Below are 72089 nucleotides of genomic sequence, written 5' to 3'. Positions count from 1 at the left end.
GCCGAATCCCTGACCACCCTGCGCAGTCTCTCAACCCTGAGACGGCCTCATCGTCTACTGTTGTGCTGGTCCGCGGCACCACACCTGTGATCTTATAGGCGTGCCTGATGGCGTACGCGAGGAGGATGGTGTGGGCGTGCCTAGGCGGGCACACCTGAGCTGAGAGACTAAGCATATAGGTGTGGCAGAGGACCATGGGGCGGCGGAGGGCAGTAGAGAGCCGCAGACTGACACGAGAGGAAAGAGCTCACAGAAATTCGCCGAGTAGGGGCCTAAGTTGCTTCTCACTGCTGGCTTGTTACTCCCCAACTCGTGGAGATGATGCCAAGGGCTCCAAAGCTGCCTGAACCTACAATGAACTTACCCGGCCTGTAATTGTTACATTTCATTTTATGTATATACTGTAATTTAGTTAACCATTCCCCTGAGGTTTTAATTTAGATTGTTTCCAATTATTTGTTGCTATAAAGAAAGTGCTCGTGAACATTTTTACACAGAAAGAATTTTATCTGTATTTGAAAGAATTTCCTTAGGTCATACCCCCAAGACAGAATGGCTATATCAAGCAGTATAAATATTCTAACTTCACAGTTCTCTACGGAAGGATAGCACAAGTTTATTCTTTTCTTAGGAATTAGGGTACATATTTCACCCCACCATTGCCAACATTTCGCTCTATCTTTCAAGGGTTTTGATGCAACCTGTGCACTATAACCAAGTACACAAAATGTTTTATTATTTATAAGAAATATTTAACTACTTTAGACCCTCAAAACTAAGCAGCATTAGTTCAGTAGTACTAATAAGTGAAAAAACCAAAACACCTCTGAATTTTAGGATGTAAAATAGAAGAATAAAGGAATAAAACTAAAGTAGGATAACCAGATGTTCTCCAAACACATGTTCTCTTGGGATCACACAATGAGATTACATGAACTGGCCCACATTGCAACTGGGTGCATGATGAAATTCTAGCTACCTAAATAGAGAAGGAAGAGAAATATGCTAATAAAAGCTTCCCCACCTCATGCTGTTTTCTCCTTCCCCATCCTTTGGCTTTATGCAGATGACTCCATTGACACAGAAGACAAAATCACCACATGAGGAGCCTTACTTCCTAAATGATCACATGGATTGCCACCCAGGCAGAAAGACACTGAAATGAGAGAGGAATGGATTTTACAGGAGGAAGCATGAAATTCCAGGTTTCATATGTTATAGCAGCTGGATTCATTTACTGCAAGCTTTATAAATAATTTCTTCAATATTTACTACATCCCAGACACTTTGTTAAATATCTTATCTTATTTCTTTTTTTTTAAAGATTTATTTTATTTACACAAGAACTGGGGTACAGGCCAGATGTGCGGAAGGGTGAGAGGATTCACCAGAGACAGAGCAGGGAACAGAACAGGCAGACTGACCGAAATATACTGCTGAGCGGGCGAGACGGAGACATCTGTTCACCATGTGGGTTGCTCCGAAGCCAGCGGGGATTGAACCAGCACTGCAGAGGCTGTGGACAGCTTCATAGCGCTGTGCTCAACCACCTGCACCACCAGGGAGGCCCTTATCTTTACTTATTTCATCTGTATACCCATCCTATGCCATTCTTTTTAAAAAAAAATAATTTATGTATGCACACAAGAGCTGGGGTGTGGCCAAAGTTGCAGGGGATGAGAAGATTTACCAGAGACAGAGAAGGGAGCAGAACAGGCGCACTGACTGAAATACATTGCTGAAGGGAGCAGCAGGTGAGACAGGAGAGGTCTGCTATTCCATGTGTGTTAGCTTCCTGGTAGGGTATCAAACTTATGCTTAAGTAGCTGCGGATTGCTTCATAGTGCTGATGCTTAAGCCGTTGCGCCACCAGGGAGGTCCCTCCTATGCCATTCTTTTTTTCATTTTAAGTTTTATTTATTTATGCATACAAGAACTGGGGTACGGGTCAGAGTTGTGAGGGGTGAGAGGATTCACCAGAGACAGAGTGGGAAACAGAACAGGCAAATTGACTGAAATACACTGCTGAGGGGAGGAGCAGGCGAGTCAGGAGAGGTCTGCTATGCCATGTGGGTAGCTCCCTGACTGGGGATCAAACTTGTGCTGAAGTGGCTGCCAATAGCTTCGTAGGTTGCATCTTAACCCCTTGTGCCACCAGGGAGGCCCAAAAATTTACTATTTTTTAAATTTTAAATATTTTATCTGTCTACAATATTTAAAGGATCATGGATTTTTATCTCTCCAATAAACTACTATAGAAGAAGAGAACATAGTGAAAGATTTTCCAGAGGTTACACATTGCATTGGTTTTTTTTTTTTTAAGATTTATTTATTTATGCATACAAGAACTGGAGTACAGGCCAGAGTTGTGGGGGGTGAGAGGATTCACCAGAGACAAAGTAGGGAACAGAACAGGAAGATCGACTGAAATACACTGCCGAGGGGAGCAGCGGGAGAGTCAGGAGAGGTCTGCTGCACCATGTGGGTTGCTCCCTGGCCGGGGATCAAACTTGTGCTGCAGTGGCTGCAGTGAGCTTCATAGGTTGTGTCTTAACCCCTTGCACCACCAGGGAGGCCCCATTTTTGGAGATTTTACTTTATTCCAGATACAGTGCTAGTTTCTGAGAATACTAGCTTGTTTAATACCTGGTCCTCATGGCTCAGAACTCATTGAACAAGACTATGCAGAAAAGCAGACAGGTGAAGGGTAGTCAAAACAAACCATCAAGCATGCACAGCATATAGGGGAGAAAATAAGGACCTCTCCCAGCACAAGGGTATCAGGGAAAGACTTCCTGAGGGAGACAGGGCTGTGGCCATCTTCAGGGTGGTGTAAGTCAGTGATATAGAGGAAAGAGCTTGCCTTAACTGGGACAGTGAAGCCTCACAGCACAGCACAACACAGAGCAGACCAATGCCCCAGAGGGGCTGGGTTGACCTGAAACATTTCTGCCATATTAGAACGCTTGAGATGCTCTCGATACATTGACCTGGTTGGGGGGGGGGGGTGCGCGGGGTGTGGTGGGAAGCAAAATACTGTTGCTTCAATTTCTGTTGGTGTTTTATTTTTACAGACTGGGTTATCATAGATGCAGCTGTCATTTATCCCACTTTGGAAGTGTTCAACCACTCATATTGTGCCTGTGGTGTTCTAGCAACCATTGACTTCCTCAAGAGATTTGGGTGGGTGGACAGTTTCCCAGAACCATGCCCATTTTGAAACACAGATTGCACTTAATTCTCTCAATAACTTAGGATTACAAGATGAGGCTTGATACACTTATTTTTCTTTCCTTTTTTTTTTTAAGATTTATTTATTTATTCATACAAGCACTGGACACAGTCAGAAGCGCGAGAGGGCGAGAGAATTCACCAGAGCCAGAGCGGAGAGCAGAACAGGCAGACTGACAAAATACACTGCTGAGGGGAGCAGTGGGTGGCAGGAGAGGTCTGCGTGCCATGTGAGACCCTCGCCCTGCAGCCGGGGATCGAACCGGCGCTACAGAGGCTGCAGGCAGCCTTGCAACCCAGCGCTCAACCGCTGGGCCACCAGGGAGGCCCCTACACTCATTTTTCCTTTGCATCAAGGAGGCCATTCTCAAATTCCCCCACCTACCAGCCACTCGTCCAGCACTCCCACCACCCTACCTCAAGCCCCTCCCCAAAGGAGCAATAATACCATTTCAAATATACAGAACAATTTCAAGTGATGCCAAGTGTTCATATGCCCATTTTTCTCTTCCATTTCAGCCTCCCAAATAAGCCCATCAGGAGATCAGGGAGATTATCAGTGCCCTCATCTTCTAGAGGAGCTGCAGTGTTGGCTGGCCCAGTGTTGAGAGTGAGAGGAGACTGCAGCTCTTCAGACATCCTGTACAGCACAGAATCCGGGGGTTTTCCCTCTGCATGGGTATGTGCCCTAGTGGCAGAAGCCTGGGTGCCAACCTGCCTGGGTCCCTATTCTGCCACCACTCACTAGGTTTGAAGGAGAATCTTTCATACCTAGACACCAAATGTGCACTACTGAGATAAGATTTTTTCTTTTTTGAGGAGATTGAAATAAAGAGAAGGGAGTAAAGATAAGGTTTTTCTCACTGAGGTTTCTTCCCCAGCAGCTGCATGTCCAATTCCAGCTGGCAATTGGAAGCCAACTTAAGGGAGGCAGGGGAGACCTTCCCTTGAATTTCCCCTGTAGCAGGATAGAGAATGCACAGGACCAAAGCTTGGGTTCATGTTCTAGCATGTCACACTTCCCAGAAGTTCTTGGAAAATCAGAGACTATCTGTCTCTGAGTCTCAACATGGGGAAGAAAGTCCTGGTACCACCCACTTACACCAGGGGCTTGTCGTAAGATTCCTCTGGGACACTGTGGAAAAGGTTTCCTCAGCTATGCAATACCACCCAAATTGAAGGGGACATGGCTGTTCAACATCAATAATGATGATAATGATGCTGTCATTTTCATCAACAGTCACACTTAGCCACCAGTCCTGGATTTGGAGCTCTGGAGCCTGGGAGACCACAGCCTGTCCTGGCCAACAGAATAGGCCCCTTCAGAACAGAGCTTTGTTGCCACCTTCTGGCTGTGGAAAGACATACTTTTCACTACACAAATGAGCGACAGACTTGACACTCCTGAAGTCTTGAATTAAGACATTCAGAGTCAGGGGCCTCCCTGGTGGTGCGGGGGTTAAAGACAGCACTATCAAGCTATCCCCAGCTCACTGCAGCAACCCACATGGCAATCCACATGGCACAGCAGACCTCTGCTGCCTCACCTGCTGCTCCCTCACAGTGTATTTCAGTAGATCCTCCTGTTCTGCTCCCCACCCTTTCTGGTGAATCCTCTCACCTGCCTCCCACTCCCGCACCTCTGGCTTACACCCCAGTTCTTGTATGCATAAATTTAAAAAAAAAAAAAGACAATCAGAGTCAGAATGTTTGGGAAAGAGGCTTCACAATGCCAGAAACTGGAGGTGGAGGTAGAAATTATTAACATCATCATTAAACAAACTATCTAGAAAAGTAAAGTATCCAGAGGTACAGACCAAAGTTCAGACCAGAGGTGGGGATATGGAGATTGGGAGGCATTGTAAAAAAAAAAAAAAAACACTGGTCCTTTCAAATCTACCCATTCAGACTAAATACAGAGGGCCTCCCTGGTGGCACAAGGGGTTAAGACGCAGCCTATTAAGCTGTCTGCAGCCTCTGCAGCACGAGTGAGTTCAATCCCTGGCCAGCCAAGGAGCTACCCATATGGCACAGCAGACCTCTCCTGACTCACCCACTGCTCCCCTCAGCAGTGTATTTCACTCAGTCTGTCTGTTCTGTTTCCCACTCTGTCTCTGGTGAATCCTCTCACCCCCCACACCTCTGGCCTGTACCCCAGCTCTTGTATACATAGATAATAATAAAAACTAAATACAGAAAAAAATCTGTAGGCACCAACCCTAGAAAAAATTAATTTAACTCAGTTAGCAATCCCATAAAGAAAGAACTCCTCCCACAGAGAAGACTGTAACTGTGCAGTCTCTTCCCTGGCAAGGGGCAGCTCTCCTACGCCACTGAGATTATGCAGGTGCTTCTCATCACCTCCTTCTCCCTTGGCAAAGCAGCAAAGGCAGCTCTTCTCCCAAAACTGCCCACTTGGGACCATACAGACTTCTCTATTAACAAAACTGGCACTTTTGGGGGCAGCTCTTTCTGCCCATTTGAGTCAGTGCAAGCATCGTTTATTTCACTTGATTTTTTTGAAAATAAACCTGACCTTTTGGATATAACTAAACATCTCTGCCTGGTGGGGAAATGCACCTGGGGATACTCACCCCATGCCGCTGAAAGGAGAGCTCTGATGGAACTTTTCTCATGCCCGCCCATAGGGTCACTATGTGGACAGACTGTATCATGGCTGTGAGCCCCCTGGCACATTCACCTATCTAGGAATGTCGTTGGCATTTCTCTTTCTTCCTTACTTATCCTCACTTAGCCTCACTTATTGTGAGAAAGACAGCGCTGTTAATATGAGAGTCTAAGATACAGGATCTGTCTCTCTTTTCAGTCACCCAACTTAAAACCCTCATACTTCAACACTCCTGCAGAGTGTGGAACAAGACAGGATGAGGAAGAGACCATTGCTCAGAGGTGCTGCCTGGCAGCCAGAAGCTTCCTGTCCAGAAGGAGAGGTTTGGGTGGTGTCAGACAAAACACCTTGGCCCAAATCAGAACATGGCAGAGAACCAAACCTAGCTCGCCGCCATAACTTTCAGGAGTTGCTGCTTCTTTAGAGCCAGCTGACAACTCATCCAATCAGCATGGAATTGACTGAGGGCCCCCTGGGAGCTGTTCTGAGCACTGAAAACACAGTCAGGAAATAATTAACAAGCTGGAAGTGTATCTCTCACACGCTCCAAATTTACCTCAAATGTCAACCACACCACTAGTACTTCCTGATTCTCACCTGCCTCACCTGCTATTTCCCACCCTCAGTGAATACATATTTGCTATCCAAGCCCTTGGATTACTGTAACCATTCATATCCAAGCTTTTTCTTTATCACAGAACTGCCGAGCCCAGCAAGATCTGGCAAACTCTTTATCATTAATCTCCTCCAGCATAAGCATGCCAACCCGAGAGGTTGCTCAAAAGAAGGAATGTTCACAACAGCATTTTTATGACAAAATAAATGCTACTAACCAAAAATGCTTACTAATAAAGGACTGCCGGAACAACTTGCATAATAAGTATAACAGAGCTAATGTTAATTGAGCTGACAATCGAGAACCTTATGTAATAACTAGAACAGAGCTGACATTAATTGAGCTACAATAGATTTCTACATGAGCACCATGAGTAATAACTACAACATAGCTGACAATAATTGAGATTAGAGTTCTACATGAACATCATGTGCAATAACTATAACAGAGATGACAATAATTGATTACAATACAGTTCTACATAAGAACCATCCGTAACAATTATAACAGAGATGATGATAATTGAGAGCATTTTGCTCTACATGAGCACAATGCATAATAACCATAACAGCTGATTCTCACCTGCCTCACCTGCTGTTTCCCACCCCTCAGTGAACACACACTTGCTATCCAAGCCCTTGGATTATTGTAACCATTCATATCCAAGGTTCAAAATTCAGTTATACATGAGCACAATGAAAAATAACTACAACAGAGCTCATGTTAATTGAAATTATTGGGTTCTACATGAGTACATGTGTAATAACTATAAGAGGTTATGCTGATTGAGCTCACGATTGAGTTTAACATGAACACCATGAGTAGTAACTAGGATAGTACTAACATAATTGAGATCATGGAGCTCTACATGACCAGAACTAACCTTAATTGTGCTACAATAGAGTTCTACATGAACACCTTGTGTAATAACTAGGAGAGAACTATCATTAAGGTACAATAGAGACCTATATGAACACTTTGTTTAATAACTCTAACAAGTATCATTAATAAAGCTCACAACTGTGTTCAACATAAGTACCAAGAGTAATAACTACATGATGTAAGAAAATAAATATTTTAAAAAGAGCAATAACTATAAAAACTGACATTAATTGAGCTACAATAGCGTTCTCAAGAGCAACACGTAATAACTATACGAGTACTAAATATAAAACAGCTGAAGGTACTTGAGTTCAGAATTGAGTTTTATATAACCATAACAAAGCTGACCTTAATTGAGATCATTGAGTTCTGCATGAGCAACATGTGTAATAACTATAATAGAACTGACTGTAATTGAGCTTCAGTACAATTATATGTGAGCACTTTTTGTAATAATTATAACAGAGCTGACTGTACATGACTCAGAACAGAGTTCTACATGAGAATCAGAGTAATAACTATAACAGCACTAAAGCATTTGAGCTACAATAGAGTTCTACATGAGCACGATGAGTAAGAACTGTAACAGAGCTGAGCTAATTGAGATGAAATGCTGGGGCCTCCCTGGTGGCACAAGGGGTTAAGTGTCAGTACACTATGAAGCTATCCACAGCTACTGCAGCAAGAGTTCGATCCCCTGGCCAGGGAGGTGACCCACACGGTACAGTTGTCCTCTCCTGTTTCACCCACCGCTCCCCTCAGCAGTGTATTTCAGTCAATGTGCCTGTTCTGCTCCCCAATCTGTCTCTGGTGAATCCTCTCAACCCCTGCACCTTGGGCCTGTACCCCAGTTCTTGTATGCATAAGTAAATAAATCTTTAAAAACAAAAACAAAAAAAGGAATGTGTAACCTCTGGAAAATCTTTCACTATGTCCTCTTCTTCTATAGTAGTTTATTGGAAAGATAAAATCTATGATCCTTTAAATATTGTAGACAGATAAAATATTTAAAATTTAAAAAACAGTAAACTTTTTGGGCCTCCCTGTTGGTACAAGGGGTTAAGATGCAACCTATGAAGCTAGCAGTAGCCACTGCAGCACAAGTTTGATCCCCAGTCAGGGAGCTACCCACATGGCATAGCAGACCTCTCCTTACTCGCCCGCTACTCCTCTCGGCAGTGTATTTCAGTCAATCTGCCTGTTCTGTTCCCCACTCTATCTCTGGTGAATCCTCTCACCCCCCACAACTCTGACCTGTACCCCAGTTCTTGTATGCATACATAAATAAATCTTTTTTAAAAATAGTGAATTTTGGGCCTCCCCGGTGGTGCAGTGGTTAAGCGCTGGGCTGCAAAGCTACCCGCAGCCTTTGCAGCACCAGTTTGATCCCCGGCCGCCAGCAAGGGTCCCACATGGCATGCAGACTTCTCTTGCTGTGCCCGCTGCTCCCGTCAGTAGTGTACTTCGGTCCTTCTGCCTTTTCTGCTCCCTGCTCTGGCTCTGGTGAATTCTCTCACCCTCCCATGCTTGTATAAATAAATAAATCTTTAAAAAAAAAAAAGTAAATTTTTAAATCAGTTTAATCAAGTTATCATTTTAACACTTGCTTTATTTTAAATATTATTAACTATTTAAATATGTGAGCATGCCCCTCAGCAGTGTATTTCAGTCAGTCTGCCTGTTCTGTTCCCCACTCTCTCTCTGGTGAATCCTCTCACCCCCCGACACCTCTGGCCTGTACCCCAGTTCTTGTATGCATAAATAATCTTTTAAAAATAAATAAATAAAAAATAAATATGTGAGCATGGTAACAAAAGTGAAGTAACAGCCAAATAGCTTTATCTTTGAAAGTAAATAAATGCATGATACTTGCCTTTAAAAAGTAAAATGAAAAAAAGATAAATTTATACTGTCTTTTTAATGAATAAAGCATATGATCCAGTTTAAGTTTCTTTGAGTTGTTTTTTTTTTTTAAATCTCATTGAGAAAAAGAACAGGAATAAATATTGGAAAAATGAAAACAATGAAACAATCTGAACACTAACTGGTATTAATGTGGTAGAAGTTGAGTAACAGAAGATGAGCCTTTAGAACAGGATCTCCCAGGGCCAAACCATAATTTATTTATGTAAGAATTTAATAAGCAAAAGCAATGCATTATATATCATAAGGAAGGCATGGATTATTCATTGTGTAAGCTTAGTGCTTTTAGTTCAGAGCCTGCAGGGGGAAAAAAAAATGGATTTTTGCTCACATACCTTAATTTCTTCTGGGTAGATTTTTTTTAACTTAATTACTTTACAAAGATACATTTTTAAAAATCCAGAAAAATGGGCCTCTCTGGTCGCTTAAAGGGTTGAGCACCGCACTATGAAGCAGTCCGCAGCCTCTGCTGCACGAGTTCGATCCCCAGCCAGCCAGGGAGCAACCTACATTGTGCAGCAGATCTCTCCTGACTCACCCGCTGCTCCCCTCAGCATTGTTCTTTGGTCAATCTGCCTGTTCTATTACCTACTCTGTCTCTGGTGAATCCTTTCACCCCCCGCATCTCTGGTCTGTACCCCAGCTCTTGTATGCATAAATAAATCTTCCAAAAAAAAAAAAAAAAAGAGCAAAGTGCTCTAGCATATAAAAATCCAGAAAAAGTTAAAATACTGTCCAGCTTCCAAACCATTAAAAATAAATTAAGGCCTCCCTGATGGCACAGGGGTTAAGTCTTAACACTATCAAGCTATTACCAGCCACTGCAGCACAAGTTCAATTCCTGGCTAGGGAGTTAACCCAAATGGCACAGTAGACCTCTCCCATCTCACCCACTGCTCACCTCAGCAGTATATTTCATTAGATCTACCTTTTCTGCTCCTCACTCTGGTGAATCCTCTTGAACCCTGCATCTCTGGCCTACACTCCATTTCTTGTATGCATAAATAAATAAAAACGAATATTTAAAAAAAATAACATCTTCCTCCCACTGAGGGCTTGGAGCACATGGCAGCCAGAGACAACAGGCTGGGATCCAACTCAGCATGACAGCAGAAGACTCTCTTCAGATCCTCCGAGATGCACCCAAAGAAACAGCACAGTATCAGACAAGCAACAATTGAAAGAGCAGCAGCAGCAGGCCAGCTACATGACAAATGGCATACATCCACACACTCAGCTCTAGGCCCTCACCTTCCCCTCTGGACTGTAACAGCAGCAAAGCTGGGAACAATTTGAGTCACCCTGCTACCTGCAAAGCTCAGCTTTCCTCTTCCAAGGTCAGCTGCTGGAAGCCTTCCCAAGTCTTTTAGATGCCAGTGACAGAAATCTTCAACAGTATGAGTCACTCCAAGTCCTCCAGAAGTCCACAACAGCAGTCTGGAAGATCAGTGTGGTGGGGCTGGAAAGGCTGACCCTAAAGGCTTTTACTATCCCTTATATTTCCTAACAGTGTGCTTACCAATTCTTCTTTACCCATGCGTATTCTTACCTATGCCCTCACTGCCCCCCTCTACTGGTACAGGGGGCATCTCCTGTAACAGCATTTGGCCCCAGCCTTGCCTTTTAGGCCCCAGTTACAATGCCACCTTTGATTTGAGTGGTACTGCATAGTTGTGGAAAACTTTTCCACAGTATTACAGAGCAATCTTTCAACAAGCCCGTGGTGTAAGTGAGGGGTGCCATGACTATCAACCCCATGTTGAGGCTCAAAGACAGACATTCTCTGATTTGACATCACACTTTCTGGAAATTGTGATTTGCCAAGACAGGAATCCAAGCTTTCATCCTGCACACTCTACTCTATCCTGCTATAGGGGAGACAGGAAGGAAGGCCCCCCCTGCATCCCTCTATTTTGCAAGAGAATTAGAATGGCCAGGTTACCCAACCCAAAAGACTGGGTGCCTGAAATTGACTTCTAGCTGCCACCTGGAATTGGACATGCAGCTGTTGGGGAAGAAACCTCAGTGAGAAAATCTCATCTTTACTACCTTCTCTTTCTTCCAGTCTCCTCAGAAAAGAAAAAATAAAATTCTTATTTTACTCTCATTAGTGCATACTTATGAAAGATTCTCATTCATCCATTCATCCCTTCTTTCTTTTTTTTTTTTTTTTTTTTTGTGGGACCCTTGCCAGTGGCCAGGGATCGAACTGGTGCTGCAGAGGCTGCAGGCAACCTCGCAACCCAGCGCTCAACCACTGGGCCACCAGGGGAGGCCCCATCCCTTCTTTCAATAATTAGAGTTCTGATGTAGACTAAGACACTGTTATACACTATGACGGTGATAAGAATGTTTTCTTTTCTAATTTGGTAATCTGAAGACTCAGCACAGGGACTTGGGGGAACAGGCAAAGTAAGATACTTGAGGGTGACTTCTTCCTCAAGAGCTCCTAGTGAACTGGGGAGTGTTTGAGTAGGTGGAATTCAAATTTGCTTTTGCTGGGATACCAGGGAGTATGATACGCGAATAGTTTTTCTATATTTTCTATCCCTGACGTCTCAAACCAGAACAAGCATTTAGACACAGCCAAAGCCCCAGACTGTCATTTAGATGCACACCTACATACACTATACCTTTAGCCTGAGGCCATGTTTTATCCCTACCTGTCATACAGGTCATCAACGTACAGCCTCTGGGCCAGGCTGTAGGGCAAGGGCACTTTTTGCATATACTTAATTACTTCTCAAACCCTCCCCACCCCCTTCATGTACTTTATTCTAAGCCATTGCTATGTGAGGAAGCTGAGGCTTAAAAGTCAAGAGGCATCTTGCCCCAAGTCAAAGCTAGTTAAGTGGTGGCAGAATAGGGACCCAGGCAGGTTGGTGAACAGGCTTCTGCCACTAGGACACATACCCACGCAGAGGGAAAAACCCTGGATTCTGTGCTGTACAGGAAGGCTGAAGAGCTGCAGTCTCCTCTCACTCTCAACACTGGGCCAGCCAATGCCTGTCTGCAGCTCCTCTAGAAGATGAGGGCACTGATAATCTCCCTGATCTCCTGATGGGCTTATTTGGGAGGCTGAAATGGAAGAGAAAAATGGGCATGTGAACACTTGGTATCACTCAAATTTGTTTTGTATATTTGAAATGGTATTATTGCTCCCTTGGGGAGAGGCATGAGTTGGGGTGGCCTGGGGTGCTAGACAAGCAGCTGGTAGATGGGAATTGGAGAATAGCCTCAGTTTCCTTGTCTATAAAATTGAGATTGAAAAGAACATTTTTACTGGATCCTTCTAGCCAGACTGCAGTAATAGACAGAAGATTCAGGGATCCAATGAATTAGGAGAATTTATTTTTCATAACATCTTCCCCCCCATTCTCATGGCAACCAGGTCAGGAGAGCCTCATTCTTCTATCTCCTATGGGAGGAAAAAAACCACCACCAACCGTACATAGGAAATGAATCAGAGTAAAGGCAAGGCAGAGCTTGAAGTGGAGCAGATGAAAAGGCTAAACTTCACAAAAATATTAAGGCATGGTATTCTCCTTGCCTATTATTTAAAAAAAACACCACCAGTTGAGCCCTGGAGATGTACCTGGATCAGGGGCTTCTTGGGGAGTGTCTTTCACAAGGATGGGCAAAGATACAAGGTCTCCCCTTTTGCCTCACTGTTCCTCACCATGGGGGTCTGGCTGGGGAAGTGGCATCCAAGTGTACCACCAGCATCAGGAAGAGGCACCAATATCACCCTTTGAGTCCTGCCTGGGTGCTCTAATGTCGTAAGTTATACCCCACACCAGAATTCAAACCATGTTCTTTAGATGACCAACATTCACAGTGCCATCTGATGCTACATTCTTGGGAAATAGGGTATGTGGTTTTTATGTCCCACCCTCACTGATATTTAAGTACTAAGCCCCATACCTTACAAAGTGACCCTGTCAATAGGATTGTTACAGAAACCGTTGAGGTCTTTAAAAGTAGGCCCAACGCCAACAGAACTGGTATCTTAATAAAAAAGGAAAACTTGGACACACACACATGCAGAGACTACCATATGAAGATGAAAGCAGAGAGCAGAGATTGGAGTGATACTTTTTTTTTTTTTAAGATTTATTTATTTATTTATACGTGCACTGGGTACAGTCAGAAGCGCGGGAGGGTGAGAGAATTCACCAGAGCGAGTGGGGAGCAGAAAAGGCAGAAGGACTGAAGTACACTGCTGAGGGGAGCAGTGGGCACAACAGGAGAGGACTGCATGCCATGTGGGACCCTCCCCGGCAGCCGGGTATCAAACCGGCACTGCAGATGCTGCTGGCAGCTTTGCAGCCCAGCGCTCAACCGCTGCGCCACTGGGGAGGCCCTGGAGTGATACTCTTGCAGGCCAGGAAAGCCAGCTTGCCAGGAAACCTCCAGAAGCTAACGAAGAGAAAACCTTATAGCTCATCAACCCTACCCAACACCTTATCTCAGATTTCTAGCCTCCAGAACTGAGACAGGATCTGTTGTTAAAGCTACTCAAATTTATGGTCATTGTGGCAGTCACAATAAAACCAATATATCATCCTTCAGTATCATGCTTGTATTATTTTTTCTTCTTTACATGTATGGAATTAAAAGAGTGGAATCCATAAAGGCAATGAATAAAACCAAACCCCTATGGTTAAAAGCAGACCACAAGAGGTTAAGAATATGAATGTTTCACGTGTTTGTGGAAGGCTACAATGTTCACCTTATTTTAGTATTTGGATTATGCTATTCTTATTCAGTTCAGGTTTCACTAAAAATCAAAATCAAACAAAAGTACCAGAATTGTTTTATACCTTTATTTCAGATTAAAGTGCATTTCTTGAAAAATGTTCAATATTCAACTTTAATTGGCAAGTGGTTAACAGTTCTTTCAATAGATCACAGAAAGTCTCACATATGGATCATATTCTCCTTCCCTCAACCCTGTCATAAAGAACCTGAAAATACACTTTTGGTATAGGTCTACTTGCTTCAAACATTGTAAAAGCATTACACAAATCCAACTGGCTACACCTTATTTTCCAATGACTGGTACAGTCAATTCAGGATGAAAAGATAATTCCATGAAACTTCAACTATGAAAACATTTGATTTGTTATAAACACTTCCTGAATTGTAGTACTAAATGCTTTATGAGTTCATTCAGTGATGGGAATAAAAATATAAGGCTAATAAAGCACCGATTTGCTTCGCTCAGTCTTTTTCTAAGTGCATATTAGTTAAGTCTATCCACAGGAGGTAGTGTCTCGACTGAAAGCAGTTGATTACTCACCAACACAGAAAGCACACTCTCCAATTTATTTTCTAAGTGTGATTTAACCAATTAGTGACAGATGCCTTCCCCTCACAGGGCAAGACCTTTAATATCCATGGCAAGCACATTAACAGTATTTGAGTCTTTAAGAAGAAAATATTTTATCTGAAACATATGCATACTTGAACAGTAGTAAGATATACCATCAGGGCAACGTGTATTATTAGGAAGATCTAGACAACAGTAAAAGAAACTAAGGAATTGAGAGCCTCATTCTACCAGTTAGAAGCAAGTAAGCCAAGTGAATATATGCCGTATATGAACTGTTCTTTATAACAGGGATACACAACAAACTTTCTGTAAAAGATCAGATAGTAAATACAGTTGGTATCACAAGCCAGTCTGAAACTATTCAACTCTGCTGCTGTATCAAGAAAGCAAATACCTAAATACATATAACAATGTCCCAGTAAAACCTGGTTTATAGACACTGAGATTGTAATTTCATGTATTTTTGCATTACAAAATACCCTCTTCATTTTTTTCAACCTTGTAGAAAGTATAAAAACCATTCTTAGCTCTGGGATATATAAAGAACAGGTGGCATGTTTTGGTGGCTTGTTTACCCTTGCTCTATATAAAACTTAGTGAGACTGTCACCCTTCAGTGTCTATATACAACTCATTCCATTTTTCTCTTAGAAAATCCCCATTCTATAAAAATAATTTAGACACCTTATTCAGTCAACTATTAACTACCAAAATAGCAGTTACACATTTGATTTTACATTAACACTATTGTGAAAGTATTTCTACTTAAAATAATTCTTTTTGTTATAAATTTCTTAATTTAGCACTTCTGGAGGAACAGCATTAAATATGCATTTTAAATAATTATTCTAGGTGTTTATGAACATCAATTGTGTTAGTTTTATATAGAAACCTCAAGAACCACTGTCAACTATCTTCAAAGTATATGACTGATACTAAATAGCCTCACTTATGAGCAAAACAATATCAGCATGTAAGCTTGCTGTCTAGTTTTATCCAGTCATATATTGGTACCCTGTGGCCTGTATACAGATGTTTCCTCTGCTACAGGTATACAACAAAATTTTATCTTCCATGTGATAATGAAAAACAATGCCTTCAATTTTATACTCTTGGAAAAAGGGAGAGTAACTATTATTCTAATGGCATTTTTGGGGGTAGTGTTGATAGCTTGGCTCTTCATGTTTGTTCTTCATTGTTCTTTGGTGAAAGGACTGGTATATAAAGGAAAAAATGGTTAAAATCACAATGCAGAATTTAACATTCTATTGCAAGAACTAAGTAAAATCTTGCAATTTTGTTAGGCTATTAAATAGCTATAAAATAGCTATGAACAGCTCTATTATAAGTAGCTATAAATCTGTAAATCTAAATGACTCAGATTATAACACCTTCTAAGGGCAATATACAAGGTCTCGCATAAAATAGATAAATCATGAATTAGGTCACAGGAAAAGACAAAGCCCAGATTTGTTGTACAGCTGATTTAATCAATACATTTTGATGTCAATTAGAACAAAACCAACTTCAGGTTATATTTTTCTTAAGTGCTTTGGATGAGGCCAATTCTTACCAAAAAAAGGAAAAAAAAAATTGAGTAAGGGATATTACATTCCAAAAGAATGCCAAAAAAACTCAATTGCAGAGAACTGTTATTCAACTGTCTTTCAAACTCCAACTGACAGTGAAATAGGGAATTTCAAGTCAAAGACATCTTCCATAAAATGACAAGGCATGGGTCAGGAAAGACTTAATGGCATTGCTGGCTTTACTGATGAATTAATTTTATTAGGGATAATTGGTTTTCAGTATTTATTAATACTGAAGTCCCATAACTTAGAACATCAGATTTAGACTTAATGTTTCTCCAGTGGGAAAAAATATAAAAAAAATAATCAGAGAATAAGCCATACTTAGAAGACTGTCTAATCTGCTTAATAATTACTTTAAATATTTTTTTAAAGATTTATTTATTTATTTATACAAGCACTGGGTACAGTCAGAAGCATGGGAGGGTGAGAGAATTCACCAGAGCCAGAGTGGGGAACAGAACAGGCAGACAGACGAAATACACTGCTGAGGGGAGCAACAGACACAGCAGGAGAGGTCTGCGCGCTATGTGGGACCCTCGCCCGCTGCCTGGGATCGAACCGGCGCTGCAGAGGCTGTGGGCAGCTTTGCAGCCCAGCGCTCAAACCGCTGTGCCACCAGGGGAGGCCCAATAATTAAAGATATATTTCTGCCTGTTTCCATACTTTTTAAAAAGCCTCTAAATGGCAATATTTTACCTTTAACAACTTCTTTCAAAAAATTAAACTAATTTGAAGTCTTCAAAATCAATGTGTACTCCCAATTCAATTTGAACTTACTAAAAAAACCAACAAAAGGGCCTCGGTGGTGGCGCAGGCAGTTGAGCACAGCACTGTGAAGCTGTCCGCAGCCTCTGCAGCGCTGGTTCGATCCCCGCAGGCCTCGGAGCAACCCACATGGCAAACTGACCTCTCCTGTCTTGCCCACTGCTCACCTCAGCAGTGTATTTCATCAGTCTGCCTGTTCTGTTCCCCACTGTCTTTGGTGAATCCTCTCACTCTCCCGCGCATCTGGCCTGTACCCCGGCTCTTGTATAAATAAAATAAATCTTAAAAAAAAAAAAAACCCAAAAAAGTAGCTTTTGTCTTTTGTGGCAGTATAATATCAAAGACTTAAATATTAAAACCTAATTCAGCTTGTAGCCTCTTCAGTTGAGTCCAGAGACAGTATGTGCACAGATCATGTAGTTTTAAGAAATGAACTATCAGGCCCTGTATCACAGACCTACTGATTAGAATCTGCATTTTTACATGTACATGTTAGTTTGCAAGGCACTATCTTAAAAGTGAAAAGTTCATCCTGTTTGGATAGAAAACACAAAATAACTGTAGTGGATTAGACATAAACTAGATAGGGGTTGTGCCAAAGAGCAAACAGCTCCCTATCCCTACTAAATCTATTGCTATTTTATGATTTCCTAACTTAGCTGACAAGTTCTAGCTCAGGAAATCAACTCTGAACAATGTGAGATGGGCCTTTTTTAGTGAACTATAAAGTATTAGAAGAAATGGCATTAAGGAAAAATGTGGCTGTGTTTGACTATTTTCTATTAGATTTCAATTGAGTCAGCTTCTAAAATATCACTTACTTTCATTACTTTTATTTTTAAAAACCTACTTGCATATTCTACATACCCTTCCCACTTTTTCCCTTGTTTCTTGCTGTCATTTTTAAAAGCTATGTTTGACATTTTTATGACTTTCAAATATATAACAGAGTACTTTTAAGCAACACAGAATAACAGAATTCATAAGTAATGCCAGGAGCTGCTATGCTTTTAATGTTGAAATTTAAATGTTTGACCATATTATCTGACAGCATTAGTATTTAATAATGCCTCATTCTAAACTACATGAAATTTCAGCCAAAGTGCCATGCCTTTTGATCCTGGCTTCCAAACTTGTTCAAAATAAGCACATTTTTAATAATGGGCTCACAGAAATACTGAAAATCTAAATTAATTATCAAACTTTTTGGAATGTGAACAATTACAGTATGCTTCTGCATGCAAGCAGTTTTATAAATGCATACATTAATCAATTTGTTGTGTTAACATTTGCCATTTGTTTTATTAGCCATTAGGAATTATATGAAAAAAACTGATTTCACTTTAATAGTGAAACAATACTGGTACTGATGATCAAGAAAATTAATGCTTTATGTTATTCAGCAATCATTCAGAAAACACTAGAAAATATTAAGGCAAGAATACTGACAGTAAGGTTAATACACTTACAACTTTAGCAATTAAGATTGAGAAAACTGCTTTTCACCTCCATACATTTAAAATTACATCGTTGCTGAAAAACTATTTTTGAATGCCTGTGTTTATACCAAATTTAGTGATTCAAAACATGTAATCATTTGTCACATTTTCTGCTATACTGTTAATATTCCCCAGAACCTCCTTCCACTGGCAGATACATTTAGTTCACACAAACCTTTAAATATGTAGTCATGAAATGAACAAATTTTGACTCTTCTAAACACAAACACACTTCTTACACTAGTTCACTAAAAACTTTTGTCTCTTAACTGTCAAATATAATTTGGAAAACAGAAATCACAATTACAATTCTATTTTTAAAATTCCTTTTTTTTCATCAGTTATTTAAGCTACAATCCTGGGTTCAGTCCCAATTTTTAAAACCATCCTCAGTATATGAATATCATACTTAGCACTCAAAAGTATTTGTAATAATGAAGGACTGTGATTAAGAAAAAGACACAAACTTTTATTGTGGATGGCTGGTGGTCCCGTGTAGCAGCTAAATTAACACGGGAATTAAAATTTCATGACTAGCAAAAGAATGTGTGCCTTGCCTTTTTAAGGGGTTAGTATGAATAAAGTGTGACTCTAAGAAGGTTCTTTAACTTACTCTCTTCAGAGAACAAATGGGAAATGTTCTCCGTTAAAAAAGAGGAAGTAAATATATAAAGTCAGGCATTAACACTAATTGGTAATAAAATTTATGAATGTTTTAATTACATACACCCTATTTTTTCAAATTAGGCAAAACACACATCAAAAGAACAGTTTCAGATTTCTTCCAAGTTTGCTTTAGGTGTGGGTAAAAAAAAAAGATCAGATAAACTCTAGATTTCTCATATTCCAACTTGTAGAGAAAATATTCAAACTAGCTCCCCATTAAAAGGAAAGGTGATGAGGCACACTTTATTGTGGCTGATGCCCTCTTCCAAACCAATAGGGGGCTGGGGGGAAGGTAACAAAGTTGTCATTTAACACTTTCTCATTCTCTATAATTTTACTCATTCTGGTTACTTCAGAAAATAAACTCATGTTTTAACTAAGATTATTAACTAAGTACAAAACTATTGTTTTATTTGTACATACAGAATCCTACAAACATCTGCAACAAGTCCACAAAGCACTTCTACCGTCCATACTGATTATCTCAGTACTCAATATATACAAAATATGTTTCTATTAGACAAAACAAAGGTATTCACAAGAAGCTGCAAAAATAATTCAATTAACAAAGGCTGAAATTTATAAATTAAAAATGTAAATCTATACACAATGTACAAATAGTGTGCATTTTAAAATGAATACTAAATCTCATACGAGTAAATTTTTACAAGCAAATGCTGCTGCACAGATATTTGCTAATGCAAATGAGTGGAGTCTTAGTAAATTCAGCTTTAATATTTTAACCCCCCAAAGTTGAAACTATTAATACTTCTCCTTGAAAGATGGGCAAAGGTGATATTAGCAAAAAAAAAAAAAAAAAAAAAAAAAGTGCCAATTCTTTTGCATCTCATTTAAGGTGTTTCACAAAGAACAAATTTCTTAAATCTCAGGCACAACAAATATAATTAAAAAAAAAAATTACAAAACCTTTAATCCCTTCAGGAAAAATTAAAAAAAAAAAAACCCTCAATTTTACTTAAAGATATTTTACGTAACATGTTTCATCATAAAATGCATGAGTTTTAACAGTGTGAATATTTATGCTTTTGTTTCTGTGTTTTTACTGTTACAATTCAGCGAAGCATTTAAATTTTTGGAAAACCCATGCATAGCAGTCAAGAAAGTATGTTATATGGGGGAAAAAAAAAGATCTTACATAATGAACTTATAAAACTGAACTTACAAAATGGTCAACTGCCCTACAGAGTTTGAAATGTTATCAACTTTGAAAACATTCAGTCCCTGAAATTGTGCTATATTTCAGAACTTATTATGAAATCAACAAATCCAGTGATGTTAAAAAATAAATAAATAAGGCTTCAATTTTCTCTTAAAATACTAAATAGAATTTTCATGGGCTGTTGACCTCCAGCGTGACTGCAGATTTTTAATTATAGAGTTTGCCATGCTACCAAGTTTCTCATGCATTTCAAACAGCTGGCTTCCTGAGTAATTATGGAGATCTTCTGAATCCAGTTGAAGCGAAAGTGCACTAATTTGTGCCACAAGATTTTTAGATAATGGAGTTTCTAAAGCAACAGGATCAACTAAATCTAAAAGAGAAAAAAAAGCATAATTAAATTTATTCCAGATAAAATTTAAATTATATTTATCCCCTAAGTTAATGAAATGTTTAAATGCCTAGGTTTCAAGATTAAGAGTGCAGGCTGACATATCTTGCCTCAAGAGAACAAGGGAACAGGAAAAAAAAAAAATTGTTTATTCTGTTCCATAAAGAAATAGCCATTGTAATTCATTTATATTAACAGACTAATGGGAACAATGTTTAGTTTATATTCTAGTTTGAAACCGTCATAGAAGTTGACAATTAAAGAAAAACAACTAGAAAAGTTATTTTTTCATGCACTTGGCACCAAATACACAAGAAACACTTGTTAAACTGACAGGGCATGGTCAAATTAAAAACAAAAGCATTGTAACAGTACTTCTTCAAGAAAATGAGCCATTTAAGCAAAATGAGTTATTCTGCTTAAATATACCTGAGGCAAGTCTTTCTTCTTCAGGAGAGAGAGATTTATTTTCTATTCCATTTACTGATTTTTCAGAAATATCAAAAACTGGAATCTCTTCAAGTCCACGAGACTTCATCTTTATTATACATTCAGGTCATTAAAAACAAAAATCAAAAAATTGAAAGTTGCTTTTTATAGTAATAACAGTATCAACACTGAAAATAATCTGACATTATACATATTCCACAGCCTATGACATGATTACTAACTTAGCTAATAATGCTTAACCACGAACAAATTTATGTTCTAAGAATACAAAAAACAGCATCCCAAAACATTTCCTCAGAGATGTTTATAATATTTTCCAAAAAAAAAAAAAAAAAATTTCAAGAAATACAGCCACAGTAGCTAAGAAAAATTACATTAATTTTTTCCAAGTTTAGGAACATGTGGAAAAAAAAGCTAAGGTAGAGATTTCCAAGTTTAATTAATATATGGGCTTCATCTTAAAAGATTAAAATTCTCATGAGCATCCCCAGGGCTTAATGATTGACTATATTAAAAACTTATGTGTATGCTTTGTGAGGGTGAATTTTATAGTATGTGAAAATATTTTTTTAAAAAGATTTATGTATACAAGAACTGGGGTACAGGCCAGAGGTGTGGGGTAAGAGGATTCACCAGAGATAGAGTGGGGAACAGGACAGGCGGAATGACTGAAATACACTGCTGAGGGGAGTAATGCAGAGACAGGAGAGGTCTGCTTCACCATGTGGGTAGCTCCCTGGCCAGGGATTGAACTTGTGCTTCAGTGGCTGCAAATAGCAGTATAGTGCTGATATGTAAGCCCTTGCACAACCAGGGAGGACCAGTGTGTGAAAATAGCTTAATAAAAGAAATATATAATTTTCACAGATAATCCCCAGGAGTGGGACCTCCTTGTGGTAAAAGGGCTGAAGTCTCAGAACTATGAAGCCATCAGCAGCCACTGCAGCACAAGTTTGATCCCCAGCCATGTTAGCTAACCCACCTGGCATAGCAGACCTCTCCTGTCTCTCCTGCTGCTCCCCTTAGCAGTGTATTTCAATAGATCTACTTGTTCTGCTCCCCATTCTTTCTCCGGTCAATCCTCTCATCCCCTCACCCCACACCTCTGGCCTATACCCCAGCTCTTACGTAAATGCATAAATACAATGAATCTTTTTAAAAAAGTAAATAAAAAACATAATCCCCAGGGCCAGTGAAAATACTTCAGATTCTAAACTCTTGATTTATGAGACTTAACATTACTAATCTGGTTTCTAAGTTTTTTTAACTTGTTAAATGTTTTTAAAGATTACAACTAAGGCAATACTAAATCAAGGAATTTCAGGAATACCCAAGTTGTCAGTAATTATCAAACTCCAATCTCAGAAATTCTAATACAGAGCACTGACTTTCATCCTTAATGTTGCCTATTTTATTTAAGCACAACTTCAATTTTTGTCGATGGATACGTAACAGACCCATGAAGGGGTTTTAGGAGTCAGCAAATCTTTCTGAAATCATAACAAGTTTCCATTATTTTTACAGGTGAAAGAAAAGCTGCTACTGGGCTTTTATCAGTATCTTGAAAAATGTCCATGACCAAAAATGTTCACAGGTAAGAAAAATGAGTTATAAATATGTTGAATACTAAAGTAGTCTACAAATTTGCAAGACTTTTTATATATCTAAGTTTTAGGAATAGCAGACGAGGAACCATTCAACCCTTTGATGGAAATGATAGGGATAGAAGAACAGAATTCAAATAAAAAGGTATTACACAAACAGTAAAAAATTAATGAGCAAACTTTTCTGTGGAAGTTATAAAACCTTCTTGTAAGTTACTCTTGACGATAGGAGAAGGGAAGAAAAGGTACAATATATTTGAATTTTAACCAAAGATATAGTTTAAATTTAAACTTCTGTAACTATATTGCTAGATTATTTATTTATACATGATTTGTAACTAACATCTAAGTCTTTACCTGCTGTTCATGATAAATTCTGAGAGCCTTTTTTACATTGGACACTTTCGGAGAACGGATAGGAAGAGTTTTTATTTCAGATGCAGTAAGAGTACTCAAATCACCAATTGTTTTTATATTCTTGGCTCTAATGAGTTGTCCCAGTCCTCTTGCCCTTAACAGACAATGAGAAAAGCAGAAAAATGTCAATATATAGTTACATATTCATTCCATTTGCAAGGGCCTAGACAGCTGAATTTCTTGATTTCAGCTCAATCATAATTTATATATACACCCATCTACCCTACTCTGAAGGCAGGCATATGTAGGTCTAAATAAAATCTGAATCTGGGGGAGCTTAAAAAATAAGCCTGATGAGTGTTCCATGGTTGACTTACATTATGACTTATTAGCTATGTGACTTTGGAGGGCTAATCTTTTTAAACGTCATCTCATAAAATGGAAATATTCATTTATATTCCTTATAGGGTTTCATTAAATAATATAATGTAGATAAAGAGTTCAGAGCAGTACTTGGCAAATATTAAGCATTTATCTTACAAATTATAATAAAAGCTCTTACTGTCCTGTTTGTCTCATCTTCCAATCTGAATTTTTATTTCTAAAATGTGAGAGAACATGTAGATCAATTCTAAATATTGAGAACTCTCATTTAAAAACATTTCTTAAAATTCTGTTGCATCATCAGGTCTAAGTCAGAAATCCAAGTAAGCACTTACCACATGTTTGATGTAATCTGAGGTAAAATGATGTCAACGGGTGCCACACAGTTCACTAAGGCTGGGTAAACACTTTCCGCTGGGCATGACATGGATTCTTTAGTCATTTCTGTAATCTTAGAATAAATTTTTAAAGTCATTAAATAGAGGGCCACCTGCCTGAACATGAAAATATAAAGTTACATGAAAACTAAAGCACTTCTTACTAAACACTTCTTTGAGCTCTTAAGTTTAGGGCTACGTGATCCTGGGGACAGAAATCCTTTGGCTGAAGTGGTATTATGCTAGACAGAAGGAGAGAAAAAAAAAAAAAAAACTCAGAACCCTAGATAACTGTAATTTTACAAGTTTATCTTCACAACTTAAACTGCAATGATTTCTAAAAATCTTCAGAAAATGTAAAATGTAATAATTACTAATAACTTGCTGAATCATCACTGCCTCTTACCACCTCTTCCTGTCTGCTTACTAGCAGGCAAAGACTACATCCAATCCCAAGTTTTCTTTCCTAAACAGTTAATTTTGAGACAAATAATGCAATGCAATTTTGTGTCTGCACACATAAATGTGTATTTTCAAGCCTACAGCTTACCTTATATTGCGCGGTAGGTGAAGTTTTAATACTTCTTACTATGGGAGAATTATTTAAAGAACAGGATTTAACAAGAGGGCATCGCCTATCAATGTCATCTGCCAATCCAGCTTGGTATATTGGATCTGCGAAGGAGACACGGCGAACCTAAAAACATAGGTCATGTTTTTATTTAACAAAATGCAACTTTTTAAAAATAAACACCATAAGTTCTTATTATAAGGTCACCCAAATTAGAATGTGGGTTTGGAAGCTTTATTTATTTCACTAGAAGCCACGAGTGAATAGCCACTAGTAGAACCTTACATTCTTACTTTCACAGATACTACTCAATGCCAGAGGTCATTTTAATAATCTAAGTTCTAAACTGACTCTGCATAATATAGCACCAAAGAAAGTGAAGCAGAATACCAACAGAAACTTAATGAAATACCATGTGGCAGTTGTATACTCAAATTCTATTACCTTTTTGGGCTTACTACACTGACTGTAAAGAACAAGGTAAAGAGGTCATAATGGTGCTAACTGATCACAGCCATTGGGAAGCAATTTTCATCTTTATAAGCCCCAGCTTCAAGTAATTTTGGCTTCCTCTTGTCTGTGTTACATTTGCTTGTTCAGCTATTTGATATAAATATACAGCAAAGTATTTATACCACTAAATATGTATATAAATGTATTATGGTCTTGATCCCTGAGAGTGGGCAGACTCTGCAGAAAACTATAGTATGTTGTTCTGGTGCCTAGTATTACATATGTACTACTATCTAATAAAAGCGGCTAATTAAGCTGTATTAACAATATAATATGTACATACTGAAGACACCAATCCTAATATATTATTAAACTTTTCAAAAAATCCTATGACCTATGAAATGTAAGATACTTTAAAAAATACTAAGCGCCTCAGGAAAAAAAGCAAAGAAAACCAAAAAACACATGTGGTATTATTAAATTTTCCCAAGTACCAATCTCTGAATTCTCATTTTAAGATCTCTAGTATACCACAGGGGAAATCTTCATAATGTTTGCACTAAAGATAAAGTTAAGTATCATACTTGTCTGTGTGTGAAATTTGTTCAATTTCAAAATAAAGGAACACCCACATCATACCTTTCTAGAATAGCTGCTTTGATACACAGAAGTCAAGTTGAGCTATATAAGCACATTTCCTTTTAAAAAATTTGGTTCAATAATTACAAAAGTTACAGGGTTAAGACTGAAAGCAGATACAAAGAAAATCCATGTTCACAAACTAAAGGAGCTACAGTTTAGTGAAGAAGAGTTCATATAATCAGTGTGGATGAAATTCAAACTCAGCACTTGATGAAGGCACAGCTTAAGGGTGTTTTTTTTCCTTTTTTAATTAGACAAGATCTGAAAATAAGAATTCATATAAATGTGAAACTGACAGCATGTCATAGTACACAGTAAGAGTTACCTAAAGAAGCTTTCAGTTTGTAAATGTTTCCTTGTGTATTATGGTATAAGGACAGAATAAAAATTGTAAGATTTCTCACCAATTTTGCCAAAAGTGAACAATGTGCATGGTTGCACAGAGATTGTTAGTGTCCTGAAGAAATGTTTAAAGGGCTTCACTTTCCTTTTTTCAACACCATCCCTTTTTCCTAGCCACCACGGTAAATACTTAAGTGGTGATTTTTTTTCTAACATTCTGTCATTCACTAGTTATTACCACAGGGCCAAAATACTCCAATAAATAAGGAGACGCATTAATACTAAGCCTCAATTTCCCTACCTTGTTAACAGGTGATGAGATCTCATCTTCTTGGGATCTTTTTAGTCCTCTCTTTAAAATGCTGGTAGAAGGAGAAGCCAAAGGAGACCAGACACAGCGTGCCTCCATGCCACTAGGACTGTCACATGCTGACACAAGTAAAGGATCAAGTTCCCTTAATTTCTGAGGAGACGCACTATTGTCTTCTGTTATCAGTTCAGAGACAGCCATTTCAGATGTCAAAGACTGTGATATTTCTTCCACTTTCTCTGAAGCATGGTGAACTTCCTGTAAAGTTCCATTATCACTTGCCACTACCACTTGATTGCCATCAAATTTTGTTTCTTCAGGTTGATTAAGTTCAGTGTTTGTTTCAGTTAAATTGGAGTCAATTTTTTCTTCTCTAGTACATATCTCAAGTGTTTCAGGAACAAAGATCTCAGTTCCCACATTCAATGTTTTTGTTTCAGCTTCTTCGGGCTTAGAGGCTTTAGTAGTCAAGTCCCCACTCTCTGTTTCACTGACATGGCCCATTTTAGCATTCTTCTCACCGATTACTATTTCTTTACTATTTTCCACTTCAACATTTATTTCTTTAGGTGAGCTGGGATCAGATTCATCACTTTTTCCATCTTGTCCCCCAGTTGCCATTTGTTCAGAAATTTCTATCTGAGCACTCATTTTTATAGGTGTATTATTTTGAGAATGACTTCTACTTGAATTAAATTTCTCAGCTGCTGCTTCTTCAGCATTCAGTTCTTTAACGACATCTGCTTTAGATTCACTGCTTATGTCACTATTTTCATTTATTGCCTCTTCAGTTAAATCACTTTTGGCATTCCTTTGTTGAGAGAAATTAGGTTCAGAGTTATCATTTTCTATACCCAATTCCATGGCTTCTACTTCTTCGGGATTGACTCCAGTTTTAATTTCACATGTATCTGTTTCACCATTAATAGTCTCTGTGTTTATTTCTTTTTCCAAGATAGCTTCTGTCTTTTCTTCATTGGTCTCCAAAGCAGAACATCCTAGTGAAATATCTTTGGAATTATCTAAATATAAGCCAACAGTTTTACATATTTTATTGGATGGCTCTTGGATTTCAGAAGGTATCACTTCCTCAGATTTCTTATCAAAAGATTCTTCTTTACAATTTACTGAAGGAAGAGAGTCTTCAATGGTTCTTTCTTTCAACTCAGCTTCAGATAAAATTAATGAATCATTTATAGTATCATTCTCCTCCTTGAGGCCCAAATGAAAATTCACATTATGAGGCTCATCTGTAAGATTTACCTCAGAGTACAGATCAACTTTAAAAGTTTCTGATACTGTTACAGGTGTTTGCACATCTGTCTTTTTTGTTTCACTGCTTGTTACATCATAATTTTCTGTGTTCTTTAATCCAATGAATGACTTTTCCTGAGGTTGTGACTTTTCTCCACAGCAATCACAACCTTTGGATCTCCTCACCCTCTTACTTCTCTTGTGGTGGCACTCAAGTCCTTGGAGGGTTTTTTCAGAAAGTAAAGAAACGTCTGCTGATCCTATTTTGGAAGATTCTCCTATACTGTTACTTTCTACAGAATCTCGCTTATGTAACCTCTTATTGGCATTTCTAGTTCTTAGATTTGATTCAGATACAGTAGGATTTGAAGGAGAATTTTCTGTACATTTGTTAGGTTTATTTTTTCCCTCATGTGTATTTGATATATTATCAGAAACTTGCAATAAATCTGCAGGTACTGTTATATCATTAAGAGTTACAGTACTACTTTCTTTTTCTTCACAAACTGGAGAACTTATGTCTGTGTCTAATTCAGAATATGACTTATAATCATTTATCTGATTTTCCACTTTTACACATTCCTGTTTTACCATTTTCTCTTGATCTTCAATGTCAACACTGTCACTGCTTTTGTTTTTCCATTTTCCAGATCTCTTCTTTCTAGAACCTTCTTCTTTTGCCTCAGAACTATCAGATTCTGAGTTTTCAATGCTGGAAAGTAAGCCCTGGGAAGCTCTTCTTGTTTGATACCGTGTTCTTCCCCTTACTGGCTTCTCAGAGGATTTATCTGCAATGTCCTGGACACCATCTCCTTCAGATTTAATATTCTCATGGTCTGGATTTCTTCCATTTTCTTCAGTTTCAAAATTAGTGCTGGATTCCCCCAAAGTCTTCTCATGTAAATTATTTCCTTTCTCAATTAAATTTTCCTGTACCATTTGCTCAGAAACCAGTTTTTGTTTAGGTAACACATCATCTTTTATGTGCAATGGACTCTTCTGAATTGTCTTTTCATCTTCCTTACGTCTTTCCTTTTTTTGATGATTTTCTTTATCTTGACTATCAGTGGTAGGTTCTGCTATTTCTGAACGTCGCCTTAAAGATCGTCTAAGGGTTTTCTGATTTGGAGTTATTTGAACATGACTGTCCTCATTTACTATTTGATCTGCTGGTTGTATAGTCGGTGGTGTATTTTCTTTGGATTCCAAATTAATTCCTAAGCTTTTCTCTTCTACACTATTGTTCTGTAATACAGCACTTTCCACTGTTGGTTTAAGCATTGCATCATCATATTCCACTGTAGATTCAGAGAAATAAGCCTGATTATCTAACACACATTCTGCTTGATTAATTAAGTCAGGTGGGTTATTTTCTAAGGCCACCACACCATCAACAGATTCCTGAGTATTTTGCTCCTCATCAGATCTCATTAAGGACTTAGACCTTTTATTCCAGATTTGTTCAGTTTTACTTGCTCTCCTACCTGATCTCTTAATTCCATGCACTACTCTATCAGAATCAGATTTTGAAAGAGCCACTTCTCTTTTCTTGACTTTTGGTGGAATAGCTGATTTAGCTGTGACTTCCTGGTTATTTTTTACTGCAATAGCTGATGACATATTATTTAAGGGGGATGGACTAAAAGGTCTATTTTCTGAACCATCAAACTTCTCCAAAGTAATAAAGGTTTGCCTTCGACTTGTAGGCTGTGGGGGATGATTTCCCGAGATGGTGGCATTAGAAACTGAGCTACTGCTGACACAAGAAGTGTTTTCTGCACTAGATGTACATTCAGTTGATGCTTTCTTTGATGGAATTAAAGCTTTTTTTCTGGTATTATTATCGCTCGTGATTTCTGGATTGGTTTCCTCAATAGAACCATACTCATTATTTGAAAGGGAAGCCTTTTCAAGATGTTCATCCATACCGCAGTTTTCTGTGACATCTTGAGGAATGACATTGTCACTCTCCATTTGTTCATCCTGCACAGAAATGTACACATACATACAGATTAACCAGCAAATAAGTCTGACTTCCTAGGGAAATTTTAGTGAACGATTGTAGATTTCAAAGCACAACCCACTAATTTCCAATATTTTATAAGCATTCCAAAGGCAGCGACAGATTATTTTTGTTCCTGATCGTAAATAGCCAGTAATGTCAAATACATTTTAAACTTTCAAACACAGATACAATAATTCTACTAAAGCATTTTAGTGAGAGTGAAGAGATTATGCTATAAATCTCATAATTAATACAAGAGTTTCCATAGTAGAAGGGTAATCCAAAGAACCCCAAGATATAAAATACCAAATATACCTTAAGGATCATCTTGGAATCTTCCTTTGATTTTTCAGTTGAAGAAGGACTTTCCCTGAAATAATTACGTAAATTTTAATATTGCTTCTGGTTAAAAATTAAAAGGCCAGTTATTTCAACAGCTTCCATACTTACACCGACTCTTCCTGAGTATACTGAGAAAATAAAGTATCTTGAGAAACATCCAGATTATTATACATGGCAGGAATATCACACCTGAAAAAGATATATAATTCTACATTTAGTTATGTATGTTTTAGGAACATAATATAAAATCAACGTTTAGATGTCGATTTTCCATGAAACCATCTTCCCTAGTGTCTCCTGTATTATGGCTCAATAAAAGAATTCAGTTTAGGAACAGTTGTAACATTACTAGGTAGCCCTATATATTATGAACTGTAGTTAGGTATGGCTTTTTTGGGGGCATTAAAATTCAGCACACACAATGTCTTAATTCTAAATACAAAGTTACAGTCTGTTGCATGAAAGCAAAATGAATTCAGAATAGTCAATTCAAAATTAAAGGACTGCTGACCTTTTTGTCTTGAGTACTTCTTTCTGATGGTCAGTTAGTATTCTCTCCTTTGCATCTTTTTCTTCTGGTGGTATAAACACAAAGTCTGTAGACTTTTCTTCTTCCAGAGGCATTTCATTCTTTGTTATTGGAGATGCAGATTCCAGTTTCAACTGCAAATTAAAATGTACACTTTAGCTCCCAAATTCTTTTCTAATATTCTGATCAATCACTCTTCTAGCACTCTGATGTTTTGAATAATGACAGAAAGCTTTAAGTTCAACCCTTATGATACTCATTGATAAAAACAATTAGTACAACATCCACAACTTCTGTTCTGCCTCTGATACTCAGAAATAAAACTTACATTTCTTTAAAAAGGTGGCAAGTGAATGCTTACTACCAAAGCATAGGCAAGTATCTTTTTAAACTGACATAAAAATCAAGTAGTTTGGCATGGGGAGTAGCTCTCAAATGCAGCAAAATTAGTCAAAGTAAAAATTGCCAAAACAATATGCCTTGCATACCAATATATTAGCATTTGTAAGTTTTTTCTGTGATTTTCTTACTGACTTTGTCCAAGTTATTCTTTAAAAACATTATTCCTTCAGTTCATCAAAGTTATGCTCTCAAGATCCTAAAATATTCTTTTTGTAGAATCACCCTAGACTAAAATCAGTGTTAAATGTTCTAGTAAATAAACTTGGAAAAAAGAAAAAAGTACCTTGGCTGATGATAGTTTCTTGCTTTCTTTTATATCCTTTGTTTGTGCCAAAAGAGACTCTCTTTTTCCACTTGATTTTCTTTCCATGCCACTTATCTTGATATTTAACTGTGAATTTTCTGTCTGTTGTATATAAAAATAAAACAAAATCAATAATTTTAATTGTTCTCCTATGTGCTCTTTTCACATTTTATAAATTTCAGTGTAAAGTATACCCATTTCAAATTTGATTATTTAAACCTATTAAAATCATGTCAAGAAAAGAAAGCAATTGTCTTATAACAGATTAGTTTGTCCTCGATTTTACACAGTAGCTATTTAGCACCATTTGATTTTATAAATTCTGAAAATACTACAAAAATGAATCACATGACTAGATTCAAATAACTCTCTTCTATTTCTAAACAAATCAAAGCCAATAAACCTTAAATAAATGTGCATAATAGAAAATATCATCATGTCTCTTTCAACAGACTATATGGCTGTTTGGCTAAATGACATTCAACAAGTCTGAAAAAGCTAAGGTAATTATTTGATGTTTTTATTTTTGACAAAACACAACCTAAATAGAGGACATAGGTGGCTTTAAGTTTTCTTTTGGTCTTTTTGTAATACAAAACAAAAAATATGTATTAAAGATAAAAAGCCAGATGGACTCCAATTGTTTAACAGAAAAAAGTTGTCTTTAGGATGTGCCAACACAGGTGTAGAGTGACCACATCTTTTACTCGGACTCCCATCTACAGAGTAATAATAAAGACTTATTAGCCAAAACAACTTATGTCCAAATAGGTGATGTGTTTTTTCTGAAAGAATGAGATTTGATGGAAAGAAAAAAAATACATAGACAGACACTTAACTATTATTACTAATTTATCTAAAGCAACACTTAGCCATATATTTTACTAATTATAACCTTTGTGAAACAACTGAGGTGTGATAGCTCAAAACAGATCACAAATGAACAGGAAAATCAGATATTTACATGAGAATCTGGTGAAATTTATCACCTTTAATGCTTCAGTATATTTTAGGCCAGACAACTTATTATATAGAAAAGTATTTGTACATTTTAAAATTACAGTGAAACATGGCAAAATACTCAAATATTATTGAAAAGTAAAAAAGCCAAGCTTACTGCATCTGAATAGGGTCCACTGGATTCTTCCATAATTTCAACATTTTCCAAACCAGGTAGCAAAAGGACAAATTTTTGTTTGACTTGTCTTAGTATTGGTCTTTAAAAAAAGTACAAATATATATACTTTGAGTCAAGTAACATTGGTGAGTACTGACGATCTGTTAGTAAGAATACTTTAACTGTAATTTTAAAGTGGCAAAATAGTGCAGCTTAAAGATGGCTTGTTAGTCTACATACAAAAAATTGAGATACAAGTAAGACTTGCAAATTTTTCTAAACTTATGCTTTCACATTTCCTTAAAAACTTCAAATTTTCCATATTTTTATCATGGGACATTTCAAACAAATGTAGACCATTTACAGTAAGTAAATGGTCTACATATCCATCATCAAGATTTAAAATAACTTAATTTCCTGCCCTTTGTGATTCTTTTATTAAGAATAATTTTAAATTGTTCTTTGTTTCTAAAATCAGATTACTTTAAGGATAAAAGCAAAATGTCATATTATGGCTACTAATCACCATGTACTATAAATAGCATCTATTTTTTTATTTTTTATTTTTAATTTTTGGTGTAGAACTGGTATATAGGTCAGAAGTATGGGGGGTAAGAGGATTCACCACAGAGTGGGGAGCAGAACTGACAGATCTGCTTAACTACACTGCTAAGGGGAGCAGCGGGTAGGACAGGAGAGGTCTATTGTGCCATATGTGGGTTAGTTCCCTGCAGAGGGATTGAACTCAGGCCGTCACCAGAGAGGTCCCAAATAATATTTCAACTAAGGGAATCCTCTGCAACATAAATTTTATGTTAAAATCAAAATATCAATTAACATGATCATAACAGGATAGTTGCGTAAAATATTCTTGTTAGCATACTTTAACTCTTCAGGATAAATCAACATCGTCTCTTTAGCAAACGTGGCATTCCAGAATTGAGCACTTTGTTTTCGAATCTGCTTATTCTTGTGCAAAAATACTATGCATAATAATGGGGAGATATGTTCAAGAAGTTCACTGTCATAAGTTCCTGTATAGCTGAAGTGTAGACAAGCAATAATTTCTCCCAGTAGCTTTTCTAACTAGGAAAAAAAGAAAAGTTTGTTAGTCTAACATTTGGATATGTTAAGTTTTAAAATAGGAAAACATTAAAGCACAAACATACTAAATTATAGAATTTATAGACTATATTACTCTTGACTTCTAAAAATTCTATTTTTTAAAAGCTCCCAGCTGTCAACTAAATATATATCCTTTTTTTATAAGCTGACAAATTTACCAGGTGAATGTAGCTTGCTTACAGTTATTATAGCTTGATTACAAGCTTATTTTCCACTGTTTTTGTTTATAATTATAAAATGTTAAAAGTTCCCTGCTCACGTTTTAACTATAAAATGGAACCAATTACTTTTTATATAGGAAATAGAAATTGATGTGTCATATATGAATTTAAAGCCAAAATTATTAAACCCTTTAAAATAAACTATCTTTTGAATATGTCCTTGCCATGCTAATAAAAGTCCATTAAGAAGGAAGCACAACAGTTCTTTTAAAAATCAGTAGTTAGGTTTAAGGAAGACAACTATCAAAACTCCAAATTTTAAAATTAGGCAATATTTTTCCCATCAAGTTTTATGGACAATTGTCTTGTTTTACCTTGTTGTTCATACAACTATACACTTTAGGAACTTCATCAAGCCTAGGAAGAAAAACACATAGGGTGCCATTTATATTTTAGAAGGTTAACACTACAGTGTATCAAATTAATTTTAAGGCTACTGCAATGTAGTTAATACAAATGAGACATGTATGGCAATATAAAATTAGGTGCCTCAAGTCTTCATCAAAAATATGTCCAATTTCCAAACATTAAGCAAGAAATAAACCTTATAAAAATAAATCAGAGAAAAAAGCCATATGGAATAGACCTATAAGTATTAATAGCTGCTTTTTTCCTGTACATTTTTTAAAGCATGAACATTAAGAACTGGGGTATAGGCCAGAGGTGTGGGGGTTGAGAGGATTCACCAGAGACAGTGTGGGGAACAGAACAGGCAGACTAACTGAAATACACTGCTGAGGGGCGCAGCGGATGAGTCAGGAGAGGTCTGCTGTGCCATGTGGTAGGTTCCTGGCAGGGGATCGATCTCTTGCTGCAGTGACTGTGGATAGCTTCATAGGTTGCATCTTAACCCCTTGCGCCACCAGGGAGGCCCAGCAAGAACATTATTTTTGACAAACTACACACCATGATTAATTTGCTAAGTTAATTGATTTGAGGGCCTATTTTGTATTTATAAAGTCTGTTCCTAAAACCTTTCCCTGTCAATTCAGTTGGCAAAACTTAGGTTATGTGAATAATCACAGAAGTTTGCTGTTAGGAACACTGAGGAATTTTTTAAAATGTTTGTTTGGGATTTTTCAGGTTTTGTAAAAGGCACCATTTGCTTCAATTCAAATGTAAAGGGTAACATAAATTAATACTTTTGGAGGTTAAGTTGGGAATTTAAATGTGTATTCTTTGAACCAACTATTTCATGTCAAGGACCTGTCCTGCAAAAACAGCGACAAATGTGCATAAAGATTTGTATGTAATTATATTCAACTATAATATTGTCTATTAAAAGGGACAACTCAAGTAAACTAACATACATCTACCAAGAGGAAAGTGGGTAAACATTCATGGAACCCTATGAAAACATTATAAATAGTAAGATTCTTAGATGTATGGGGTAAAGGATATATTAATGCTTAATTGCAAAGAGCATGTCAAACATGATTTCATGCACATCATACATTTAATGGGTATATCTGTATAAACAAATCTGAAAAAATGCACTACATTGGAAAAAAAAAAGGGAGATGGACTAGCAGCAAAATAAAAGGACTTCCAATTTCCACCTCTGTTAGCGTGTTATTTGAGCAATCTTTTAACAATAGCAAAATTTAACATATTACCCTCTCCAGCAAACTGAAAGATTACTATCCACCATGACAAAAAATGATGGGAAAACAAGAGTTTGCCATCTACATCTAAATTATAGACATTTAATTCAGAACTATTAAGCCCAAAATACTTACTTTAAGTTTTCATAAAATAATGCCAGAGGTCTCGTTAGAGTTGCAAATATCTTTCGGATCATAGAAGGCAAAGAAATACGTCCAAGTACAATGGAAAGAATGCTGGTGATCGATTGGCCAATAGTGACGAGAGTATCAGAATGTATTTCCTTCAGGCTCAGAGTGTGGAAAGAAGAGACCACTCTCACAATAAGTTTAAATAATGAAGTCAATTTCCCCAGGGGCTCCTTCTTCTTTTTGGACCAGTCTGAAGGTCTCTGAGGTGCTAAGATAAAATTGAATTTATTAAAAACTCATGTATTTTGAAGAGTGTCATTGTCCAGCTTACCATTTATATATACATCACATTAAATGTCAGATTTGTCTAGTACATGCTTCTAAAAAATAATATCCACAAATCTTAAAATAACATACCATTAATGGTTATATGTTTGTCATTAATGTCACTATAACAGTATCTTTAAAATGTAATCAAAGACACAGGGAAATCAAATGATTTAAGAAAAATTCCAGAAAAATGAAGTCCATTTTCTCTAAGGAATTATAAAAATGCATTTCAAATTTCTCATATTCAAAAATTTCAAAGTACTAAATCACATAATTAGGTAAGTTCCAAAATTAAATTTTTTCTTTTTAAAAATTATTTTATTTTTTGCATAGAAGAACTGGGGAATAGACCAGAGGTGTGGGGGTGAGAGGATTCACCAGAGACAGAGTGGGGAGCAGAATGGGTGGATTTACTGAAAAACATTGCTACGGGGAGTAGTGGGCAAGATAGGAGAAGTCTGCTGTGCCATATGTGGGTTATGTCTCTGGCCAGAAATTGAACTCAGGTTGTGTATGTGGAGTGTTGAGACTTAACCCCTAAGGCACCAGAGAGGCCCTAAGTTTTATTTCTTTTTCCAAATTACATTTATAGAGATAAGTAATTTACATATTCGTACTTGTTCTGGGGGTTACAGGTTCAAACCTCTACAAATGTACTTTAATACCCTGCACACCATCAAGGCCCCAACAATCCTCCCCAGTGCACCATTTGGGCCTCCTCCCTCCTGTATTCTCAACGTACCACTCTGCCCTTTCCTTCTGTTTGCCTCAGTTTTGTAGTCAGATATTAACAGTTCATTATTAGTTTTGTTCTGACTGATCCTTTTGTTGTTTCTCTATATTTCATATAAGTGAGACTATTCTGTATCTTTCTCTTTCTGACTTATTTTGCTTAGCATTATCCTCTCCAGTTCCACCCATGTTGCAAATTAAAAAATAAAACTTTGTGTAAATTAAATTTTAAATGTCCATTTGTAAAGTAAGAAAAATTTCCTTCAGAAATTATTGCTTCCTGGTTCTTCTCTAATACAATGGAATCTACAAATAACAATGAACAAGTCAGAGATGCAAATCACAAAGAACACAAGAAAAAATATCCAGATTTAAAGATGTGACTTATAAGTACTGTATGATTTTCGTTTGTGCCCTTGACAATACCATTCCTCCAGATACCTACCTACAGAGATAACCCCACTTGTCAAGAGAATTGTGTCCATTCCAAAACTACCTTTATTCTCCCCAAAGAATTAATTCATTTAAGATATTCATATTTAAGAGAAAACTCTTATTCCAGGTTTGTTAACTAAAAATATGGTGAAATTAAAAGTTGCTAACTGCAAGAAATTCCAACTTCCTCTCTATAATCAGTTTTCCAGACATGAATATAGTCAATTGAAAATGCCACCAGGAAATTCTTGGCCATAATAGAGACAAGAAGACAGTCTGTGTTTTTAGATTATGGGTATGGCTGATTCTAGATTGGGGCAGGGCCAGTAGAAGATGAACCTGAGTATGCTGTGCTAAAGTTTCCCAAGAAAGCCAACACATGAAAAGGTCATAATGACATTTAGTGACATGAGTATTAAGCATGAAATAGTAATGAACTGTAATCAACTGAAATACACAAATCTATATTGATAAGAATAAGACAAAGGAATAAGGGAGATTCCTTTATACATAAGGAGATTATATTAGGAAGTCACTTGCATGGAGAATTGACTGATGCCTTGTAGTGCTTAATAAATGACTAGAGAATGGGACGATCAAAAAATAGATACAAGCTAATGTAAGCAAGTGAATCAGTATGAATTATTGCTTTGCAGTATGTACTGTAGTGTCTGAGGCAAAAAGCAGTAACAGATGACAAATGAGTCAGTTTTCTAAGAAAAGGTTATTTCCACAGTGTCAGAATATCTGCACAAAACATGAATTTATTTATTATAAGAACTTGCTAATTTACAGTGCAAAACTTAGTAGATACCATCTTAGTAACCAAGCAATGTTAGCATCATCAGTTATCAGATAAACTGATCTGTATGTTTGTTGGTATAGCACTGAAAAAGACACCACGGCTTTACAGCAGGTCCTCAAACAATATAAAATTCATTGTCATTTTGTTATATATAATGCTGATGGGGGGGGGGGGAATATCTATTACCAGTGTGGCTACTGTCTGTGTAGACCTTTTACTTTCTCCAGAAGTCTGCATGGGGCATCTTCAAGCATTAAGGTTTCCATTCAGATCTCAAAGATGTACATGTTAAGTGAATATGCTAGCATGTCTAAACTGTTCCAGTGTAAGTGAGCATATATGTTCCAGTGTAAGTGGGCATACATGTAGAAACTGTTCTAGTGAAAGTGGGCATACATGTTTGTGTGCCCAGCAATGGAAGAGCATTCTATCCAGGGTTGGTTCCTGACTTGCATTCTTATGCATTCATTCCAAGATCCTGGAATGAAATTAGCAGGCTGGAAAATGGATGAATGAATACAAATTACTGTTTACTATTACAGATGTCTGGAATCTTTGTTTAGAAATCTGGTGAAGCTTCTGTGGCCAGAAATACACAGTAGAAATTTTAACTTGTTCCTATCAATTAGCTTCTAGGAAAACTAATCTCATCACATGTGGTTCCATTACACATCTGTACGATTAAAAAAAATGGATGAAACTTAAATCTAATCTTGAGGAAATATTAAAAAGCTCTCATTGAGAAACTCTTAAAATTAACTTTGTGCTGTTCATATGTCATAAAAGATAACACAGGAAATATTTTGGGTTAAAGACTTGTGTCATTTTACCATAAAATGACTAAAGGAAAAAAAATGGGGGAGGGGATAAAAATAATAAGGCAAATGAAAACAACTACTGACTGAGGAGTCTGAGTAAAAGATAAGGTATCCGTGTATAATTGTTATGTTTCTCTAAATCTTAAAAATTACAAAATAATGTTATCAAAAAAAGTCCCAGAGATCCTGATGGAATCAAGATAAGTGATGAAAAATATATAAGATATTTGTAATTATGGGTTTACAGATCATGGATAGATGGACACTGGTTCAATTTTTCAAATTAAGGAGTAAATGTCAACATGGAGTTCATCATCTTGAGCCTATCAAACTTTCTGTCTTACAAAGTAATTTCCGATATTCTTTGGTACATAATCATTTTAGGTTATGCTGAGGTCAACACAGAAGCTGAAATAAAAATTCAAGCACAGGGCCTCCCCTGGTGGCCCTGGGATGTGAAGCTGCCCGCCGCCTCTGCAGCGCCAGTTTGATCCCCGGCCGCCGGGGAGGGAGGGCCCCACATGGCGCGACAGACCTTTCCTGCCGCGCCCACTGCTCCCCTCAACGGTGTATTTCGTCAGTCTGCCAGTTCTGTTCCCCGCTATGTCTCTAGTGAATTCTCTCACCAATCCTGCGCTTCTGACTGTACCCAGTGCTTGTATAAATAAATAAATAAATCTTTTAAAAAAAAGTTCAAGCACATCTGTAAGCAATTTCTGTGGCAATGAAACTGGGATGTTCTGACCTTTTAATATACTTTAGGTACTTAACATGTTTCTGTATATTATTATTTAGTAAAAATGCAAACACAAAAAATTCTAGAAATATTTTACATTCTAGAAAGCTTTGCATTAATTCATTAACGACAGATCTTAGAAAAGGAAAACTGAGTATGTTCCTAATCTTTAACAAGAAAAATAGCTTCAAATGTTAACATTTTCAGTAGGAGAAGGTTATTTCCTATATATTATGAATATATGTAGATGAAAGTATATATGTAGATAAAAGTAGTTCGGCATTTATTACAATGTAAATTGGAATTAGTTAAGTTTGCAGTTTCAAATATCAGAAAACCTGTTATGATTTTAATTGTCCAATTTTAAATAAATTGGTAAAAACTGAGCCAAAATGTTTGGAATTTAAAATTTCCTGTAGTACTATATAAAACCATACTCAATTTACCATTCTATGATTTCTATTCAATTAAATGTCAACTTAATTTATTATTTCAAATCAATCACCACATAAAAACATTTTAACAAACTTCAAAATTTCTTGCCCAACTAATCCTTTGTACCAAGAGGATAGGGTAACATTTATCTTTGTGTATATAGAAAGAAATAAAATGATTACGTCTGTAGAGGGGAAAGGTGACTGTGTGGCCCAGGAGCAAGTGAGGGAGAAAGGGTACTTGGCATATGAGCTCTTAGCATAGTTAACGGATATGGTTGTACAAAATCACAGATAAAAAGAGATGGGAAAAGCAATTAGTATTAGTTCTTATCAGCCTTGACAATGGTTCAGAAAGTTATGTTTATACAACACTGAGTGAACAAATAGTTTCAAAAAAATACTTACATTTAACTTTGGGCTGATATTTAACATTATATGGGGAGAAGTCGATGCAATCAACCATTATAGTAATAATATGAATGATCCTCTCCAAGAACAACAAGTTCTAGAAAAAAAAATAGAAATTTTCTACTGGCGTAGTTTTCAAAAATAGCAAGCATCAACAAAAATACAAGATTTTACCTCACACATTAACACATACCACAGTTTATAACACATAAAGTACATCAAGTATATAGTTATATAAAAATAAACCCATATACTCATTAGGTCTTCTGGGAATTATCTTTTAAAGATAAGATGAGGGGGAGACGGAAAACAAAGGAAGTCCCATCACCAAGAGTCAAACAACACCTTAAAAAACGAACTTTCCTAGCAGCAGTTCTCAGTAACAGAAGACACAATGACGGTTCTCATAAAAAGATCTAGGAGATATTAAAAAAATCAAATAGCTAATTTAAGACTTCCAAAATTAGAGACTATAAAAACAGTTGCACACTCTCCATTTATTTTCCACATGTCTTCTTCATTGGACTAATTAACCTATCTGTTCCCAAAGATAGCCTCCCACCAATGAGTGCGTTAAGGGTCACTTGGAGGAAGGAAGTGTGCCAGTTATTCAATGAAAACCAAACTGAAGATCAATCCAGAAAAACAATTTACTCAGACAAACGATGTTAAAGTTTCAGGTACTTTCTTCTTGCCTACAATTTACAAGGCAAGGATGCCTATAACTACAATTTGCTATCAAAGTCAGAAAAACAGGGGTTCTCTTCTGGGTTAGGAAACATATTCCAGCTAACAATATTGCTCAATAATCACCTTTATTAACAAATGCACATAATCATAAGGAAAACCAGTACCATGAATAAAGTGTACTAAATATCAACTGAACCAATCCATGAGGAAAGAGTTAATGAGAAATGGAGCTAAGAGTAAATCATATTCACATATAACATTAAATGTAAAAACAAAACCATTTGTAAAAACAAAACACAAAGGAATGCACACAGAAATATCAGGTTCTCAGAAAGCAGTACCATAACCAAACACAAATACATATGAGAGAGAGAAAAGTAAGGAACGTAAGACGATAAACCCAAAAGGCCTAAAAACCACCTGAAATGGCTCAGGAACACTGAGCATCTCTAAAACAAGGCAACTTTCCTTAGATGAAGGCAATAGGCCGTTAGAGTGAAATGATCTGTTAAGTACTTAAAAAATAACTTAAAAAGATCCTCCAGGATATACCTTGTGTCTAAATTCCAAAGAGAAGGGAAAAATTCTAAAACTTTATAGAAAAAATTAATATAAAAAGGCTCATATCAAAACTACACATTTGTAAGAGCACAAGCTATTACAACAAATGAACAATCTGTACTTTAAAACCTTTTGATGCAAAAATCATAACCAATGAACTTATTACAGAAGTATCAGTTCTATATCAACACATGTAAGTTTGCTGGCAAAGAATACACTGAATCAAAACAAGGAGAAAAAAATGGATATAAGAAACAAATTTCAGCAACAACATATTATAAAAAACCCTAAGTCCACAGACTGGAATAATATATCATGAAAGCAAATGAACTCAACAAAACATAAAATGGAAAATACTGACTACAAAAGACACACCATATAATTTTATTAATATAAAATTCAAAAAGAGGAAATGCTAAACAAACGCATATAGTGTATGTGTGTGGGGTAAAAAACATTTTAAAAAAAGTCCAACAACACAGAAATGATTATTGAACTAAGTCAGGATAGTAATTCACACTTTCTGGAGAGATTACTGGTGAGTCAAAATGCACAGGGGACACTTCTGAGATGTTGATGATGATGCTCTCGAAACTGACTTTGGTAAAGTTACATAAGTATTTCATCATAATGTGTTAACTACGTTAACTGCACTGTTATATACAATTTTTTATATTGTTCTGCATGCAAGTTGTTTCTTTTAAAAGGGTACAAATACTATGTTCAAGTTTGTAAAATTCAAGAAAAAGGCAATAAAAAGTAACATTTTATTGTGAACATGTAATCATGGCACTTTAGACACAGCACACAAATGTCAACATAGCATCGAAATAATGAATATTTAAATACATCAAATTCATAATCAGAGACACTATCTAATCGCACAGAAATGGGCAACAATTGTAATACCACCACAAAGAGCTGTAATGTAGAAGATTCCTAAATTAGAAGTTATATAAGACAATCCGCTCTGATTACAACCAAAAATTAATAGCAAAATAGCCACACACTTCTGTAAACTATTCTCTTAGGTGAAAAAGCATCATTTCAAATAACCCTATACTAAAAAGACATGAAAATTACTGTTTTATGATTATTGACAGCAGTTAATAGTATTGGACGTTACTGAAAAAGATGCAATCAAAAACATAGAACAAAAACTATCTTAAGTAATGGCATATAAAATTAAGAATTAAAAATTACCTTTTCCAGGATTTTAGTTTCCCTTTTATAAATATTGCTGTAATTCTGACTATTGTATTCTAACAAAATACCAATGTCAGAGGGCTTAATGTAGTGATTAATAAACTAAACATTTTTTTTTTTTTAAGATTTAAAATAGGAAAATCTTTTATCATCAAGCCCAACCAAAAAAATAAAAATAAGACTAAAGGGACAATGTAACTATGGCTACAGCAGTCTTCTTACACTGAAATTGGTGAACACAGTATAACTTTATAATTTATTCAAAAGTTTACTTTCTTCATAGTAAGTAAGTTGGACAATGAAGAGCTTCAACCTAATCTCACAATAAAGATACTTCCAAAAATTATAAAACACTAACCTGCAATGTTTAAAAGAATTTCACTGTGACCAATACGGCTGTCTCAAAGACACATGACTGGGTAAATGTAAGGAAGTGCAGTTTAGCACCACTTTTTATGTAGACCACCATCTAAGAATGATTTGTGTGTGGGGATGAGTGATGGTGAAAGGAACCATTTAAAATAACTGAAAAATAGGTTTATAACTAACAAAAATTAAGCAAGTTAGTTTGGTTAAGTGACATTAGAGAGAGGAACTAAACAGACAACGCAAGTATTTCTGGATGGGAAGATTCATGAATTCATTAATTTATGAATTCAATATAATAAACCTATTGCAAGCAAAATCTCAACAGGGTATTTTATAGAACTTGACAAATTCTGAAATTTCTCTGAAAGAGAACAAATATGTATACCGAACCAAGACAATTTTAAGAGGTAATAAATGTAAGCAGGCTTTCTCCCCATTTGTTAAATAAATTCAGTGTCTAAGTGCTACATAAATGCCATGGTTATACATCAACAAGACAGAAAGTCCCAGGGAGTGAGTGTAAAGTAAAACAATCAAGTACACTGATGATTTTGAGCTAAGTGCCAAAAAAAGGAAATAACAAAGTACTATGACTGAAATTAACAAGTCTACTTAAACAAAATTCCTGGCAGAAAGAAGGAATTGCAAGCAGTTCAGATTGTATTTCAAATGCAACCTAAAGTTACATAAGTATTTTTAAAAAGTGACCAAATTTTTTAAAGACACTGACAAATCCTATCGCATCAAAATGCAACAATCAGAATTGTGCCAGTATTTTAAAATAAATATATGCCATAAAATGCATTAAAAACTTGAACTTAAAATTATAGCTTGTCATAGATTACTCTTTTTCTCTCCAGTTGTAATCACTATCAAGAGCTAAATAGCCATCTTCTCACATGAAAAACAAGAGTAATAAACATAGAATTCAATTGGTAAGAAAACCACATTTTTATACATAATGTATCAATATGTAAAGTATGCATAAACAAATACAAAGAAAGGTTTTTTTTCCTAGAATGACATACATCAAGCTGTTAGTCTATTGAGAAAGGAGTAAAAAGGAACCTATGCTTTGAAGTCTACTAACTTTCCAAAGGACTCACTTTAAATCGAGAATGGCACAGGCACAAACAAGTATACAACAGAGTAGTAAACGTGTATCATTGATGGTGGTCCCGGAAACATGGGCCTTAAAGTCCAGAGTCACAACTGTTTTAAAAAGCTATTTAATGTAGTAACTATGTCACCTATAAATTAAAAGCATTAATAAATGACAGTTCACAATGTTACCTTCATTTACTTGAAAAGAACAAACATAAAGATTAGTATGGATAAACTCACTACAAGGTCTTCAGCTTCCAAACTGGACAATATCTTGGAAGAAAGCTCCTCACAACATAAATTCTCTTCTGCTGTTGCCACCAAAGCTGCACATCGGGCAAATGCTCTATACAATTCTGACCAACTTCTAAGTAATGTCTTCATGGTGGCCTAATAACAATAATAAAGAAACTTCTGAAATGTTTATCTACCTTATCAAACACCCAATAGTATATCTTTAACACTTTTGTTTAAGGTATCAAAGAAATGATGATGTAGGGTAGTAAGTTTGCAGTCCCTGTCTCTCATTAAAGTTCTAATTGAAGAATTTTAATAATGCTATGCTGCATTACTACACCAGCGATGATTAAAGGTCAAACTTCTCTTCCCTTAGACTACTCTGCTTTCCCCTAATCTAATAAAGTAAAAAATGTCTTATTTTAGAAAAAAATACTGTAGGAGTTTATTAGTAAAGGATAAAAATAACATATTCAGGGGCCTCCCCTGGTGGCGCAGCGGTTGAGCACTGGGCTGTGAAGCTGCCCGCAGCCTCTGCAGTGCCAGTTCAATCCCCGGCCGCCGGTTGAGGGTCCCACATGGTGCGCAGACCTCTCCTGCAGCGCCCGCTGCTCCCCTCAGCAGTGTACTTCGTCAGTCTGCCTGCTCTGCTCTGCTCTGCTCTCCACTCTGACTCTGGTGAATTCTCTCACCCTCCCGCGCTTCTGACTGCACCCAATGCTTGTATAAATAAATAAATAAATTTAAAAAAAAAAAAAAAAAAAATAACATATTCAGGAAAATGCAAATTCCTCAAGCAAAAACTTGATATTGTCTTACCACTGGAAATTTCTGTACTGAAAAAATATGATTAATTGGTAAAGTCAATGCACCGTAGATGGCACTAAAATTATGTTCTAAGGCATCACCTTGATTCACTTCATTGGTCTGAAACAAGAAAAATAACAAAGGTAAGCAAATTACCATCCAATTCCAGTTCTAATTAGTAATATCTTACTATGGGTAGAGTAGAATTGTGTCCCCTGATGTTGAGATGTCCAAGAGATGGTGAACTCCTAACTCCTGATAATGGTAAATGACAGTATTTGAAAACAGGGTCTTTTCAGATGTAATCAAATAATAACGAAGTTATAATGGATCAGGAAACTAACATCCTCATAAGAAAAGGGGAATTTGCATAGACAGAGACACAAGGATGAATACCATGTGAAGATGGAAGCTGAGATTGGAGTGATCCATCTACAAGCCAGGGAACACCAAAATAAATGACAGGTATGAAAGGTCCCCCCCCACCCCCCCAAAAGAAACAACCCTGACAACATACTGATTTTGGATTTCTGGCCTCAGAGTTATGAGGGAATTCCTGGTGCTTTAAGCCACCAGTTTGTGGTAATTTGTTACAATAAGTCTGGAAAACTAATGCAGTGTGTTTATATCTTAAAAGAATCCCAAAGGTCGGGCCTCCCTGGTGGCGCAGCGGTTGAGCGCTGGGTTGCGAAGCTGCCCTCATCCTCCACAGCACCAGTTCGATCCCTGGCTGCCGGGTGAGGGCCCCACATGGTGCGCAGACCTCTCCTGCCACCCGCTGCTGCCCTCAGCACTGTTCTTTGGTCCTTCTGCCTGTTCTGCTCCCTGCTCTGGCACTGGTGAATTCTCTCACCCTCCCACACTTCTGACTGTACCCAGTGCTTGTATAATTAAATAAATAAAACTTAAACACACACACACACACACACACATTTCTGGCTTTGGGACTAGAATGTGGCTTTGGGGTAATCACAAACATGGTTTGACCATGAGAATCCTAGATTATATAGCCCAGTCAAGATGGCCATTACCATTTCCTCTTCACTGAAAAAAAACAAAAAAACAAAAAAAAAACCAGATATATAAATATGAGAATTTAGATGTATCATGTGTTATAATCACTGCTGCAGGAAATGGAATTAATTAGTTCCCAATACATCATGTATTCTTGAATGAGGTTGAAATGAAATGGAAAAACAATCAACTAACCTAATGAGTAGAAAATTACCCAAGCCACAAGAAAAAAACATCTAATCAATCTCCTGTTCAAGTGAAAACTTCTATTAATTTCTTGATTCTAAGCAAAAATAAAAAGGGAAAATATTCCATAAATTTTGGGAGGGCCTCCCTGGTGGCGCAAGGGGTTAAGACACAACCTATGAAGCTATCCGCATCCACTGCAGCATGAGTTTGATCCCCAGCCAGGGAGTGACTCACGTGCTGCAGCAGGCCTCTCCTGTCTCACCCCCTGCTCCCCTCAGCAGTGCATTTCAGTAGATCGGCCTGTTCTGTTCTCCACTCTGTCTCTGGTGAATCCTCTCACTCCCTACACCCCAGGCTTGTACCCAGTTTTTGCATGCATAAATATTTTAAAAAAAAATGGGGGGGAGAAATATGTACAATAAATGTCATACCTGATTGATTAATTCAGTTAATGGGGTGACTATAATACTCCACATTCTCCAGAGATGCTCCTTGTTTTCCAACTGTTTTGCATTTTGATTAATAACATTTAAAACAGAGTCACTGAAAGCTAGTGGTGAAGTTGGGCCAGAAAGAACACAGCCTACAAGTACTTCAAGATTGAGAAAAAATCTGAAAAAAAATTTTGAACCATGCTTTAAAATCTAAAGTTTTTGCCAAATTAAATAACATGTAATAAAATTCTAAACCTAGCTGCCAAGGAAATGATAAACTCCAGATCTCTAATTTTTTAAAAACTTTTATAATACATATTATTTAAAAGAATGTCATTCATACCTCTTTTCAAGATAAAAAGGCTTAAGTTTAAATTACCTTTGATCTTCTATACCACATTCCAAGAGATTATTGTTGAAAATTAATTGAATTAAGAACAATGCAGGAGTTCCCTAAAGAAAGATGGAAGACTGTAGTCAATATTCTTGTTACAAAAAAAAAAAAAAAAAAAATCCTGTTACACTTGTTTTCTACATCAATTATGTGACATATGGTTCTTTATAAGTATCAGAAATTTAACTTTTGACTACTTAGATGATAAAAGTGATAGCAAATTCATTTCCATAAAGCATACAGAAATATCATTGGATGTTTCATCCACATGAGCAACTGGTAAAGGGTAAAAGATTGCAGATATGAAAAAAAAATTAACTTGAAACTTATATCGTAAGTTAAAAATTAAGTTAAACCATGTGTCTATATCCTAATTATTATATACATTTCACATAATTAAGCCAATGTATTAACTGTCCAAAATTTATTAACAGTATCCAGCAATATTATTGTGTATAAGCAAATCAAAAACCTTTCAGAATCCTGCTGAATACAGAAAGAATTCCATTAACCCATTACTCTTATCAGTGTCTTCCTTATCAGCATATCCAAATCCAACAGTCAAATTTTACAATCTTTTACGATTTTAAGAAAGTGAACTATCACGGATTTTTTAAACATTATTTTTAATCAAATCACTACATTTAAGATACTTGCATTAAGAATATCCATATTAGCAACCTGATATGCTGGTGAACCTAAAACTTTCTCAGGAAGTCCTTTAATTGTAATTTCCATAAGAACCTAAAAAAGATAGAAGGTTTTACTGTATATTAACCATGAAACAGCAATCTACTTAGGACAAATAGAGTAATATGAACTGTTCTTTAATTTATAAATAAAATTCATTAATGTAAATACATTCTCAGTTAAAATCTCAAATATAGTAATATTTACATATTTGTGAATATATTTGCATTAGTCTAGAAAGTTAAAAGCAGAAAAACAATTAAAATGAACAAGTTGGGTCTCCCTGGTGGCACAAAGGGTTAAGACGCAACCTAGGAAGCTATCCAAGCCACTGCAGCACGAGTTCGATCCCTGGCCAGGGAGCTACCCACATGGCGCAGCAGACCTCTCCTGACTTGCCCCCTGCTCCCCTCAGCAGTATATGTCAGTCAATCTGCCTGTTCAGTTTCCCATTCTGTCTCTGGAGAATACTCTCACCCCCAGAACCTCTGGCCTGTACCAAAGCTCTTGTATACATAAACAAATATATCTTTTTAAAAAAGTCTAGTGTGTAGGTACAATACTTACCAGTGTTTTCAATAAAGGAAATACTTCTGATTTGACTATACTTTCCAAAGATTTTAATAATAGGGTCAAAACTTCAGATCCTGGTCTCTCTTTTTTGTTACCTACCGAAAAGTAAAAGAAGAGTGTATTTCTAAACATTTGTAGGGGTGAAAATACAGTATACTTTTAGAGGTAAAATACACTCCTTATCTACGAAATTAATTTTTATTAAATCAAAATAATTTGTTTGAGTAAATTAAAAATCTGAAAGCTCTAAAACTTCAAAGATGATTTTAAAATAATTTTCTATATAAGGGCCAAATAATATACCCCATGCTATAATCATTTGATCATTGTTACAGTAACTTACCTGATTCAATAACTGACTTCACCAAGCTAATTAGCTTCTTCCAAATAGCACTGACAACTACATCTGTCAAACAATATAAAGCATATTTACTTTACAATAAAGTAGACTATAAAGGCTCCTCATTTTATCCTTAATCTAAAGAAATAAACTGAGCAATACTTAATAACTTAGAATATAATTCTCTCATACCACCCTGAATGCGCCCAATCTCATCTGGTCTCAGAATCTAAGCAGGATTGGGCCTGATTAGTACAGGGCCTCCCTGGTGACACAAGGGGTTAAGATGCAACCTATAAAGATATCGCAGCATGAGTTCGATCCCCGGCTGGCCAGGGAGCAACCCACATGGCACAGCAGACCTTTCCTGACTCACCAGCTGCTCCCCTCAGCAATGTATTTTGGTCAGTCTGCCTGTTCTATTCCTCACTCTGTCTCTCGTGAATCCTCTCACCCCCTCACACCTCTGGCCTGTACCCCGGTTCTTATATACATAAATAAATAAGTCTTTAAACATAACATTCAAACTTGTAATTTGTTTACAAACACTATCACCATTTTTATTTAAAAACTAAATGTATTTTTTCAAAAGGACTATAACATAATACGACCAGGTCATGAAACTAAGGGCAATTTCCTTCCATCATCTATAAATTCTTTATTAAATACCTATCACTTCTGAGATGAAGAATTAGATTCGGAAGGATACCTGAAAACCACATGAAAAAAATTTCCTAGCAAATTAAACAGCAAAGTAATTTTTAAAATTTCTTCTTACTTGATAGGTATAACACAGTATTTGGGTGGAGATGCTAGAGCCAACATAGACTGGGTTTAAATCACAGCCCCAACACCATGTAAATTTGCATGAGTTATTACTTCTTTACAACCCAACTTCCTCATCAGCAAAATTGAATAAAATGGTTACTGTGAAGATTAAATGATTTACAGTAGTCCCCTGCCATCCACAGGAGACACATTCCAAGACTCCCAGTAGTTGCCTGAGATTAATTAGTACTGAACCCTGTGCATACACTATGTTTTTTCTCTCTCTCTATATGTATATACCTAAGATAAAGCTAAAATGATAAAATTTGGCATAACAAAGGATTAACAACAATTACAATTATAATAATGGTCTCTCAAAATATTTTACTGAATGTAATCTATTTTGAACCACAGTGAACTGCAGAGAATTAAAACCAAGGACAAGAAACTGGATAAGGGACACTATATATACAAAACGATTGTAGCATAATCTGACCAATAGGTGGCACTATGAAATATTTGCTATTTTCTTGTTAAATGCAAAAAATAAACAACTTTCTCTTAAATATTTACCAGAAGCATCTTTTCCAACTGCAACAAAGCTATCGTGAACAGCAGAGATAAGTGTACTTGCATGTTTAGAAAAAAAAGATGAGCTGCTGATTAATGGATGTTCAAGTGGCTCTAAAAGAGGGAAAAAACACAATCATACAAAACATGTTTTATGACATAAATTTCTCAATACAAAATTGCAGGTAGTCTGACACGGGTTTGCTATTGAAAAGATTTACATTTATTGATACATAACCACAGGTTATTTTGTCGTGGGAAAATAATATCTTTTCTCACTCTAATGCAATATAGTCTGTCTGAACTATAGTAATAACTGAAACAATTTAAAAACAAGTAAATACCTAAGCTCAGTACGAGTTTGTTTTGCTTAGCAAAGCTCAAGACTTCTGGACCCAATAAAAAATGAAGTAACATTTCAAGTCCCAAAAGTTGAATAGAGGGAATTGTGGCCATTCCACCAAAATTTGAACTCGGGTTCATCCGGGGAGTTCCTGGTGATCCATATGGGGAAGCACCTGAAAAATATAATTATGGAAGTTTACACTATCAAAATGATCATATTTTACTTACTTTATTTCACTAAAATGTACCTCAGAAGTAAAAAGTTCTTCAAATCAAAGCTGAATTTTTTTTAGAGCGCACCACAGTTCTTAAGTAATCTTACTAGATTAGCAACACAAAACATTTAATGAAGATAATTCTAAGGTGTTAATCAATACCTTGAAATATTACCATGCAGATATTTCTGAAACATAATTATATTTGACTCAAAATAGCTAACAATTTATAGCAAATAATCTTTTCTTTCAAATGTATTCATACTAAGTCACATTTCTTAAGATCTTTCTATTTGATAGATCTGAGTCTCAAAAAATTATTTGTAATAGACCTCACAAAATGAAGCTGAAAAAAAAAACCAGTAATTTGCAATTACAATAATGCAATTACAATAGTAAACATTACCACATAAGGAAAACAAACAGGTATAATGGAGTTTATATTGAGAGAGCCCAAATTATGAAGTGCTGCATTGCAACCACCACTGAGCAAATCCTTCAGTCTTTTTTTTTTTTTTTTAAAGAAAAAAGTATGTAAGCCTCTTACCTTTGTGTACAGGAGTAACAGGATTCAAACCTGGAGAAGTAGCTACACGAGGTGAAGTGCTCTGAAGTGAAGTATTAGAATCAATGCTTATTGTGCTTTGAATCAGAGGCACACAAACCTACAGAGGGGTAAAAACAAAAGGAAAACTGAAATCTGCATAACTCACATTTTTTTCACAAGTCTTACATAATACAGTTAAATTACTTTAAACAGTCTAAATTATTTTGATACGTTGGACTTTAATGACTGCTTTGATACACAGGCTAAAAACTCAAATTTGGAAAAGGAAAAATTTTTATTGCAACTGTTTGCCCTACGTGCATCTCATCTAAAAATTTTAGTTCTAAATTCCAGATGGAAAATTATACATAGTAACTTCTGCAAATAACTTCTAAGTTTTAAAATTATTAGTAGACATTCATTTTAAGCTTTGGAAAAAAATGCACTGTAAGAAACATGAGTACTTTCCCTGGTGGCCTAGGGGTTAAGTATCGGGGCTATTACTGTGAAGGTGTGAGTTTGATCAATGTGAGTTTGTTCGGTCCCCAGGCCAGGGAGCTAACCCAACATGGCACAGCAGATCTCTCCTGTTTTACTGGCTGTTTTCTTTAGTGCATTTCTGTAAATCTGCCTTTTCTACTCCCTACTGTCTCTGGTGAATCCTCTTACCTCCCATACCTCTGGCTTACACCCCAGTCCTTCTATGCAAAAAAAAAAAAAAAAAAAAAAAAAAGTGAGCTAGATTCAAACCAAGCCTGGCAAAATTATAATACTGGTTAAATCTGGATGGTGAGGTATCAAGTTTATTGTATTTCCTGTATGTTAATAGAAGGATAAAACCTAAAAAAATACTATTACTATAATAAAAAGTAAAACACAAATTGGTATACACAATGAGTTCAATTACGTTTGTTAGGTAAATGAGAAACTACCTCAATATATGGAGTAGTATTTTTTTTTTCAAATTTTGTAATAAACCTATGTTTCTTTTGTGTGTGTGTGGGGGGAACTGTTATCTTAAGCATTAAAAAAAAGACAACTTCAAGTTCATGTCTGAGATCATTCCATTACTTGTCAAATCTATTCAATTATGCCAATGATTGCATGAAACAACTAGATATTAGCATACTAGAACCCAAAATGGAACAATGATCCCAATTACTTATTGCTATCAATGCCCAAGAACAACTAGTTCATGTTCCCACAATTTTAAACATATCAATATACTAAACAATTAAGCTTATTAAAAATTCAAGCATACTTAAGTCCTCCTTTCTAAAAATATACTCACGGCTATTCTATTATAAAGCCTAGATGTCAAGGACTATGGAACCAAAATAAAATATAGTCCAACATCCAAAGTAAGAAATAAATGAAGGGGACGCCTTGGTGGCACAAGGAGTTAAGATGCAGCACCGTGAAGCTATCCGCAGCATGAGTTCGATCTCCGGCCAGGGAGGTGACCCACATGGCACAGCAGACCTCTCCTGACTTGCCCACTGCTCCCCTGAACAGTGTATTTCAGTCAATCTGCCTGTTCTGTTCCCCACTCTGTCTCTGGAGAATGCTCTCACCCCCCCACCTCTGGCCTGTACCCCAGTTCTTGTATGCATAAATAAATCAATCCTAAAAAAAAGAAAAAAAAAAAAAGATGAGATGAAATGATTACTGCTATTTAGCCTAGAAAAAGATAAACAAAAGAAAAAACAAACATAAAAACCCCACTGGAAGGACATCTGATTAAGGACAACTATAACCATAACTTACAGTGCTTTGATGAAACCTTAGATGAATGGCCTTCCGGCCAAGCATCTGATTTCAGGCAGTCAGAATATTCATTGTATCCCTGTGGGTTGAAGCTTTCTGTAAGTTTACTGTAGCTGAACCAAGAAAGATGACACATGTAGATTTCTACAGAAATGAGGATTCCATGAAAGATTTTAAAGAGGTGAAAAAAGACTGGTATCTTTCAGAGTACAAACTAATTTGGTAAAGTACTTTTTGAATTGACTTTCATGAAAGTCTGCCAGTGATCTGTGTTTCCCAAACTATGAAACATGAATATCTGAGTCCAAGGAATAGATTCTTTTGATAAACTACTAAAATAATAACAACTGGTCCAATTTTCTATGTACCCACTATAATATCTGATTTTAATTTAAGCAATGGTACTTTTACTCTCAATTTTATTCTTAACTGCAGAAGAATCCTTTTGAAAAATCTCTCACATTGCTTCTAAAGTAAGAATAGATAACTACATGCTTACTGATTGAGAAGGTATTAGGAGGCTCCATTTTAGAAAAGTTAAGAGAAAAAAAAATTAGGAGGCTCCATATTAGAAAACTTAAATTCCTTTGAAGAATTAAACTCAAGCTTTGTGTCAGATCTTATATATTATGATCTTGCTTACACACAGCAAAAACTACAAAATTAAATTGGTAAGAATTTAAGAATACATTAATAAAATAAAAAGTATGACAGTCAACACTTATATTACCTGTTCAAAATTAGCAGGAAGGTGAGGTCCAAGTCTCATCAATAAATACCACCAGACTTCTAATTTTGTTAGTGCTAGAGCTTCTGTTCTCACATGAATGGAACTCAAAGGCTGCATTAACAACTTCAGTCTTTTTGCACTACACAGTATTTCTTAAATAAAATAAGCACAGGTAATGACATTTAAGAAGTAAACATTAGATTTTAAGAATGACTATGCAACACTTTATTTTTACCATAGCAAGACAGTAAGTTAAAATATTTAAAGCCAGGCCTCCTGGTGGCGCAAGGGGTCAAGAAGCAACCTATGAAGCTGTTCGCAGCCTCTGTTGCACGAGTTCGATCCCCAGCTGGCCAGGGAGCAACCCACATAGTGCAGCAGACCTCTCCTGACTTGCCCACTGCTCCCCTCAGCACTGTATTTCAATCTGCCTGTTCTGCTCCCACTCTGTCTCTGGTGAATCCTCACCTCCCCACACCTCTGGCCTGTACCCTAGCTCTTGTATTCATAAATAAATACATCTTTTAAAAAAAAATTAAAGCCACTAGGTATTCCTGTTTCAACTAAAATTTTCATTTTGATTGACTCTGATACAGCTAGACCACAACACTTAGAAGTCAACAACTTAAAAAAAGAGGAGGGGGGAGTATTATTTATGGATACTGTGTGGCCAGGGACGACTTTCCCACCCAGAGACAATTGGAAATTTTAACTAATATCTTTGGTTATTACAACTGAGAGGCAACAGAGTATACTAATATTATCTAGCAGGTTGCAACTAGAGATGATGCTAAAACTTCCCACAACACACAGGACAGTTCTCAACAAAATTACCAGTCTCATATGCCAAAGTGTTGAGAAATGCTAAGCTATTTTAGTTCATTATCCCCATTTTCTAGATTAAAAAAATCAAAGCATATTTTACAGTTATAAAAAGCTGTTAATAAATTTTTACCAGTAAGTTATTTTATAAAACGTTATTATACTGTTAGTGCCATTAAGTGGACTTCAGAAATTTAAATTGATTCATTTTAGTTCAGGTCTACTACCCATGAACAATAATCACTTTGTTAAAATTCAGCATAAAAATTAAATCCAATTGCTTAAACAAAATTTTTTTAAAAAGATTTATTTATTTATTTATACAACAACCAGGGTACAAGCCAGATGCATGGGAGGGTGAGAGGACTCAGCAGAGATGGAGCAGGGAACAGAACAGGCAAACGGATGAAATGCACTCCCTGAGGGGAGCAGCGGGCGCAACAGGAAGGGGTCTGCCGTGCCATTTGGGACCCTCGCTGGCCAGCTGGGATGGAACCGGTGTTGCACAGGCCGCTGACAGCTTCACAATGCTGCGCTCAACCGCCTGCGCCACCAGGGGAGGCCCAACAAAATATTTATACCAAAGATGTGTACCATGTAGCATGACGAGATATATAAAGTAAGAGGGCCTCCTTGGTGGCGCAAGGGGTTAAGTACCACATTATGAAGTAATTTTCAGCCTCTGCAACCCGAGTTTGATCCCCATCTGGCCAGGGAGCAACCCATATGGCGCAGCAGACCTCTCCTGACTCGCCCGCTGATCCCCTCAGCAGTGTACTTCAGTCAATCTGCCTGTTCTGTTCCACTCTGTCTCTGGTGAATCCTCTCGCCCCCCACATCTCTGGCCTGTACTCCAGCTCGTGTAAGCAAAAATAAAAAATAAACAAAATAAGACTGTTAAGAATTTTCAATTATTTTTCCATTCAGTTTTCAATGAACATTTCTTCAAGAAAATGAAGTCAGACTGTTGTAGGAAAAATTAATTTATTCTGAATTGCTACTTTATCTATAACGGAGATTGCCAATTTCATTCTCCTTCAGTTAAAAGTCCTGTTTTACATTTAGGATGGACCATGATAGATAGCCAATTTTTAACTTCTTTATCTAGTCTCCCATTGAGGCTCTCTGCCTAACGAGATTTAAGATAAAATATATGTGGAATTTCTAGAAGGCTCCTCAAAGATAACTGATTTAGCTGGGAAAATAGTTCCTATCTGCTCGTCTGGCTTCCTGCCTAGTCTCCAACTAAGTCATATTGAAGAAGACAACAGAAAGGCATCTGATTCCTTAATCACTTCTGAATTGATAATACCTATTTCAGGCTTATTTCAAATAAGATAGCATTTTACTTATCTTATTTAATCCCCTCCCATTTTATGCTTTAGCACCCAACCATATGGGATTTCATCATTTAGCCCCAAATATTATCTCAACCTACCAGTTCACAAACAATAAAAAGGTGATTTTTCCAATTAAAACTTGTGCTTTGCAGGCCTCGCTGGTGGAGCAGGGATTCAAGTCTCAGTGTTATCAAGCTATGGCCAACCAGCCACTGCGACATGAGTCCAAACCCCAGCTTCGCCTGCTGCTCTCCTCAGCAGTGTATTTCAGTAGATCCGCCTGTTTTGCTCTCCACTTTAGTCTCTGGTAAATCATCTCACCCCCCTCCACACCTCTGGTCTACACTTGATTCTTATATGCATGAATAAAATCTTTAAAATAAATAATAAAAATAAAACTTGTGTTTTGCAATGTACTTTTACCAACATTAATAAAAAAATTAATCACTTTATAAAATACATTAAAAAGGGAAGAAAAGGGATTACTAATGGGAAAGATATACAATGAAATCAACACTAAGCAGATCTTGTAAACACGCAGCATCAATTAAACTAAGATTAACTATTCAATAAAGTAAGTACTCATAATGACATTAAAAATTTTTTCTTTTTGGTGGGACCCTCGCCAGTGGCCGGGGCTTGAACCGGTGCTGCAGAGGCTGCGGGCAGCTTCACAACCCAGCGCTCAACAGCTGGGGCACCAGGGGAGACCCACATAATGACTCATTTTTTTTGGCTAAATATTTTCTCCTATACACACACACACACATCAAACATCTCCATTAGACAACAGAAGGACATGGTCAAAATAAATTAAAGGGAATCATTTCTATATATTAATGTGACCCTACTATTAGGTTCTGTTTTAAAGATTCTGAAAGAAAAAAGGTCAGATACTTCATAGCAATCACAATTATTTCCTATCATTTATTAACTATGTGACCTCTGATAACTAACATCACCTCTCCATTAACAGCAGTAGTGCTTGACATCTGAGGTCTACTGTTGTGATTAACGACAGGTACATAAAGAGCGCAACAAAGTGCTCTAATATACTAAAAGAACAGCAAATGGTATTCGTTACTCTCTTTAGTTTTTGCAGTGGCTTAACAGAAATTGTATATCTGATTTTCAATAATGTCTACTTTCCCTCTGGATTCTGTTTTTAGCTAAAATTTATTCCCTTAACACAAAAAAAACTGGACAACAGGTTAAGTTTCACAAATCCAGGAAAGCTGTTATTTTCATCTTAAGTAAAATTCACAGAAAATTAAAAATTGAGAATATTTATTTACCTGGATTTAATGCAAAATTATCTATCAAACTCTTCCAAGCAATAAAAGCGATTTTTTTGATCATGGGTGCTCCACTACGAAATCCCAGTTCTTCCAGCTGTAACAGAGAATTAATGAAACTCCCACTTCGATGCAAAGTCTGAAAAAGGAATAATCACTGTTATTTTCCTGTATGAAATAATACATAGACATTACCATCACTCATCTAATTCAGTGTTAATTATGTACAGTGTCAGAAGTTTAAGCTTTAGAAAGTATTTAATTTGGTTTGGACATTCACAAAGCATAAAGCTCTATGGAGCAGATAATACATAAACATAAACATTTCTAAAACACTAGAGAAAATTAGCAAGATAAACCTTAATTTTCACCAAAATATCAAAAATAACATCAGCATTAAAAAAAATGAACAGTTAAAGGCAAATTATTTTTTGAGAAGAGTTAACTTTGAGCATGGAAAAGATATGTATGGCAATATCTGCTGTTAACACAAATGAGATAATCAGGAAAATGAATAACTTTGAAATTACTTTCAAATATTAGATGATTCAAATGGGAAGGGCAAAATGGATAAATGACAATAAATCCAAAGAAAAAATACTTAAAAAGACGTCAACACGTCTAAGAAGCTAAAACCAGATGTAATCTGAACACCACAAAAATAACTGGCTTTAAAAATCACAAAGAGGGGCCTCCCTGGTGGCGCAGCGGGTTGAGCAAAGCGCTGTGAAGCTGTCCTCGACCTCTGCAGCGCCAGTTAGATTCCCAGCCGGACAGGGAGATTCCCACATGGCGTGGCAGACCTCTCCTGATTCGCCCACTGCTCCCCCCTGCGATGCCTTAGGTCTGTCTGCCTGTTCTGCTCCCCACGGTCTCTGGTGAATCCTCTCACCCTCCTGAGCTTCTGGCCTACCCCAGCTATTGTATAAAAAATAAATCTAAAAAAAAAAAAAAAAACCCCACAAAGATTCCACAAGAAAGCTACTAGAGTAAATAAATTAATTCTACATTGTTGCAGACTATAAGATCATTATATGAAAAAATCATTTGTACACACCAGCAACCAATAATCTCAACCATTTACAACGCCACTAAAGGAATTAAATACTTAGGAATAAGGTAACCTACTGTTACTCATTAAGCCAAGGAAATAAAAGATTTATACATAAAAAACTACAAAACACTGCTGAAGGAAATTTTAAAAGACCTAAATAAATGGAAAACCAACTGTGTTCATGGACAGGATGAATTAATGCTAAACTGTCAATACTACTCAACGCAATCTACAGATTCTATATAAAAATTCCAATAGGCTTTTTCACAGAAATACAACATCGGACCCCAATATTCATTATGGAATTGGAAGACCCAAGGTAACTGGAAAAACAATAAAGTTGGAAACTCACTTTTTGACTTCCAAATACAAGACCTCAGTAATAAAAAATGTATTTTAATAGCACAGGCAAACATATAGACCAACAGCATAACGCCCCAAAAATAAATTCCCATATATGGCCAACTGATTAACAGTATCAAGCCCAGTGAGTAAGAACAGTTTTAGTACAAAAGAACAAAGTTGGAATCTTGCCTTATACCGATAAAAAAAACTCAAAATGGTTAAATAACAAAACTATAAACTATACAACTCTTAAAAAAAACAGGAGTATGTATCAAATGATACTATCAAGAAAGTGGACAACCTACAGAATAGGAAAAAATTATTTGCAAATCTATTAATTGATAAGGGACTAATATCTAGAGTATTAAAAAAAAAAAACTCCTATAACTCAAAAAAAAACCAAAAACCCAGTTCAAAAATGGGCTAAGGTTTTCCTATTGTGGTTTAGGTATCAGTCTGTGGGTCTCAAAGACCTCAAAATTTAGAGCTTCTTTGCACCCAGGAGGTTGGGTGTTTGGCACCATGCAACAAGACAAATTCATAAAGCTACAGATATATCTTGGACAATCACAAGTTAAAGAAAGAAGTGAGGGCCTCCCCGGTGGCGCAGCGGTTGAGCGCTGGGTTGCGAAACTGTGCGCGGCCTCTGCGGCGCCGGTTCGATCCCCGGCTGCTCCCTGGCCACCGGAGGAGGGTCCCACATGGCATGCAGACCGCTCCTGCCGCCCGCTGCTCCCCTCAGCATTGTACTTGGGTCCTTCTGCCTGCTCTGCTCCCCGCTCTGGCTCTGGTGAATTCTCTCACCCTCCCGCACTTCTGACTGTACCCAGTGCTTGTATAAATAAAACAAACAAACCAGCAAACAAATAAATAAAGCATGCCTCTATTAAAAAAAAAACAAAACAAAAACAAAACAGTATTAAAGAAAGAAGTGAAGAGACTCATGAAACAGACAAGTTTGGTCTGAAGGGTCAGCGCTACAACTCCATGTGAGACAATACAAATGAAAAAGAATACTATCAATATACATGAAGAGAGAAAGCAAACAGAAGAATGGTGAAATACTCCACAGGAAACAGTAGTTCTTGCCTATCTGCTGAAAAGAGGGATGGTCCCAAAATAAAGTACCTTCAAATACAAAGTAAAAGAAGAGGAAAAAAAAGGGATGATGCTCTGCTCAAGATTCATGCCCAAGGGAGACACAGGTAATAACGAAAAGTCATTCAAATAGGACAAAGAAAAGAGATGACAGAGTGAAGTCTGCTCTACTGAAAATGGTTTTACACAAAAACCTAAATACTGAAGATTCACTAGGCCAATGGACCTAAGTTTCAGGAAAGGCCACGTACTGCACCCTGAACTGAAAGTTAACTTTTAACTGTCAATACATGATATAATATTAATCCCTATGCCCACTATATACAACTTTGGTCATGACTACCAAAGGTATTATTACTAGGTTAATGTGAGCAAACTGAGCCTTTGATACAATAAGGCAAGATTATTTGAAGTAAACCTAGATTAGCAACAATCCTGAAAATTAGATACATAAATGCAATCTTACTGGCTTGTCAGCAGTTGCATATAACTAACCCTTGTACTTATTACATTACACACCAATCAGGAAAATCACCAATATTACTGTGATGTTTCTGAATACTACCCAACATCCCTATGTATTTGCAAAAATCAAAGGAACTATTATATTGTAAAAAACATCAAGTTTTACATAAAAAATTACAGTATGATCCAGCAAGACAACTATCAACAAATGAGCTACATTTTCCACCAATCAAAACACAACCTTGTTTCACAAGTAAATAAACCTTTTTAATGACACCTTACTTAATGTTTTGTTGACTCACTAATATTGAACTAATGGCCAACAGCACAACTCATGACAGAAAAAGCTTATCTAACACACCTATTTTCTCCCCCTACGAGACATCAGTCTTTCTTATCATATATGGTTCTTCACATATACTTGGGGATCATTTAAAACTAAAATCCGGGGCCTCCCTGGTGGTACAAGGATTAAAGTCTCAGTGCTATCAAGCTATCACCAGTTGACCTACAAGGCACAGCAGACCTCTTCTGTCTCAGCTGCTGTTCCTCTCAGTGGATCTGCCTGTTCTGCTCCCCACTCTCTCTGGTGACCCTTTCACCCCCTGAACTTCTGGCTTATACCCAGTTCTTGTATGCATAAATAAATAAATCTATTTTTTTAAGTTAAGAAATGAAAGGGTCTATAGCAAATGAAAGCTGAAGAGTTTATTAATGGTGAACATACCTTCCCAAGAAGTTTGACAAATAAAGGCCATAGCTTCAACACGTAAGTCTCATTTTTACTCATAAATAGCTTTTGGAGTTCTGAAAGCAATTTCTGTAAACAAAGCAAAAATATTTAACAATGACTCCTGGACAGGGAAAAAAATATGTTGTATCAAAGTGACTGTCTCAGCCAAATAACTTCCCCTAATGTTCTATTAGGAAAACCTGTTTGCATGTAGCAAAACTGAAAAAGTTTTACACAAATGTAAATACCACTAACAATCACATATCTGGTTATTTTTTCTTTCAACTCAGCTTTTTTTCTACCAATATACTTTCCCTATAAACTTCAGCATGCATTATCATTGGAGTTCAAATATAATGTCTTAACCTACACTCTAATAACTTAAAAATACATTAATAACTTTATGGATAAGACATCTAAGAAAATTTTAGTAAGAATTTATGAACAACTTTATATATGCTCTTCAAAAACGAATTAACTCATTAAAATAAAAAAAACTTAAGAGATACTGGAGTTACATTATTAGATAGTAGTCCCGAACTTTTAAAATAAACAAATCCCCAGGTTTCAGAAACTGGGAAGACTTCTTCACTGCCTGGATTACTACAGTATCTCCTAATTAGTTTCCCTGCTCCCACTCTACTTATTCCCTTTTAGAGTCTGTCTTTGACATAGGCAGAGCAATTCCTTAAAACCTAAATGGGTACATCTATCACTCCTAGACCCAAAACCTTCAAATATGGTTCTCAATATAACCCATAGTGAAAGCCTAATCCTTACAATGACCACCAAGGTCCTATGTGATTTGGCCACTAAGTGTTCCTTTGACTATCTCCTACTCTTCTCACCCTCCTCCCCTCCCCGCCCCAGTCCCTCCCACTATCCTACTGCTCAGTGTTCACTGAACACAAACCAACTACACAACAGCTCTCATGATTCCTCCTGCCTGGACTGAGTTTCTTTCATATTATCCAAATAGTTAACTTCATTATCATCTTAAAATTTCTGTTCAGATAGATACCCGAATCCTTTTTCTCCCCCGACCACCTCATTTTTCCTTTAATGTTATTCTGTTTAGTCCCTACTGTCCTCCACAACACTTTTCACTTAATACATTCTTTATACTTTATTATACCCTCACTAGAAAATACGCTCCACAGGTTCCTTTCGTTCACTGCTGTATTTACAGTGCCTGAAACAATGCTGAGCATATAACAGGTGCTCAAATATTTGCTACAATAAAGGCTGAAAATCCTAAAACACAGGGCAAGTAATAACTTTTAAGAAGCTATACAACTAGATACACTTAAATGTGGTAAACTGATACTTACTGGGTTTATGCAGTAACAACTAAAATTAGTGCTGAATCAGTCAATGCTTTTCAAGAACTGCAATTCCTTTCAATTTACCATTCACTGGGGACAGGCTAAAAGGTCTGAATCAAAGCAACACCTGAATACACCCTCTTCCCTACTGAATGTAAAAGCAGTATGCCTACATTAAGTCAAGCAATTCTTTGTTTTAATTTCTCTTAGATTCCAGTACAATTATACCATTGTGGGCCCTCTAAGTTTGGCGCAGAACATTATGCACTATCCAAAAAATGTAAGACTCACAGTAGTCATAAGCTGCTCTGTGATAGATGCTACTTCTTGTTGTTTCTGAAGCAACAATGGCATTCCCATCTCCAGAGCAGTTGCTCCTCGCAAGTGTACCTTTTGGGCTGAATGAACCACTAAAGGTATGACCAGTTTTGCCCACCTAATGGCTTCTTCTCCCATTTGAACTGGGGCTTGTTCAATTAGCCTAAAATATAGAGATATCAATGAATAAATTCACTTGATGTCATTTTTAAGTCAAAACTACCAGGAAAATAAGCAGCACTCACAAATATGCCTATTGTGGTTTATCTGGTTTAGCATACAGACATAAATGTTGAAACACAATATAAGATTAGCTTTTACTTGTTAACTTATAGATTTCTGAGTTTTATAAATTTTTTCAAAAACATGATTTTGTCTTGAAGACTGAGAATTATTTAATACTAATTATTTTTATCTTCATGTTTTTATGAGGACAAGGGAACATAGATAAAATGCAAACATCAACCAGGGCAGAACATTTAAATAGTTTAAGCAAATAGCTCAACAACTGAGGAAAACATTAGAATAACAAAAAATAGGTAAGACAAATCCTACCAAAAGAGTTTCTGATGTTAGTTAGCTTGTTAGTTAAGAAGCAGGGAAGGGTAGGGAGAAGATAGGGGATTTCCCTTTCTCTTATTTATTGCTAGGTACTTCCTAGGTACAGCCTGTAGCTCTCCTAGGAAGTCTATTATTTCTTAAAATGTCTTGAAAAAGCTTTAACAAAGATAATTTTCAAAAAGTCATTATTACGTAGTAGCAACAGCATGACCAAGACTTTAAGGCTCCATCAGTAAAAATAAACAGACACCTAGTAACTTACGCACACCTACTTACTTCCTGTTATCTTTCTGATTTCTAACACTCGTTTCCAAAGTCCATTCCCAGAATGAAGTAAATTTTAAGTTTACTGAAAATATTCTTCCAATTTGCACAGCATTAAAACACATACCTTATGATGACATTCAATGCTTCATAATCAACAACAGCAGAATGCATTTCTCCTCTACTAAGTATTACTTCTAGTGAATCAATTATGCTAGAAACCTAAAAGACAGGGCCAAATAAATACAAATCAAACAAACCTGAAGTTTTTGGCTGGCATGTAGTTGAAAAGATATATAAAAAAACTGTACTCACTATTTTGCCAACTGCTTCAGTGGGAAATGTCTGCTTGGATATCACCCAAAGCGCCCTAGTACGTACATTTTTGTCAGAACTCTTAACAACATTGTTCAATTTTGAAAGCAGTTCTTCAATATTTGTCTCTGTAAAACAAACAGCTTTAGTTACATTAAAGAATTTTACATCCTTTAAAATATATAAACAGAAAATTAACGCATTCTTCATTTATCAAAAATTTAAAGGCATATCCAGAGAGACTAACCAGAGAACCAATATGGCCATCAAACTTCTTCCCAAAACACAAAATTGAAGTTAGCTAGGAAGGTCTAATTCAGAGAAAAGAGGTCACAGACCCCCAAGTAAGATATTTTCATAGGTATCATTAGTAGGCTTATAGACAGTTTTTGCCAACATACTATGTAGCCTACACCTTTGCTCCAAAATGAACAACTTCCACTTTAGATTGCTAGGATTACTACATAAGAAAATGCAGATACTTCTGCCTCAGAAAGAGTAACAACTTCCAATATCCTTATTCCCTAGTCCTCATATACATCCTTTAAAGATAACTTCCTAGGTTTCTTTACAATTATAAGGCAACAATTAAGGGTATTTGAAAACATCAGGTCCTGTGTTTTCATTACACTTTAATTTAAATTATTCTGTTTTTATTATGTTAAAGAACCTTTCAGTTCAGCATTTTCCTCAGCGCATATGCCTGTATAAATTAAATGACCATCTAAACAAATAACTTCCAAGGCAGATGTGTTTTATAAAGGCAAAGGTTGAGTTTTCACAACATTTTCAAACAGGCTTATTTTTCTTTAGCCAAACTTTATGCTATCTAATGTAGAATTACATCTTGGAAAAAAGAAATCTTCCAACAAAGATAATCTAAACTTTATTTCCTAAAAGCAAATCTTACAGTACAAGTTATGAAACTAAAGAGAACAATACTCTTAATGGTTTATACTTATAATTATTCATATAAACTTTACGAACACCATTATAATAAAATTTAACTACCTGATAATCCTGAGGTTATTTTGGGGTTATATAAGCAAAACCCCAAAGCCTGTAGAGCAGCACTACTGAGTTCTGAGTCTTGACTAGAAATGTGAGTCTAGAAAAACAAAAAACACATAAATCAATTTCAGAGAGCTAAAGCTGATTAAAAAGCTATTTTTTAATCCAGTCAATCAACAAATCTTTGAGAGTAGATAAAAAGGGAATACAGCTTGGCAAATAAAGTTCAAGTAAATAAAAGAACATTTTTCTTAAAAGATCAAGAATATCTCCACACATCTTAAAGCAAAGAAACCCCAAACTGTCAAAGGCAATCTTGTTACATCCCCCAACCCTACATTTAGTTGTAACCACTTATCTTTCCTGATACCATTCCTATTTTCTAAGTGATTTATCGTTATTTTTTATACAAACTGTCTTTTTTAAAGATTTATTTATTTTGCATACATGATCTGGGGTGCAGGCCAGAGGTGTCTGTGTATGGGGGAGAGGGGGTTGAGAGTATTCACCAGACAGAGTAGAAAGCAGAACAGGTGGATTTACTGAAATACATGGCTAAAGGGAGCAGCAGGTGAGACAGGAGAGGTGTGCTGTAGCATATGTGGGTTAGTTTCCTGGCCAGAGATTGAACTCAGGCCATAGGGGTGATAGCCCTGAGGCTAAACCCCTAGGCTACCAGGGAGGCCGGTGATTTAAATCCCTTTTCCCTTAGTTAAGTATCCAAGGATCTTTGGCAATCAGTTCAGACAATCACAAAGAGACAAAGTCTTAAACATTAAGACTTGTAGAGCTACTATTCAATATTCAGCTCCTGGTTAACAGCTGTTTAAAAGCACAAAAGATCATAAAAATAGAACTTAAAGGGACCTTGGAGATTTAATTCAGCCTCTTCATCTAAATACAGGAAAATTAAATTCAGTGTTAAAAAGACACAAATGCCTCTATGTACTCAAGTGAGGACAAAAACACAGGTTCTTAAAAACATGGTTCTTAATAAAAGCTTTTTAACCAGGCAAGAGTGGGAAAAACTGAATGTAAGTCAAGATAATAGCTGGCACCTAGAGTGAACTAAAGGCAAAATCATACAATCATTTACTTAGAAGCACAATCCAACAGAGAGAAAATATTTTAAAAAATCCCTGATGATTGTTTTCAAGATAAGAATTCAAGCGACCATTGGCACCTTTAGGCCAAGTTAAACCAAATTCATCCCCGAAGTGAGGATCAAAGAGTAATCTCACCAAGGCATGAAGAAGTAAGTGAGACAAAAGCATGGGAATGTGATACAGTGTAAATACTCCATAACCCAAAAATAAAAAAAGATATTATGATAATCCAGTTGCTATTACTGCTGTTACATTATTTTAATCCAAAGTTTTTATCATTTAAATGATAATACTCCCCCCCCACACAAAAATCCCTAATAAGCAATAGATACCGATATAACTTTGTAAAGTCGAGGAAGTTTTTTCTCAATTTCTGTAATAACTTCTTTTCCATCTTCTCCAGTCATACGACTTAAAAACAGAAAGAACACAAGTTATGCAAACAGCCGACACAAAAAAGAACTATAATCACTTCCTAAAAGAGTTGCATAATCTTCTTACAGTTTGTTACAACTCTGGCAAATGATTAAGATACTTAAGATATACAGTGTAGAATGCAATATACATCTGCTATAAAGACAAAACCCCTCAAAATAACTTGCATCCAGCATATACACATATCAGTTTCTATGTGAGAAAGTAACAGAGAACCCCATCCTTATTTACAAAATTACTAAGTCTTTATCTTTTTATACCAGTTGTTAACTCTTTCATAGCAATTTCCAAATACGAGATAACTCAGACAAATCGAAGTTGCAGGAGGAAAAAATGTGAAATATTTGCAATTAAAATAAATCCAGGATATTGCTCTTTAAAAACAATTGTGAGCTGCCACATTGTCCCAATACATGGGAGGCTTACATTGAAAACCACCCCTGCAGGATGTTCACTTCCACGTTTTTCAAAATCCTTGGCCTGTAAGACACACGTGCAGGCTTCCTCATTCTAAACACACCTAGCGTGCTGCAGTAGCAGCACCCCAGACGTCACTTACCACGAGTACCGCCCCCCCAAAACCCCGCAATTCGCCTGCGACCAAGGGCTTCACGGCTGCCAGACTTCTAGAATACACAACTATTCTCATCCCAAGACGCACCAGAACTCCGCACCCCTACTCGGCCTCACCTGGTTAAAGTCAGGTAAGCGTCGGTCTGCTCCCCGTGGGAAGCGGAAGGGTCTTCTAAAGTCTCCAACAACGGTGCGAGGGGGCTCTGACCCGGGGCCGTCATGTCGGCCACCCTGAGGCCGGAAAAGAAGAAAATCCAGTGACCGAAGGAAACAGCCCTGCGGCGGCCCAGCAGGAGTCCGGGCCCCAGACCCGCGCGCCCGCGCCCGCCCCCGTCTTCCCAGCTCCACAGCGGCCACACACCTGCCCGAGGCGCACAAACCCAAGATCTCGACCTCCTCGGGGGCCCTGCAACACGCCTCCGGGCCCACACCGCGCTCCAGCCCAGGCCCGCTCCCGCCACCACTTTCCCGGGCAGCTTTCAACAGGGGGAGGAGACCGGCGGGGGAGGGGGCGGGAGAAGCCCGGGGAGCCGGGCATCTCGCCGCGAGGGGGCGGAGGTTGCGCCAGACTCAGCGTTCCCCGCGACCTAGCCCTGTGACCCCGATAGTCACCCTACCTGCGAAGACCCCGACCGCGTCCTCTCCACCTCTGCCCCGCAACACCGTACACGGCCAGAGAGCGACTTCCCGGATCCGGCTGTTTACTCACGCGCGCGGCCCGCGCCCTCCTGGACCAAGATGGCGGCGGGGGCGGGGCGCAGGAGCGCGCGGGAGAGGAGCAGGCCTGGCGGGAGAGGCTTGAGCCAATCCAACAGGCAGCGGCGCGCAGAAGTCATCGATCGCCACTCCAGTCCGCTGCCCCCGGGCCCCGCGGCCCCGCTCCGGTCACCTCGCTGGTGCGGGTGTTTTGGGCTCAATTAAACTCACCAGGGACTTGAAGTACAAAAGGGGAGTGAATCACCAAAGTTCACCAAGCTAAATTCAGACTCAGTTTCCAAACTCCAAGTCCTGTGCGTGATGAAGTATAAGCAGCAAATCATTTAGCACCAGGAGATAGCTAGCATAATACGGCTAAACCTAAGATCTACTGCAGCTCGATTGGTCTAGAGTTCAACTTCAGTTCTCTGTGGTCCTAGCTAATCAACCTTTCTACGCCTCAGTTCCTCAGCTGTAAAATAGGCGTAATAATGGTACCTAATTCGGGTGAAAGTGAAGTGAGAAAAGTTGAAGAGGCCAAAGGTTCTCAAGCTTTGGTTGTACATGACAATGGCCTGGGGATTTCATGATTAAACTGCAGATTTCTGGACCCCACCCTTAGACATTGTGATTCAGTAGATTTAGGATCTGCATTCTTCTATTAGCCTCCAGGTAGGGAAGGGTGGGACCTAGCTAGAACTTCACACTTGAAGAAGCTACAGTAAAGCCTTAATGAAAATCAGTACTTACTATTAATAGGCTTCTCCCCTTTTCACAGGCATTTGAGCACTCTACAGCGCACACAGAATTTTATCAACTTTAAAATAGGCATCTAGGGACCCAGCAGCAACTGGTCCTTCCACTTTGGACTGGCACCCTTTTTCCATCTAGGCTTTCTCTTGAGCCTCTGCTTGCCACATATGAGACAACTGTCAGCTTCAGAGCTCAGAGCGGCTTTTTGCTCTTTCCTGTGTCATCTGCACCTAGCTAAGTGTCCACCAAATGAAGCACTCAGTACATAACATGGTTCTTAAATGAAAAAAAAAAAAAAATGAATGGAGAGAGGAAAGGAGATATACAAGATTTTGTGTGCCAAACTACAGAAATTAAAGGATTTTAAAAAGTGTGAAGAGGGCCTCCCTGGTGGTGCAAAGGGTTAAGCACCGCACTATGAAGCTGTCCAGAGCCTCTGCAGCACTAGTTCAATCCCCGGCCCTCCAGGGAGCAACCCACATGGTGCAGACCTCTCCTGGCTTGCCCTCTGTTCCCCTCAGCAGTGTATTTCAGTCATTCCTCCTGTTCTGTTCCCCACTCTGTCTCTGGTGAATCCTCTCACCACCCCCCTGCACCCCTGGCCTGTACCCCAGTTCTTTTATGCATAGATAAATATTTTTTAAAAAATGTGAAGAGTTGTAAATCTAGAGAAGCTGTAGAAGTATTGTTAGGGGGAAATGATGTCCTGAGATAATCCCATACAGGCTTTGTGGACCCCATCCCCACTCCAGACTAAAGCCATCAAGACTCTGGGAAAGACAAATCCCATCACCACCAAGGGAGGGTGGCTGGGACCTGAGGGTGGAGTTGGGCAGCCAGGTTGGATATAAAAAACCAAACACGTGGGCCTTGGGCTCTCTCTGGCTCGCAATTGCTCGCCTCCTGGCTTCACCGCTCCTGGCTGGCAGCCAGCTCTGAGAGCGCCATTTTGGGATTCCTGATCGGCGGATTGGGTAGGACTCATTTAAAACTTTGTCTCCCACTTTTTTCCCAGAGCTGTACATTTCCTCATTTCCCCTTCCCTTGTAAATAAACCTTTTATTAACCTTTCACATGTGCCTGCAGTAGAGCATTGATAAGTCCTTTTAAGCGCGCGGGTGAGGACCCACAGTCAGGCACCCCGTTTTGTATCGGGGTTGCTCTACAACAGTATTGGCAAGAGAACTGTTTTCAATGCAGCTTAATAACAAATTCTTTTAAGTTTCAAGGGAGAATTTGCTCCTCCTTTCCTGGGCTTTGACAAGATAACACAGATATTGGAGGAAGATAAAGAAGTTATTAGATAATGAGTGAAATATATGGAAAACTTTGAAACATTTAGATTTCAGTATAGTGGAGCTGTTACACTGGAAAGTGAGAGAGGATCATGAAGCCCTATTATTTTTATGGTGTTTATGAGATTAGTGGAAAAGAACATTGAGTTTATCCTATTTGCTTCATCTATCATTCCTCCCTATCTCATATCACATATCTATATTTTCATTTTCTGCCTCTCCCTCTAGAATGTAAATTCCTTGAATATATGTAGTTTGTTTTGTTTACTTTTCCTAATTTCTCACTTATATAGAAGAGGTTGGGGTGGTCATGCTGATGGAGGAAAGGAGGTACAAGGTCAAGGACCTAACTCACACAAGGAGGTAGGGGTAGAGGAAACCTGCACTGGGCCATCCTGCCCCTACAATTGGCATAAGTTGGCAAGATGGATTCGAAGCAGATGGGTATGGAGCCCTCTGAAGACTACAGGAGGTGGACAAGGTCCAGAAGCTACAGGATGAGATCTCAAGTGGAGGAGGAGGAGATGGCCCGAGAGTTCCAGCCCACATGACCCCTGAGGCAGCAGAATCATCAGGGAAGAAAGAACCACGATTTGGAGCTCAGCCAGTGCTAACACAAGGAACAAAGGATGGATTTAGACTGACAATCCCTCCAGAAGGCGGGGGAACTTTGGCAGGGTAATGTTATGTTTTGGGGCCCCTGAGGGAAGGATGGTATGGTTTGTACAGCCCAGGAGATGGGAATCTGGGGGTGGCTAGTGGGCCTCAGTGGCCAAAAGCAGCCTGTGTACTGCCCAGCAGCTAGGCAGAGGAAAAGGCAAAAGCTGGTGCTGAAATTGGGAAGCCCCAAGTGGCTGTTAAGCAGCCTAAGTATGCTAAGGAAGGCCAGTGAATCTCTTAAAATCACCTGTGGGTGATGCCCGGCTCACTGTTGAGTAAGGGTGAGGAGCTGAGGAACCGTCCTTGGGGGACAGGTGGGGAACGTAGCTTATAGTGAAGCCCACAACCAAAGAGGGGACCCAAGAGAGGCCGCATGTGGAGCTTGTATCCACGGATCACCGACCCATATGCTTGTGCAATGGGTTGGCCTGAGTGCAGGGGTCTGCGTGTTGCATTGGTGGCTATGAAAGCTGAGTGTTGGAGTGACCCGGACAGAAACCCTGAGGACTGGGCGATTAACCCCAAAGTACAGAATCGTCAATCCAAGAGTGAATGCATCCTGGGGGTGGATGCTGTGTGAGGCTTGTAGCCAAGACCACAGCCAGAGAAGGCCAGGAAGCCTGACAGCTCCTGGTGTGTGATGGCGAAATCTGAGTGGTTCCCCACCTCACATGAGCAGTGCCTTCGGCAGCAGAAGTGGTGGATCATCTGTTGGTGCCAATAATTGTCTTTTGCCACTAGGTTGGTGCCCTGCCTGGACTTACTTGTGTTTTGTTGTATTATTCAGTTGTATTTTCTTTTGTGGGCCATGACTGCAGTGTTTGTTTGTTAAGGGAAAATGGTATATAAGGTATATGTGTAGACTGCATAGCAGAAAACCCTGAGGTGGTGGATTGTAGGGTAAATGATTTTCAGGCTTTTCTGCCCTCCTGCCATTAGGATTGCCCTGCATGATGAGGCACCTGCGTTCGTTACATTGTTGTAAGTTATGCTGTTTACTTCTCTGGGCCATAGCTCAGTATTGAGATAGTCACCAAGAGAAGCAGAAGAGGCAGGAGAGAGAGAAAGGGAGAAAGAAGCCCAGAGTGAAGACTTGCCAGGGGCTTGGAGGCCTATCGGCATTCTGGCCCCCTGGCATCCCTGTCTGCTGTGTACCTGGTTGCTGCACTACATGTAAATGCTCAGTAAAAGCCTGAGAAAGCCTCTGAGAGCTCCAGGACTCTCCTTTACCTGGTCTGCGTGAATCATAGAACCATCTCTCTGCCCTTCCTGACACTACATAGCGAAAGCCATTAACCCAGTTATAGAACCAAGACCTTTAGGCATCAATGCCCAGATGAGAGGCACACCACCCAAAAACTATCAGACTGCTATAGGGAGTGTCAGGAGCACAAACCATCCACCCACAAAGATGAGCCCCTCCCTGAGGATTATAAAAACTTAACTCTGCCCCCATGACGGGGCAGTCTTTCTGCCCACATGTGACCATGCAGGTGCTTCCTTTCACCCACTCTCTCCCTCCGCAGGGCAGCAGCCTCCTGCCTGCCCGTGACCTGTACCATGTTGGGACTTCTTTTCACTGACCTCCCTCAGCAGAAGCCGCTGTCCTCAAGGCCGCGTGCCTGCAACCATGCAGGCCTCTCTCAGCAAACCTGTCCCTTTTGGGGCAGCTCTTCCTGCCCGCTTGTATCTATGCAAGTGTGCTTTGCTTTTCTGCCCCTCTCCTGGTAAACATGCTCTTTAAATATAACTACCGTCTCTATCTCATGGAGAAACTCGCCTGGGAAACTCGCCACATGTAGCCGAAACAGGCGCTCTGGTGACACCTTTCCCAGAGTGAACCCAAGGACCCCACAACCCATAAACTCCAAAAACAGCATCAGTGCTGCTTGTACATCTACTAAATACATTCTTATGATATTCCTAAAGTGTTATATAATTTTTTCGTTGTCACCCCCATGCCTGAAATGCTCAGTGTTTTCCATCAATCTCAGATGAATTTCAAAACATACAAGCCTATCATGATTAGTTTACTACTTACCCTTCATCTCCAGCGTTACTCCCATTTTATTCAGCTTTTGAACTGGATCTGTCAAATCCTAATTTTTCTATGATTTGAAGTCCTGTTGTTTTTTGTGTTT

At 37.5% G+C, this 72089-nt stretch overlaps 1 protein-coding gene across 1 annotated transcript; it reads right to left on the bottom strand.

Annotated features, from left to right (window-relative positions):
* Positions 1 to 20343: 20343 nt before the first annotated feature.
* Positions 20344 to 66774, bottom strand: RIF1 (replication timing regulatory factor 1). Its single transcript, XM_084235162.1, has 35 exons — positions 66662 to 66774; positions 65869 to 65947; positions 64431 to 64527; positions 63420 to 63547; positions 63232 to 63326; positions 62253 to 62442; positions 60631 to 60723; positions 56942 to 57080; positions 53485 to 53636; positions 50988 to 51105; positions 50225 to 50398; positions 49884 to 49994; positions 48546 to 48608; positions 48197 to 48297; positions 47582 to 47683; positions 46925 to 46998; positions 46543 to 46723; positions 44921 to 45028; positions 44105 to 44254; positions 39932 to 40031; positions 35237 to 35501; positions 33812 to 33854; positions 33035 to 33237; positions 32152 to 32251; positions 31014 to 31136; positions 30311 to 30462; positions 29908 to 29988; positions 29773 to 29827; positions 26190 to 29435; positions 24431 to 24577; positions 24045 to 24122; positions 23839 to 23954; positions 23120 to 23273; positions 21138 to 21246; positions 20344 to 20690 (listed from the first exon to the last, which is right to left on the bottom strand). Exons 1-35 carry the CDS (start codon positions 66763 to 66765, stop codon positions 20476 to 20478), a joined length of 7446 nt encoding a protein of 2481 aa, XP_084091288.1. The 5' UTR covers positions 66766 to 66774; the 3' UTR covers positions 20344 to 20475.
* Between the last annotated feature and the right edge of the window lie 5315 nt (positions 66775 to 72089).

This window comes from Talpa europaea (assembly GCF_964194135.1).
Source record: "Talpa europaea genome assembly, chromosome: 1".
Classification (NCBI taxonomy): Eukaryota; Metazoa; Chordata; class Mammalia; order Eulipotyphla; family Talpidae; genus Talpa; species Talpa europaea.
Note: the sequence above shows the minus strand (reverse complement) of the source record. Positions and strands in the feature narration are given on the sequence as shown.

Bases quoted from the DNA above. Each gene is read 5' to 3' on its own strand.
- RIF1 (XM_084235162.1), bottom strand. From the start codon at position 66,765: ATGACGGCCCCGGGTCAGAGCCCCCTCGCACCGTTGTTGGAGACTTTA. The intron at 53,637-56,941 runs GTAAATAAATAT...ATTTTATTTAAG, and splicing joins TAATTTTGCATTAAATCCAG to AAATACTGTGTAGTGCAAAA. The intron at 44,255-44,920 runs GTAAGACAATAT...TATTGTTATTAG, and splicing joins CAGTACAGAAATTTCCAGTG to GCCACCATGAAGACATTACT.